The 68,278-nt window shown below is 40.0% G+C and overlaps 1 long non-coding RNA gene across 7 annotated transcripts; it reads left to right on the top strand.

The window, feature by feature from the left end:
* Positions 1-7,628: 7,628 nt before the first annotated feature.
* LOC102023695 lies at positions 7,629-54,048 on the top strand. Of its 7 annotated transcripts, none has more exons than XR_001233312.1 (8): positions 7,629-7,669; positions 9,960-10,072; positions 12,770-12,805; positions 13,765-13,852; positions 44,401-44,518; positions 44,895-45,038; positions 46,401-46,544; positions 48,568-54,048. It is a non-coding gene; the product is annotated as an uncharacterized LOC102023695 (long non-coding RNA). The 7 variants fall into 7 exon arrangements; XR_001233311.1 differs by having other exon boundaries at positions 45,626-46,544; XR_001233308.1 differs by having other exon boundaries at positions 9,963-10,072; positions 44,895-46,544.
* The last annotated feature ends 14,230 nt before the right edge of the window (positions 54,049-68,278 follow it).

Genomic DNA, 68,278 nt, shown 5'->3' with positions numbered 1-68,278 from the left:
CGGTAACATGATACATGGTTGTTGTGTGTGTAATGTGCTAATACTTTTGACAGCACCCATCCAAAAGGGTGTAGCAAGTCATTTGAAATTTGTACACAGACTGCCCTACCCATTACGCATTGCCCATATCATACCCATAATCTCCCAAAGCAGATATGCTGTTACACTTGGCGAGCCAAGGGCTGCTGTGCTTGTGTACACACAACTCCCACTCACTGTGCTATGGAGACACTTCAATAGCAGTTATCAGTGGCATAAATTTAGCCTGGTACGGTCGCAGCCACAGCGGGGCAGCTGAACAGAGAGACCTGGCTGTGTGTTAAAAAGACTGAAGAAGAACAAAAAAGCTGCCAGTTTTCCTAAGAAATCTTATCCCTAGAGCATTAAGAACTGTAGCCTGATACTCACCACACTCTTTATGCTTGTCCCACAACCTGCGGTTTCCTGGCTGAGGCTTGGAAGCAGCTAAAGCAGAGTGAGCATTACAAAGAAAGGTCCCCCTCGATGATCTTTTTTCTTTACCAGAATTGAAAGGAACACCGTGGAGCCAATCACCTTCTTGAAATATAGCAAATTTAAAATACATAACGTAAGGGCACAAGGTGCTCAGCTTCTGAAAGTCACAGATCTCTCTGGTTTGCTCCCTGTGCTGTCATGAGTGTTAAGATGCACAGCATCTATATTGTCCTGTTAATAGGCTCATGGCTGCGTTAGACTCTTGCACTTTAAAGGAATTCTTTGGGAAGTCCTTTTGGGTCTTCTAGGTTATCCTCAAATCAATTCTAAGATGCTAACTGACCTTAAGCCCTTCTTGCAATAATCATCTTAGCTTTCAGAATCACAGCCCCTGGCATGGTAAGCAGGGAAGCCTGTTCATTCAGAATCCTTGAAAGTAGAGGCCTGGCAAGCAGAATCTGGGTTTGAATCCCTGCTTTGTGCCACAGTCATCTTGTATGTTGGGGATGTTGTGTAACGTCTGTAAACCCCATTTTTCCCATCTGTATTTTGGGCCTGGAAATAACATCCTCATAGGGATGTTGTGAGAGCATCAGACAGCACTTAGTGCCACACACATGCTTCAGTGAATGCGCCCTGCTGTTGTGCTGTGCGGCATTTTGTAGGCGCTCTTTGTAGGTGCTGGGTAGAGCTTGCCTCCTTTCCTCACCATCCCTGAATACGTTAAAGCTTATGCAACCTGTGAATGTCAGCAAAAATACCACCTTGAAGATAACTTAAGTACTATCCCATAACTAACAAATGAACATACATTTAACAGAGTATGTTTAAAGCTATGCTCCTACTTTGATTATTGGTACAGGACAGACAAAAATGATATATTCCAAAGAAAAGTAGAAAGCAAAGGGTCAAGTTAGATACTCAGTCAAGCCTGATTAATGGCTATTTCTAGTGGAGATTTTAGCAGAGCTTTGGATCCCTGCCTCCCTGTTATGTCCAGAGGTAGTGGGCGAGCAGTAACAAGGTGAGTGCAGGGTTGGGGGTGTAGCTCAGTGGTAGAGCACTTGCCTAGCATATGTGGGGTACAGAATCTATCCCCAGCACCACAAAAAAGGAAACAAACAAACAAAGAAGCTGAATGCATAATTCCATCAAAGTTCATGTGCATTTTCTTCCTAAGTTTGAGAAAGATCAAAAGTCAGGTCTGATGCTTTTAATGCTATAAAATTAGTATGTTTCATGATAATGAGTTTAGATATTGGAAACTATCTTTCTACTAAGTCAATTTAGACTGCTTGGCAATCCTTCTCTTTCTTTTTTTCAGAAGTTTATGATATAAGATCCTCAATTTGAAGTCAGATTAATCATATGCTAAAAAGTTACATCACTCTAAAAGACTTCCACCCATTCCTAAAAGGTAGTCTAGGTTACATTTAAGAAATAATGTGCTCTTGAGTATGAAAAAGTGCAGTAGGTTAATTTGAAAAGTATGAATAATTCAACAAGGAATCATATGTTTCTTTTTATGTATTTTCCCATATGAAAATGTTGCTTTATAATTGCTAAGTAAACACCCTTCGGTACATGTAATTCCCTGAGAGCTCAGTGTAAAGATGCAATATTATATATTTTTTAGAAGAAAGTAAAAACTGAAGCTTAATAAATTTGGAAAGAGCACATGCAGTGTTTTTTCTGTATCAGTGAGGTGTACACTTTTTTTCAATTAACAAAGTAATTTTCTTTCATTTGAAGTTGCAGTTAGAAAATATAAATTAAAAAAATTGAAGAAGTTTTGTAAAAATTCAAGGGCTTCAGAGAGTGTGTGAGAGAATTTGGTGAGGGCAGTGTGGTCATTTCTATCTGTGTCATAAACCCAGCAAAAACAAAACAGGCTTACGTTGAACTCAAGTTTAGCTGGTAAGTCAAACTATAAGTAGGAAATAAAGTTGATATGCATATATCCAAATATGAACATCCATTAACTCTTATAGTACCCAAGTTTAAGATTTTACATGTAATTAAATGTTTGTTCTTTTTAAAAATCAAAGATAATAGAAAAATAATAAAATTGAAATTTACTTTCTGTTTTCCAACCTCTCAATGTAGGACTGGCCTCTCCAGCTTTAGCTGATGTTGTGGTCAGGGAATCTCATCTAACAGGAATTGCCTCTAAAAATAAAGTACTCCCTCTACCCATCCACAGTTTGCTCGATTTTGCTTATCCCTCCACCCTTCCCCGTGTCACATCAGCTGCATCAAATTGATTTAGGACAGTGAGCATTTCCTCAAAAAATTTAATTCCCCACGAACACTTAACAGGACCAACCACCACATCCAAAAAGTGTGATGGGAAAAGCGCCAGAAGTTGAGCTAAAATGAAGGCCGAATCCTTTAGATCAGGGAGGCGGGGGAAAGGGTCAGGCAGAAAGAGAAGCGAAAGGAAAAGCAGGGCAGGAGGAGAGGCACGAAGGAGAGGAGGGAACGAAATTAGAACAAGAGGAGATGTTTATTAATAACCTTACTGACCCACAGGCCCTTGACACAAAGTACATTAAGGATTCTTGGAACACTCCGGTGTGTCACTCACAGGAGAAGCAAATAAAATGGTGTTGGAAGCTGCAACCTTTCTGAGAACAGATAAAAAAGGTGAAGAAAAAAAAAAGCAGAGTAAGGGAAAGGCATAGACTCCCAAGCTTGATTAGGCTCGCGGCCGGGGGTCCCCTATCCTCCCCGGCAGCATCTTCTCCAGGCAGTCCACCTTCCGCTGACACACTTCCAGCAAACTGGGATTTAAACACACAGGAAAAATATTGTCCTCTTGGTTGCAAAAGGAGTAATTGTCCACGGTAGAACATTTGAGAATGACAGACAAGCACGATGGAGTGAATAAAAATGGGCTCTGATCCCACCTCTGAAGGGTGTCCTGCTGGCACTGTGATATACATTGCCTATTCCTAGTCTTCGATTTTTTTTCACACATATATCTGTGTATTTGAAAAGGAAGACCCAGGCCCTGCTGTGGTCCACTCTTTTGTAAGCTACTTTTCCCATTTGACAAGGCATCCAAAATGTTTGTCTCACATTGTTAAAACCACTTGGATTTTATGTCAAAATTCTATCTCCCTATAGGGAGGAACTGTGACTTGTTTGACCTGTTACTAGATAGTTGTTTTATCGGTAGCTCTTTGCTTTTATGAAAGCTTTGTGTGTCTCTGTATTTCCTCTGTTTTGGAATACATGAAAATCCCCAGTCAAACCTTTATTTTATTTTACATTTGGTCCATTTTCAGAGTTGCCCTCTGAAATATTTACTTTTGCCAATTTATATGTCCACGCACAGTGAATGAGAATGCAGATTTCACAAAGTAATATTAACTCTTCCCAAAATAAGACACTTGGCATCCTACTGCGATTTATATTCTTTTGATTATTTATGATGTGACTTTTCTTCACCTTCCTTGATAATGTGTCCTGTTTTGTATATATGTGATTTACATATTTATTTTTAGTTTCACTTATTTAACTTTTGCCTGTGGTTTTATGAAGGTATCCACTGATTATTCTTTTAAATTATGAAAGTTTCTTGTAGCTAAAGTTTATTAACTCTTTCCCTGTCACGTTTTGCAAGCATTTCTGTTTTGTCATTAGGTTTTTAGTTGCCAGTACATTCATGTATGTGCTTATGGGTTCAAGTATGTAAATATTTTTCTTTATTCTTCCTTCTGCTTTTATGTTTAGAAAGTCTTTGGACATCCCAGGGAGAAATAAACATTAGCTTATATTTTCTAGGAGTGATTTTTGACTCTTTACTTTTAAAAACATTTAGATCTCTTTTCTCAGGAGGTTATTTTGTTTCATATGCTAAAAATGTTTATAAAACATTTAATGAAAGCCTTTTTCCTTACTGAAAACATTGTAGTTATTTGGCATGATTTTGTGTTTTTGCATTTTATTTTGTTATCTTTTTTGTCTCTGTCACTTTTCCCCAAGCCCTCTTTTGATTATTATAATTTAAAAATATGTCTGCATATCTTATAATGTAAGTTTTTCCTCATTAAAATTAGTTTTCTGGGCAATGTTTTCTCATTGTTATTTCATCAGGTTAAACTCATCAGGTTAAAGACAAAATATATTACATATATATATATACTCTTGTACATATATGTGTGTGTGTGTGTGTGTGTGTGTGGTGTGTGTGTGAATTTAAAGCCTTTTGGTATTAGGTTTGCTCAAGCAAAAATAAACCATGAGTTCACGTATTTCTTTGCATATGATCTCCTATAAAGTGAGAGTTTCTTCATACCATTTCTTAATGTAGCCCCACGTTCATTCAGTGCTATTGTGCATGCAATTTTCCTATTACCTATTTTTAAAATTTTTATTTTAAAGAAAAGGAAACAAAAAACCAAAAAACAAAAGACCCCACAAAGAACAAAATTCCAAAACAATATGATAGGTCCTACTATATTTTATAAGTGTTTATTGGAAAAAGTTAATTATTCATTTCTTGCTTTGTACTTATCACTTGTCTGGTCTCTTGTTCCAACAATTTACCAATTTGATTATTTTTTAGTTATCCAGGATAATATCATTATCACTTGCAAATAATGATCTTTTCTTCCCCTTTCCAAAGTTATGTAGTTTTTAAATTTTTTCCCATCTCATTACAGAAATCTACAGCTCCCCAATTATTTAAAGATATCCTTCACTAGGAATGCCTCTAATATTTTCTTATTTTGAATTCTATTTTTGGTTAGTTTGGGCTTTTAGGTAGCTTTTGGGTTCACTTCCTTTCTAGAACTTTCTGTTTGCATTGTGTGTGTCTCAAACCCCTCTACCAAGTCTTGAATAAGTGTTACCCCTTTCATATTCAAACATTTTTCTCCCTCCTGCACACCCCCTGTATATATGTGTCAATTCTTTTCTTCAAATCTAAATACTCGTTGTTTACTGAGTATAGAATTTTCCTTTAATTCTCAGACCAACACATTAAAAATCACAATTGCCACCATTTTACTCAGTAAATTGTAGGAAACTACCCAGCCATTTCTTGCCAACTTGCAAGTTAATATCCTGCATAAGATTATTTTTATGTTTGTGTTTTAAGAATATGCTAAACTATTTTCTCACATAGAAATTATCATTTCATTTGAATTCGCTGACTTTTTGCCAGTGGGAAGTAAAAATAACCTGGGACTTTGCATTTGCCATGTAAAAATGATTGGTTCCGTGGGTTAGATGGTGAATACAATATGAGAAAAGAGACGGAGGGCAAGAAAGTACAGCAACAAGTTAGCGGTAGCGCTGGGGTTGCTATGGGAAGGCAGAATGGCCAGTGCCTTTGGCGGCTTGATCAGATCATTGTGTCCTCCTGAGTATGGGCAGCTTCACCTCCAAACTGTGAAATAATGGGAGAGTTAGAGACAAGGTCTGTAAAGCAATTAGCCTGACACTTGTCACCTACTAGGCATTTACTCTTGTGTCTATTAAGTTCAAAGGCAGGCATATGGGCCAAATTTTCCATAGCAAGTGGAAAGTAAGGGCCCTTTTATTACCATGACTTTCTACCCTAACCCTAAGCAAGCTCAAGAATCTTAGGAGTTATCTAATGGAACGTAGTGTGCTGGGGGTGGGGTTAGAGGGCCCCCAACTTCTGCACAAGGTACTGGGTACTCTTAGTTTTGTGTTTCCTCCTCTGTCTTGCTCAGCCTTGTCCTCAACTGCCCATTTTCCTTGGACCACACATGCTGCACCAGTCCCCTGGTGCTGGTGCTATGGATGCTGAGGTTCTGTCTTCCTCCGTGGGAGACCTTTTGATAATGCACTAAATCGAATCCTGTAGCCAGGAGCCTGGCATTTAAGAATCTTGCCAGCACTCCTTAGATTTTTTAATTTGTTAGCCTGGAGAGCACCCCTGTTAGCATCGAACTTAGGTTTTGAGGCAGGATTAGAACTTTCTTCTGTCATTTCCAAAGCAAAAACTGAGATCTTTAGGTTTTTTTGTTTGTTTGTTTTTTTTTTTTTTGATGGGATATATTGGTATTATTATTGTTTAAGATCAATTATCCTTTACTCTGTATTTTTTCCTATTGTTTATTTTATCTCTCTTGCTTTCCCAGAGGGGCAGAATTAAGGCCCCCATTTGGTTTTTATTAGTGTAATCAGTTAATAGCTGTTCTATAATGCTTTACTTATTGTGTTAATTTTCTGTAGTTATGTCCAGAGGCAGCTTCCTGCAAGACCACATTTAAAAAGAAAAAAAAAATAAAAGGTCCAACTTACTTCTTTAATGGGTCCAGTTACCATTTATAGTTTCAGCTAAGATTATTGAACACTATTGATCTACAAGGTCATGCAAAATATAATAAACTCTCACTAGTGTTTAAAAATATGTGTGGTGGGCCTAAACATTCCATTAGCATGAGAGTGTACAAACGCTAATCCTAGTGTCTCTGTTGATATTAGCTTATCACTCCAAGTCTTTGAATTTGCCCTGATATGCCAGAGATTAGTGTGTGCTACTGCTATGCATACCATACCAGTCCCTGTGGTACTACAAACATGTGTCTGTAAACTCTGGGACCCAGGGAATATCGTCCATTGCTGTTGGTGATTTTAATGGGAATACATCCTGTGCATTTGATGTTTGAAGGAATACTTCTCAAATTAAAACAGAACTTCAAAGAAGACTGCTGCCCCCACTAAGGTTGCATTCTGATTTAGATAAACATGCAGAAAGGAAAAAAAATGGACTCAGCAGTCAACACTGTGGGTTCTAGCCCCTCCTCTAACATGAACTGGCTCTAAGGCCTCCCTCATTTTCTGCATGTGTAAAAGTAAGAGTTGAGATGTTGTTTCCTAGGGGATGGGTAGTCCCTGTTTGCTCTGTACTGAGACTCTCTGGGGAGAGAGCCCTAGCTGGTGATTGGATCAAGGTTCGAATCTTTCTCTTTCATTGTCGACCCTGCAGGTGGACATAGCACTTGATGCAAGATGGGAATTATCAATGTTTTCTCATCTCTTTCCCCTACTAAGGACTGAACTCAGCACCTCGTATGTCTTAAGCAAGAGCTCTACCATTGAGCTACAGCCTCAGCACTCCATCAGTATTTTAATATAGGTTGAATATCCCTTATCTATTTTGTGTTTTGATACAGGTTCTCAAAGCTGGACTTGAACTCACTATGTAACCCAAGCTGGTCTCAGACTCATGGTAATCCTCCTGCCCCAACCTCCTGAGTGCTGGTATTACAGATGTGCGCCACCATACCTGGCTAAGGGTATCCCTTATCTCAACTGTATCGGATGACAAATGTTTTGAGTTTCACATATTTTTAGACTTTTGGAATATTTGCATATACATAATGAGACTTCCTGGGGGATAGAACCCAAGTCTAAATACAAAATTCATTTGTTTTATATACATCTTATACATATAGGCTGGGTATTTTTTTCACAACTTTTTTTGTGCACTTGTGTTTTGACTACTATCTGGCCCACGAGGTCTTGTGTGAAATGTTCTTCTTGTAGCATCTATTAGTGCTGAAAACTTTTTGGATTTAGAAGCAGTGTGAATTGCATATTTTCAGACTGTGTGTGCTCAAACTGCAGTAAGTTTGTTTTGATGGAGGAACTTGAGTAGAATTCCAGTTTGAGAACTGTTAGTCATGACAGCTCTTAGAGAAAGTAAAGACAGTGCTAGACCACAGGTCACAGGGGCCAGGTGTGGGCCCTCGGTAAGTCACTTCACTTCCTTCATTCTTTGCTTCCTCCTTTGTCACATGAAGGGTCTAGAGAAGACTCACCAAAGAAGCTTCTAATGGAGAAGTCAAGGGCCTCACAGGAACTGCCATCCATGGGAAGCAATAAGAAGGTTCAGACATTCTGCAGCCTCCAGGGCCCAAGCTGATAGAGCCTGTGGCTTGTGATTTAATGCTTCTTGGGAAGAAGCTCACAAGGTTGCAAAAGGGGTGGGCTGAAAAGAGAGGAAGGACAAGGAAGCGGTGTGCTAAAGTTTGTCTTCAAATTATATGCAAAGAAGGAAATAAGGTCTCTCATAATTGCCTGTTATTAAGGTACAGAATGGATTGAATGCTGTATTTAAATCAGTTCAATGCCAAGTTCTTAGACCAGTGCTCCTCCTGCTTTGCCTCCTTCCAGATCCTGCCCACTGCAGGGATGTTTGGGAACTTTCAGGCAGTGCTATCAGAGAGTGAAACGGAAGCATATTTAAAGGAGGAGAGAAAGCGTCCACCTACAATTCAATGGGAAGAGTTGAAAGCATTTCAAGGAGTCTGAGAAATAATGCCAAAGTTTACAAAGAAAGAATCTTAACTTTGATATTATTTTCTCCTGTAAAGCAATTCGGTACCTCATTTTTCAAGTACTAAGCCAGAAATTCAATAGCTCTACTTAAAGGTCCTCATTTGCATCAAAGGGTTTCTTTTCTTCCAAAAAAGTTGAAAAAATTTTAAGGTGATAATCTAGAGAGATTAATGCATATTGCTTTAGCTGTTTAGCTCTTATAAAAACTATAGCAGCATAGAATAGTTGAGATTAAGAGTTAGATTTAAGTCATTGACTTAAAACTAGTGTCTAAATAAGAAATCTGTAACATTGATTTGATGGAGAAAGGCTTTATTAAGGTGAGATTGGAATTTTTCCTTCCAGTTGCTATTGAGGATTTTGATGGGAATGTATCCTTTATGGACTTTGATATTCAAAGGATTAGTTCTTAAATTAAAATGGAGCTTCAAATTGGAGTATAAGGATAGCTTAATTTACATGAAGGGTAAATCATGTGATAGATTGAGCTTCAATACTAGACTGCAGTTATTCTTAAGTTTTTAAAATCTGAACTCCTTCATAGACACAAATGTTAGACTGTCAGCTCCTTGAAGGTAGCTAATACTTATTATTCTTTGCCTTATGTCACCAGTGCCTAATGCATGTTTATTAGTGAGAAATAAATGCTCATTAAATATTCATGAAGTCAGATAAAAATACTTCTTTAGTTTTTAGAATTATTATAGAGCTGGATGTTGCACCATGGCACGTCTTTCTAATAACCACATGGCTTGGCCACTCATGCACCAGTCAAGGTGCGCTGTAGAGGCGGGTTGCAGGCTGAATTTCCCCATGCTTCTCCAGCCTATAAAGATTAAGAAACTTCAACTGCACATTAGCACTATGAATTTTTGGATTCCTCTGAAACGTCTGAAATGGTGGCATTGCTTGGTTCCTACATCTCTATGGTGACAAATAGCAGAGATCTAGGAGTAGCTGCTTCCTTCAGACAAGGGACTTTCACTGTCTGCCACCATTATGAAATATGACTGGGCCAAAGACTCATGAATTGAAGGCTTGGTTCCCAGCCCATGGTACTAGAGGGAAGAGGTAGAAACTTTAGGAGGTCCTGTCCAGAAGAAGGAAGTTAGGTCACTGAATGCGTGCCCTTCAAGGGGGATTTGGATTCTCTCATGTCTTTCTCTTTTGGTTCCCAGCAGCTGTGAGGTGCAGAGCTGTCTGCTGTCGTGCACTCCTGCCATGATATACTGTGGTACTGCAGGGCCAAAGCAGCAGAGCTGGGAGACCTTGGACTGACACCTTTGAAACCGTGAGCCAAAATAAAACTTTCTTCCTTAAAAAATGATTTTCTAGGTATTTTGTCATAGCAATGAAACATGCCTAGCACAGGCCCTTAGGTAGGATTGAGTGACTCTTTGGTATGTGTCTCTGTCACTGTTGGATTTGAATGAGTTAAGAATCCGGTATGAACTTAATAATTTCTCCAGTCCCACAAAAAGAGAAAGTGAGACTCTGAAGTACTAGACTTGGAGTGAATCTAGTATGCACGTTCTTACTACTTCTGCATGGCTCCTGTGGGAATTGAGCAGAATCCAAGCACTAAATAACCCTAATGATATCAGGTAGGAGCTCATCAGGGAGCTGTTCAGGAGTTTGTCAGAGCATATTAAAATACAATATATTCACATAATCAAAAAGGTACATCAGTCCATCTGTCTATACATTCCTTTCTGATGTTAAATTTGCCCAGGGACTTTTCAAAATTACATCATCTACTCATGCCCCCTTCTTTAGTGAATAAAAATGTGAAAGAATGGAGAGAAATTCAGAATAATGCACAGCGGTGGAAGTCCTATAATTGAAATCATTATTGCTTAAGACACCATTGCTTTAATCAGCTCCATCATAAATCAATGCTTTCACAAGTGAAGGTTTAGAATAAAGTGCTGTTAAACAAATTGGGTCTCTTAAAAGCCGTGATGCAATTGGGAGGCTACTGAAAATGGATAAAAAAGTGCTTTCTGAATGGATACACTGGTTCCAGCATTTTATCTTCCACTTAATTTAAAAAAATATATTACCTGGTCCTTTCTTAGAAATTACATAGTGGAGGTCTATAATGGCCAAGCCTTTAACCCATTAAAAAAATTTACTCCCAGGCACAGTTAATATTTGATGTTTAATTGCTCTTTCTTCTTCGGAAAAAAAAGGTATGTTTCTTTCCTTCCTTTCTTGATTGACTTTTCAAAAATTGTCTGGTGAGCTCCAAAGATGAAGAAAAGGCAATGCTTTTCAAAAACTCAAGTGCAAGTACATCTATGTGCATATACACATGCATATATATATAAATTGCTCGTGTAGCAGGGGCTGCTACTTCCTCCCTATAACTCTACAAAGCAGGAATCACTACCTCCTTTTCATAGATCAAGCAACGGAGGTCTAGAAAGATTCAGTGCTCTCCCCGTAGAGTCACATAGGTAGTAAGTGAAGGTCGTCTTTGTTCCTTCCACTGTGTTGCCTGGATCTAAGTGTGCTCCAGACTCAGCTGTGGAGACATCCATGGTTCTCACCTTGGTACAACCAGCCTCTCAGCCTGCTTCACTAGCCCCACATTCGGGGATCTCCTGACAGTGTTCCACCATCCGCAAAGGCAAAGGAGCTCAGCTATGGTCGGAGGGCCCTCAGTGAGTCCTGCATTGTAACAGAGCTGGAAAGCAGCTGACCCACCTCCTCAGTCCTGTCAACTTAGATTTCTCAACAGATTTTTGCTTGGATGAGCAGAGAGGTCAGAAATCTTTTTACAAGAACAATGCCTGTGTAGACTTCAAATGAATCGTTGGGCCTCTCCTCATGACTCTTTTCAAGAGCCATTGGTTTGGAAAAACTAGAGGAAAAAATTGCGCTTCATTGCCTCCAGGTAGAAAATTTCCGTTTTGATATTGCCAGATTCTCCCCTTTCTCATGTGGTAAGTTTGATACCAAAGGCCAAAGTGCTCCCTTTCTTCCCTTTTTGTTTTCTCTTCCCACAAAACCAGGTATTATTAGGTCTCTTGAAAAGCTGCACAAACCAACTGCTCCTCCACAGATTATCCTTTCACCGCTCAGGTGCGGGGTCTCCTTGGGTTACACTTCCCATGACTTGTGGTCAGATGTGGGCTGGGTCACTCGGCTTTATTGCACCTTATGGGAAAATATTTGTATTTGGCCTTACAAGCCCCATTTCCCCTGGGAGCGGTTCTGCATATACTATCTTCATACTGGTGCTGGGCAGTGGGATGTTGGCTTTTATGCGACAACTGGACATCTGGCAGAAATCCAGGAAGGCTCTTTTTCCCCCCTCTGTGACTTCAGGCAGCCAATCAAGGACAGGGTTTATAAACATAGGATGAATTATTTCTGAGAGGTGAAGCACAGTACCCTGAGAAAGCATGTGGAGGGTACTGGCATATGGTGACAGAATGGAAATTTGCACTCTTCATAGAATTTGGGGGGCTGGGGCTGTATCTCAGTGGTAGACTATTTGCTTAGCATGCCCAAGGTTCTGCATTTGATCCTTGGCACTCCAAAAAAAAAGTCGCAGAATTTCCCCCCACCTAGACCTGAAAATGCAAATTATTATTACTTTGTGGGGAGGGTACCGGAAATCAAACTCAGGACCTCATGCTGCCAAGCAAGTGTTGTGCCACTCAGCTAAATCCTGGCATGAAAACACAAATTCTTACTTGTACACTTTAAAATTTTTTTGATTTCCTTTTTTGCCTCCCTTTTTCTCCCTTGCTTTTCTTTGTCTTTTCTATTTTTTTTTCAAACTCTTTTTTATTAGCGTATGCTCGCAGGACATACTGTTTGCATACCTTGTGTGGGGTCGGTCCATGTACATAACAGATCTTGATTCCCTTTTTCACCCCTCTCCCTCCTCTGCTTCCCTCTATCCTTTAATCTACTTTCCATTAGAGAAAGAGTTATCTCTCTACTTCCTATTACCTTTATGCTCTTTGTCTTCCAGGGAATGCTGAGATGGAACCTGTATTGTTGTGATAAGGTATGTTGGAAAAATCCTGCTGGAGACTCGCTGGAAGTTTGCATAAAGAGACACAAAAATATATGAGAACTACGCAATGATAGGGAGATGGGAGATGCTCTCCCAGTGCTTATAAACAGATAGGCAAAGTGTGCATGATCATAATAATTAACATTTGTGTGCTAAATATATGACAGTGCTTTATAGGCATTGCCTCATTTAGTATGTACATGGGCTTCGTGTAGTAGAAATAATTATATCTCCATTTTACAGATGAGAAAGGAGAGGCATGAGAAAGTTAGTTGATTTATCTGAAGTTATACTATTAGTGTGAGATTTCAATCCCATCTCCACTGCAGATCTTATACTGTTAACTTCTAATAACTTGTAATTCCTCATAATACATGGTTAACTTTATGTAAAAAGAAATAAACAGTAACCCCTCTCCCATACTGCATACCAGCAATGACATATTTGACAAGCTATATCCTTATAAGAAGCCCATGAAAAACTAAACAGAGCAGCTTAGACTGAGAGGAGATAGCCCAATTTGAGCAGGCTTGTCCACAAGCAGCTAGTAAAATAACTGGGAGCTATCTGAAGCAAGACTTAAATGTTTTAATGCTTTGCCTCTGGATGAGAATTAAGCACTATACAAATGATTTTTAGTTAAGAGAATCCCGTTGATATTCTGCCAATTCAAGGATGATCCAAAGGAAGGAATCTTACATGTAGGTCCAAAGGACTTTGATTCACTTGAGAATTTTCTCTTGGATTCAGGCCTAGATCAGTGTTTCTTAACTTAGGTTGCAAGAATTTAACTAAAAATATCAATGGAATTTGTGGACTTTTCTTCTCTACAGTAAAGCATATATGTTAATGATATCATACTGTATATCTATTTACTTTTATTCAAGAATATTAGATCCCCTCAGTCTGAGGATTTAAATTAGTATATCTCTTTCTACTTTTGTTTGCAGAATTTGTTTTATAGACAAGCTTGGTGGCTACCTTTTTCTAATCATTCAAGTATGGATGCAGTTTTTCTAGAATGTCATCTACACCTGGGTAAGTAAGGACTGTAGATAGCTATAAGGCATCATTTAATTTCAGCGTTTAGAAAATATGGTACCATTTATAATGGACACTTGTATTCAGATACATGGCTGAAAACTGCCTTTTGGGTTTTCCCTGTTAGTGTGAAGAAATGCATCCCACCCTTCAGCAAGAATCTAAGGTTGTACCCGCAGCATGGCTGCCTCTGTGACACAGAGAAAAGCTTAGCAAAGTGAATGCACAGTCCTACGAGCAGCTTTTCTTTCCGTGCCTGCGGAAGGGAACCTTCATTGCACACAGATGAGGTGTGATCAAATGATAGTGTGGATGTTTAATTTTTGAAATTGTGTTACAGTAAAAGACACACTCCCAGTAATTGCTCTCAGAAGACCGCTATCCCTGCTTCACACGCACTTGTCCTATCATCCTTGCCACTAGTTCTGCAGGTCCTCTTTCATGCTCTCTAGCTGCGCAGTTGTGGGTGCCTCAGTGTCCTGAATCAGTGCAAAGTGCCTACACTTTATGGTCATTTTGACTTTGGGGAAGAGCCAAAAGTCACACAGTGCCAAATTTGGTGAGTAAAATCAATGAGAACACACTTGTGATGTTTTTATTTGACAGAAATTGCCATTAACATTTTTAAGTGATTCAGGACATTGAGTCAGCCACAGAGATTGTCGCAAAAGAGGACTTGCAGGGCTGCTTAGGAAGGTGCTGAAAGATGGAATAAATGTGTTTGAAACAAAGGGGAGTATGTGGAGGAGGACTAGTGATAAAGTGCCTTTGCTTCTATAAATTTTAAAAATTTTAGTATTCATTATGTTTTTTGATCCCACACTTAAGGTATAGGGGTAGATGGACACAAATAAATGGATGAATGATGCCAGTGTGAGATCTGACAGTGACCATCACATGCAGAGTTCTGGAAGGGTCCAGGGAACCTTCCGGAGTGGTTGACTATGTTGCTAATAAGATGATAGCCTGGGCATAGCTCCATTCCCTGAAATATTTTCATCATCCAGAAGAGGGCAATTATTTTTGCCATTTCTGTTTTCTAAAAGAGAAGAATTCTCAGGTACAAATTTCGAAAGACTTCATGTACACTGTTTGTGGCCTATTCAGGATTGTGGGCCAAGGAGAGAGAAATGTCCTATTTAGAGGTCACGGGGCCGTCTAGTGCAGCAACTTCCCCTGGGCAGTCTCTGCCTATGTTACAGAAGACGGCAAAAATACAAGCCACCGTGCAGCTGTCCAATTATCCCCTGCTCTATCAACAGGGGGAAATTCCTTCCTCACTTCTGCCGGTGAACAGTTATGCCCCGGAGCCCAGGACGGACATGCCTTGTAACTTTTTAACCTAGTTAGTATAACTGCCAATATTATTCCTATTCATATAAATGTCTAATCCTTTCTTGAATCTTGCTAGACTATTTGCCTGAATAACATCCTGCGGCTAGGAATTCCACAGGTAGATTATACGCTGCTTAAAAAAGTATTGCCTTTTATACATTTTAAATTTGTTGCCTTTTAATGTCACAAGATGGCCCTTGCTCTTGTGTTAAGTGGTGCAGGATAAAGGCATTTCAGATTGAGCTCTAATTCTCCCAAGCACTTTCTTCACTATTATCAATTATTTTGTTTGTATATATTTTCTATTTTAGTACTTATAATTCTGATTAAATGACATGATTTTAATAAGTGGTTTTGCACTATTTTGAACACCTAGCAGACATTGGAAACAAAAATCTCCTTGCTGACATGGTTGTTTACTGGACAAATATTTACCAAGTATTTCTTTGCCTAAAAATTATTTGAATTTTGGAGGGACAGCTTTGAAAAAAGCTGAGTGTTTTTCTGGAAGGACCTAATTTTCTCAGGGGGAGACAAGCTGTAAAATAGTGAAAAAAATACATGTCTCGGCAAGACAGTAGAATAGTTATTTTTGTATAATTTACATCGTAGTAGTTATTATAAGTGATCTAGACATGATTTTAAATATTTAGAAGGACATGCATAGGTTATGTGCATAATCTATCATTTTGTACAAGGAGCTTGAACTCCTTGAAAGAGATTGATTCATCCTGGAATCAACTCCTTGTAGATACTGAGGGACGACTGCATTATGGGAAAATTCAGTGACCGGAAGAAGATGCTAGGGGCTACTTTAGATCCCACGGTCAGGCGTGGCTCTCTGCAAAGGGGACAGTTGAGATTGACCACCAAGGAGAAAGCCCCCTGAGGGTGAGCTCCAGTCCAGCTTTCAGAACAATGTCCAGCAGTAGTTTAGGCTCAGTCTTTATTTACTGAATGCATGAATGAATGAAGATTGAGCAGGGAAATCTTAGGGACAGAAATCACTCGGTAAGTAACACTGAGGAGTGACACCCTCTTGCATCCCTGTTGTAACTCTGAAGACTGTTCTGGTAGAAAAAAGTAGGAAACTGAGTTACTGAGACTGGTTTTAGGATCTGAACATGTTTCCAATGACCAGCTCTACGACCTTGGGCAAGTCACCTAACAGCTTTCGTCTAACACAGTCTCCTTTATACAGACGAGTGTCCAGCTTCCTTCTCTGGTGAGAGGGGAGGAGGTAATAGTATGTGAAAGTTCTCTGTAAACTGGTGAGCGGTGTAGAGATGTCTGTTATTCTTGTAGAAATCACTTGTTCTCAGCACTTGTCCCTCTAGCCTTTCATCCTGCCCTTTCCCCATTGTTTTCTCAGTTCACTATTTTATCTTTGCCTCTGCCAAAAGCCCACTGGTGTCCTCTGTGGTACTTAGCTTTCTGCCCCAGAGGTAGTTTAAGTGGGGTGGGTTTATCCTCCCCCAATTCTTGTCTATATTTTAAGAACTCTAACAATGCGATCAGATGGACTGCTGCTTGTTGATACAGTAAACTGGATGTGGATTTCAAATAGTGATTGTTTTCTTCTTAATCTTCTGGGGTCAGGTTAACCAAAGTTCTTTCTATCAAAGACAAAGTCCTTGCCTGGAGTTTGGAGGCATCTTCCCCCAGAAACCACAACTCTGGTTGGGGCGACCCCACCCCCTGTGTTTAACTTCACTGAATGTTCTGGCAGCGGCAGGCATCTAGCATTTCCTCATGGTACCTCTTGTTATTCTTTCTAATTGCCCCTTCGTGTACTTTTTTTTTTTTTTTTTTTCCATTTAGGCAATTTGAAGTAGAGGCATGCACCGCTCTGCATAATAATGTATTATAAAGGCATTTCAAGGAATAAATTATTAGGATTGTTTACATGCATGGTTCAAATTTACTGGCAAATTGCTCGGGCCTTGGTTTTATGATGTAGCTGCCAGCCGGGCTCCTTCTGGGTAAAATTCTGAAACAGGAGAAGCTGCCCTTCGCTATCCCTCACCAGCACTTCCTCTGCCCTCTTCCTGCCTTTTCAACACCTCCCTCCTTAATGGCCCCCAAATAACTTCGTGCGGCTCTCAGGCTTTTACACCTTCATGTGAAGACGCGCTGCGGGTCCTCCCCAGGCCCACCCCAGCAAAGGTGAGCTATGCAAAGGAATAAATCTTCAATGGTATAATTTTAGATGCTGTGGCAACTGGGAAGGGCAGCTATTTTTGGCTGTAGGGCTTTCTCCTTGACCTGACTTGATACTGCTTCACCCGCTGCTAGCGTGGCCCGCCAGCCCTGCACGCCACACTCCTTTTAGCTACATGCTTGCCATTCCTAGGGGCAGCTTCTTGTTTCTCCACCGTGCTGTTCTGTGGTCATCTAGCAAACTCTGTGTTTGTGAAAGGGCGTGGATCTGTCATAGCTGACACACCAAGGTGGTGGCCTGGGACACCTCTGGGGGTAGCACAGATGGACGGGACTCCCTTGCACATAAGGGGTGGAGGAAACTTGCTGATCCAGTTTCTGCATAGTCCTCAGCCGCCAGCTTTATCAGCTGCTCAGCCAGCCTTGTATGAGTCACTTCTCTCTGAGCTATGTGGGTCTCCAGGCCTCGGTTTCCCACCTACGTGTTCTCACTGGAAACTAGAGGCCGAGTGAGCGCTTCTGCCCATCCCACTTGCTGTCTTCCCACTCAAGTTCCTGGCGGGGCTGCTGTGTGCAGACCCCCTGGACTGTTGGGAAGGGAGTCCGAGTTCCTGCAGCACATGGGAACAGCCATGAGAAGATTCGAAGGAGGCCAAGAATAACAGGGCTTTCCAGATGAGGGGCGTGCTAGAGCCAAGATCATCAAGGGTGTCTTGTTCTTAGTTTTACAACCTACGAAGTACAGGGAAGATTCAGAGATTGTTCAGGAAGCAGGGATAAAGTCAGGAAAGGATGGGGAAATGGGACGAGCTGGCAAAAAGGAACTGAGTTGCTTTATGTCAGAAGAGGAACAGAGGTCTTTTATAGATATGGAGAGACCTGAGGCGCTCTGGATCGTAGCTCCTTTCAATTACCCTGGCTGTGAAAAAGGAGAGAATGAGAAACAGGGAGGGAGGGGAAGACAGGGAGGGACAAAGGAGAGGGAGAGGGAGAAAGAGAGAGAGTCTGATTAAGAAAAGTAATGAAGAATAATAAAAAAGGCAGAAAAAAAAATCCAGAGACAATATTGCCTTCCCTTATCTATGTATCTTCCCATATCTATGTATGTATCTATGTATTGCCTTCCCTTATCTATCTATGTATGTTTCTATGTAAGATAAATGTAAGGATATTTATTGAAAACCAATGATGTCTGCTCCAGTTATCTTTCTAAATGGCAAAGCGCCCTAAAATTTGTTCACATTAAACCGTAGCTGTCATTCTGTCCTGATCTGCCATGGTTCTGAGTGCCAACTGGGGCCAGCAGGTGGCTTGCAGCGGGCAGCCTTTCTTGAGGGTGAGGGTGGACACTGCTAGGGCACCCTTCCTCACATGTCTGATGGCTGCTTCTGGCCACGAGTGCGTCCTCAGCTGTTGCTGCCACCTGTACAGAGTCAGCCTCCCCCCGTCGTCTCATCTTTTGCTGCCTACATGGCTGATTGGAACCCCAAAGATGAGGGTCCCAAGAGAACAAGGTGGAACCAGAATTAATTGCCCTTTTATCAACCTATGTCACCCACTCTGTCAACCAATCGCTAATCAGGTTCCAGGGCAGGGCACAGACATGTCTTCTCTGGACTGACGAGAGGAGTTTCCATCTAGTTGGGGCTGTAAGCATTCCCTAAGTATTCAGTGGAAAAGAATGAAAGACTGACTTTCCAAGGGAGTGAGGTGACAGCAGAGTGTGCCTCACCTGGGTCTGAGATGGACACATGAATGTTTAAGGTCGTAAGCAGAGGGGCTGCTTATCACAGGGGCAAATGTTCTCTAGTCCTGGAGTGGAGGTTCTGACTAGCTTTGTTTAAGCTCATGTATATATTCTCCATAACTTTTCTCACAAAACTGGAGATTGAACCCGGGGTCTCATGCATGCCAGGCAAGTATGCTGCCACCGAGCTACTCCCCCAGCCTCTGCTCTCCGTCACTTACTTGCTCCTTTCCTGTCTTGTTCCCTGGCTCCCACCAACTGTTCTTTTTTACAACTCCATTATTCTGGTGTGTTCCTGAAGCTCTGCCGTATCTGATAACATCCTGGGGTCGTGACTTTATCCTTTTCTCACTTGGAAAAGACTGAACTCCCCTTCCCTTCCCTATGGACTCCACTGCCATTTTTGAGACCAGTGAACTTTTTGCCCTTCCTTGTCTCGTTATTTGTTGATTACTTGAAATACACATTTTGATTTTGGTTTCTTCCTTCTCGACCACTGTCTCCGCTTTCTAAAGTCCTGTCTTCTGTTCCGTGTGGCTCATGCCTTTTTCTTCCGCTCTGATCTTTCTTATCCTAGGAGCCAGTTGCCCAGGTACGGTCACAGGCCGTGGAGCCCTGGTGCACACCATGTCCACACCTCCACCTGACACAGCTTCCCAGGGAGGCCCTGCTCTGATCCCAGCCGGGGCCTTTCAGGTGAGGTTTGCTGTGCAGTTGCTTGCCTTTCCTTGGTAAGCACTGCCTACGTTCCATCCCCACTAAAAATACTTTTCACCTGAGCCTTCAATCTCCAAATACCACCCACTGTGGAATTCACTCTTTGATCCTCATGTGGGCTGGGCTTCTTTTTCTCCTCTTAGTACAAAAGTGATATAGATCCATGATAGAGTACTTAGAGCACAAAGAGAAGCCAAAGTACAACAAACAATATAGATAGAAACATTAGTAATACCTTGATGTGAGCCTCTGTTATCTTTTCTTCCCCCTCTGTATTTACGGGTTTTGTAGACAAAAATAGTACTACCACTTAGACCGTTAGAACTTTCGCTCAGGCCCCTTGCCGGTTTATAGAACTAGTTCCCCAGAGCTCATCCCTGGCCCCAGGTGATCAGAATAGGAGAGACATCAGCTGGAATGTCATGTCCCCAGCCCCAGTTGTACCAGTACCTCCTGCTCTTTCCTTTAGATTAAGTAAGTTAATGAGACCAGACCTATATCACATGGAGGTGGGGCTAGTATTTGTACCTAGAAACTTAAAGCTTTCCTGGAGAAGGTGGTTTTTAAGAGAAGGACAGAGAACAAATGGCGAGAAAGATGGTGAAGTTATTGGGGCAGAGACCTACACCCTGACCTTAAGCCCTGGCCTGCAGTGATTTTTGTGGCATGGCCTTGTATGTTTACCTTATATCCATCTTTCATAGAGAAGCATCTATAGAATTCTGGTATTCCCACCTAACAACAACTGCATAAAGTGACACTCCTGTATAAACTATTTTTTTCCTGAACGATACATCACATACTTGTGTATATTGTGTATGCTCCAAGATTATAGTACTGATGTCCTTACCACCAGTGCTATGGGTATTCCAACATCCGGAGAGAAGTATGATGAACAGATGAAGCCTGAGCTCAGTTCAAATGCTTTCCCTCACACATATTTGTTGTATGATTTGTATAAATTATTTAAACATCCTGTGTTTTAGTTTTTTCATATGCAACATGGGCATAACAAAGAGCTAAATTATATAAATCTTGAAATTCCCAGCACATTTTCTGTCACATAAAGTAAGGGCTCCATGGATTTCCCCTGTCATTATTAATAATTATAAACCAGTCTTCTATATTGATTAAGTGAGAGAACCCACATTTTCAACAGGATAAACAGAAGTGCAGGGAGCATTCTTACGGTTAAATAAATAGTGATGCCTGATCTTTCCTTGAGCTAACTGCCCAGAAGTTTCAACACTGATCAAGGACGATGAACACTGAAAGTGTTTAAAGTATATGTTGTCATTGCTGTTCTTGATCTCTGCTGTCCACTGTCCCAGTGTTCACCTTCTTCTGGAGTGTGGAGTTAGAGACATGTTTCTTTCTGTGTTTGGAATGTGATGTATGCTCACCTTCCAACGAAGTTAAAACACGGTCCCATCTGACATTTTGGATGGGACTCTTTCAGGTGAAGCCAATTAAACTACTTAGTTATTCATTTATGTACCAGGTGTAGGTCACATTTATGCATAGATGTGGTGTATGGACTAAGTTTATATTTTGAGAGCTGGCTCTCCTGTTGCTAACTGTAGTGTGGGCTTTATAGCCCATGTGGGAAGAATTCCAGACGGTTCAAAGGAAGGCAGATATCAGCTAAAGCTTACAATATCTATAAAATCCTTTCTCACTAAAAATAGGCACATTTGTATCATGAACATCTTTATTGTTTGATTGTCTTGGAATGACTTCTTTTATGCAGGTTCTTGCTTGGCTTCAAAGTTTAGGAAAATATCAATAGGGAACTTGGTGAGATGCTGTTTTAAGCCACTCACTGTGCTGGGTATTTGAGGAAGGAAAAGAGAACTCAACATGGTCTTTGTCTTCAAGAAGCTTAGCACGGTGGGAAAGTAGATATGCAAGTAATTACAGGGCAGAGTCAAGTTTGCTAGGATGGAGGTGCACAGTGTAAGACAGTTCAGAATTAAATAGTTCAAGAGCTGAGGTCTGCATGGTTATCCATTTTGTCCCCAAGGTTTGTTTCATTTGGTCCAAAGTTATAGCATTTAATTTTTAAAAATTGTCAACAGTGAAAAACTGGACATTTTTTCAGTAAAAAGCCAAATTGGTCTTGCCTTGGAAAAATGGAAGAATTGAGCATACTGGGCCCTTATTTTTCCATGATGATGTTGAAGAGGGGCTGGACTTTGAGCTAAGAAAGATTTTTTTTTTAAATGAAATAAAAAAGCCCCTACCACCCCTCCTTCTTACCCTGTACCACTTATTTACGCCATGCGTGCCGGGTAAGCTTATGGTCATGGAGGCAGGAGGCTCTTGTTCCTCCACAGGATATAAGAGAAGGCTCAGAAAGATCTGCTAGAGGGGAGACTTGCAGAGCAAGTGCAAATTTGTATGAAAACAGGCGGACGTGGAATGACCTGGGGCAGGTGGAGCAACACATGCAGAGGGAGAGAGCTTGAGCTCTACTTGGATGATGACAGGCAGACCAGGATGCAAAGGTGTCTGCGATTTGAGGGAAGGGATCCAGAAAAAGAACTGATGTATACAAGGACCGGCACACGAGCAGCTTGTCATACAAAAATAAAGACTTTAGCTTTTGCTGTAGATGAACTAGTCGGGATGATTGATAGGGTAACAGAGAAAAGAGTTTCTAACCATGTCCTGATTCTATGCCAGTGACAATGAACACATTGTGTGCAGAACTGTACTAAACCCTAACTTCCAGCACCTGAGATGTTAGTGTTACAGATCAGAAAATGCAGGTAGAGACAGATGTGTTAAATAACTTTCATAGGGTCACAACCAGTGTGTGGCAATGCTAGAAGTGGACCCTGAGGGTCTAACTAGAAAGGTTGCTGCTTTATCATTAGGGTGCTCATCTCCCCAGAGGGACTAGTGCTTCAGAACAGCGGCCCTGGCAGTGAAGTTAGGATTGCACCAGGAATGAGTGCTGGGAGGGGGAGAGACGAGCTGCAAGAATCACTGTCCTGGCCACGCCAGACAGCTGAAGATCCCTGCCTGGACAACCTCAGTGCCAGTGCAGAGGAGGGGCAGACATGGGAAATGCTGAGGATGCTTGCATTTGTACAGCCTTCCAGCTGTGGGGTTCTCTCTTCCTTTGAATTCTCAGAGCACTTAGTGACTCTTTCCCAGGGCTTGTTTTTGCCATGTCCCCAAAGAGCTGCATGTGTCTTATCACATCTAGTACATTTTGAGTTCCTTAAGGGCAGGAGGAATTATGCTCTATTTGCCTTAATATACATTTTTTGCGTTGCTGAGCAGTGTTTTGGTAAATGAATGAATTCTAACATTATCTATCTCAGATCATTTCTCTTTATGTATGCATTTTAGAAGTTAGTGGCAAGTTAAATACTTCTCCTTTCAAAATATGAAAATAATTTCCCAACACAATTGACTTGAAACTATTTTAAAATAGGAGGAAAAGTAAGGCTGGGAAGTTGTTTAAAAGCAGCAAACCCTTTAAGAGTCAATGTCACATTTATTGCTATAAAATATTTTTCTCTCTCTGTTAGACATCTGGTTCCCATTACATACAGTATTGGGTACTTGAGTTCACCAGGCATTTTGCATACCAAGCAGCGTGTGCACAAAAACCCTCCTGACATCCTCCAGTACACATTTGCACCATGTAATTCTTACTTTACGTTTATAAGCAACCCTTCTATCAGCAACTTAGTGCTCGGTGATACACATGTGAAGGTATTTTTTCATACTTACCTTAAGAACCTCACTGCCTGCATCAGAGACATGAAGAACTTCAAAATCCTGAAGTCTTTGTTTTCTGTCATTACCTGGCCCAGCTTTCTAAAGTCTAGCACTGAAACCCATGCAAATCTAAATCTTAAGTCTAGATTTCCTAGTAACATTGACCCAGAAATGAGAAACACAATATGCAGTGTTCACTAATGAGTCATGAATTTCATTATAATTGCTTCCACATTCAGGATCGCTCCCTTAAACCATCTAATTTTGACGTATCCCGCAACAATCCCATGTGCTGTAAATGATTTTGTTTTATTTCATAGGTTACTGTTAAGGGCTTATTTTCTGGTTCATTTCATTTTCTTAAAGAAAACCACACATTTGCGTGTGTGTGGACACACACTCAGATGTGGCGCGCACACACACACACACACACACACACACACCATGGTGGCTTTTGCCTCAATCTGCAGTTTTTTGAAAGAAAATAATTATGAAACAGGAAAAGAGCCTGTATCATTTGGATTGGAAATAAAAATAAACATATTTATGAAGAAGGTTGAAATATGGTCTATTTTAGAGTTCGAATTCAGGTCTCTGAGAATTAAAGCCAGAATTGAGCAATGCCTCAGCCAGCAGCAATCTGTCCCTTCCTGGACGTCAGAATCTATAATGGAGTAGACAGATACAAGCAGCCTTCAGTGCAGTAATAATGGAAAATTAAATATGACTTTTAAAAACTGCTCACATTATAAAGTGATCTATTAGCATTATATGACTTCAGCACTTAAAGTGACTGATTCTAATTGCAAGGTTTGGCCCACAGCAAGCATTAAGGAGCTGTGAGATCTTAAAGGCATTTTATCTCCTTTGGGATTTTTTTCAAGAGGGTTTTCTTTGGAATCAAGCTGTACTCTTACTGCACAAAAGATTGTGTGGACAGAGTCAGTTCAGGCAGAGGCAGAGGTAGTTACCATTTCTTCCTCTTTGATTCAGAGCATCAATGAGCTAAACAGTAAAAGTATTTTTGCTACTTCCCTGCTTTCCCTTACTAAGTGGTGCTTTGTCTTTACAGCTTCTGAGTGCTTTCCTGAAGAAGTGAAGCTGGATGCCCTTCCTTAATGAGCTTTCCTAGCCAGCAGAGAGGCACTCTCTTCCTTCACCTGGTTATCTGACTGTAGCCCTTCAGAATCTCTTCTGGACGAGCAGATAGAGCTGCCATACCACTCCTTGAGCTGAACTTAACTGACATAGTTTATCATGAAACTACAGAAATTCTGAGCAAATTTACTTCTTAGATGGACTCATGAAGGTCTGCAATTTCTAGAAAGGAAGGGCAAAAAGGGTCAAATGCCATTCATCTTTGAATTTCATTTTATGTTTATAGTATTTACAGTTTTTAGAATAATTTTCATCCTACTGACCACAGGAGGCTTATGAATATAATAGTACTGGAAACAGCAGCACTTCATACTAAGAAAGGGCTTGTTGAAAGATACGGTGAAATTTTAGTTGGATCTACATGCATCTCAATGTTTTGCTTTGTTTTGTTTTGCAGTGCTGGGGATTGAACCCAGGGTATCAGGCGTGCTAGGCAAGCATTCTACCACTGAGTGACAAAAATCCCACTCCTTTTCATTTTTTATTTTGAGACAGGATACCATTAAGTTGAGTGGACTAGCCTCTAATTTGATGTCTTCTTGCATCAACTTCCCCAATAGCTGGGATTATAGGAGTAGTCTATCTATCTCAGCTGCACATGGATTACTTGCTAGTGGTTTTTGGATTTCCAAGACAGTAGAACAGTTGCTTACTAGGCTTCAGAGTTTTGATATGATGAGCCACATTGATTTCCATGTAACTAACATGGAGTTTTAAAATGCCGGCAATGCTGTTGGGATGTGAACATCCACCTCATTTGTTCACTTATTTATTTTTGTGGTGCTGGGGTAGAACTACAGGCCTCATGCTGGACAAGTCTTCACACTAAACTACAGTTCCAGGTCATCAACGTTACTTATTTTAAATGTATTTGTCCAAAATCAGCATCATTTTCAAAGGCTACCAGTAGGGAGAAAGAAGTTTAAAGGCATTCTAACTTCTTGTGAATTTTTTTGCTAACAGATCCCTGCAACTTATAATTGCTTCCTGTATTTCAAAGCCTGGAATCTTGCAGAAGGAAGCAGAAATACTTGTTATTGGCCTGAATTAGGATAAAAGGAAAAGAGAAGATTATAGCTGTTGGCACTTTGTTTATGAAAACATTATTTTGAGGATATGCTTGAATCATGCAGAAGTAATGTTTCTCTCCCCTCTCCCAGCATATTTTAAATGCCAGCTCTGCCAGACAAAAGGAAGAGTGTCACATAGGATCCTACCTTCCCTACCCGTAGTGTAATACATACTAACATCATCTCATCACACCGACTTTTAGATGTTCTGGAAATATATCTGACAAGTATATAGAAGGCTATATAAGTATAAAAATGTGTTCACTTAAAAAAATTACAGCACTTTATTTTAAAGTAATTTAAATCTCCCAAGAAACTGCAAAAACAAGCTGAAGCACTCTTTTGTAAATATCACTCAGTTTCCCCCAAGGGTAGGGTAGCATCTCAGTTAACAGCTGTCAAAATTAGGAAATCGATTTCCTTTTGTGCACTGTAAGACTTCTTTTAGAACTTGCGGGCTTTTCCATGTATACATAACTGGGTGTGTATTAATAGGTGGGAATGGATGGGATTCCAGTTTTGAGGGGGATCTTTCACCAGTGAATACTGACGTGCAAGATGCTTCGATGATGTGATTTTATGCATCTTGTGGCTGACTAATGAAGAGGCAGAGTTGGCTGCATTCATGAAGATCTTTCACACTTAATTGATTCATCTGTGTATTAAAGAACTAATCAATGAATCCACCTTGTGTCAAGTGCCAACTCTGGTAAACTGGAGATGCATAGATGAAAACAAGGATCTGCTCTCCAGGAGCTCATAGGAAGCAATAGGAAAAAAAATCCACAATTACAACACGGAGTGCTGCATGCCATCTCACACACAAAGCAATGCAACACCAGAAGCACCTACAGGTACCCCATGTTATCCTAGGTGTTAGGGAGAATGCAGTGGAGAAGATGTAGGCATTGTTTTGTCCTGTGGACTTTACTCCCGAGCAGAAGACACAAGACTTAACAAGCAATGAGAGCAACGTGCTCTGTCAGAGGGCTCTGCTCCCGAGGGGTGGGTTCAAACCAGATCAAGGGGAAGGGGTATGTGACTCAGGAGCAGGTCACACAGTCAAGTCAGGATCTTAAGATGCTGAGAATGAGTACTAATGAGTTGCCTAGACCAAGCCCTAACTGCACATCATAGGACCCTATCCTCTAGTATCTTCATTTTAGCCCATGGTTCACTGTTATAGGAGCTGTCACTGTTCCTTAGACTGACTCAGTGGCTCTTTGATATATCTGATATTGGACCTTGTCCACGCAGTGCTGGGAGGCATGGGGCTGGGATTATAGAAAACCTGAGTAGGAGAAGGGTCTGCTTTCCAGCCATAAAGGGGATGTAGTTTCCTAAAGTCTAGTTGGAGAAACTGTTGTGTGCGCCTGTCCTAACAAATGGTGAGCTTCCTTATTTAAAATGGGACAACAGTATCATCCTCTGAGTTGCTGTAGATCTGAACACAGGCCTTTGCTCCTTAGAACTTTCAGCTGTTTTCCGTCAGACTGAAAGTGCTACCCCAGACTTCTGTCTAAGGATATGGGCTGTAAAGGGCTACACACCATGGCCCTAAACATTTACTTCCTCTTTCCGCAGCATCAGCAAATCCTGTTCTACTGACAGGTCCTGTCGGTCCAGGCAGGCTGGTCTGTTCAGTGTTCTGTTTACTTACCAAGCCCTTTCTTCTTCCTGGACCTTTGCACGTGTTATTTCCAGAAACGCTTTCTCCTTCTCACACTTTCATTTATGACCTCAATCCTCATCCTTCTCTTATAAGTTGTTCAGCTTTGCAGCATTTGTTCATATCATCCACGTGATGATTTCTACTTTCTCCTTATAATTTGTGCACGTACTGAAACGTGCTATTTTGCATTCATGGTGTGATTATAAGATGCTTATCTCCTCTGTTAAACTATAGGTTCTATGAGGGATAGGATGATGTCTATTTTATGAGTAGGCACTCAATGAATGAATTATTGACTGAATTGCAGAATGAGTGAAAAGCATAATGATATAACCCTGTTTTTTTCTATAAGTTTAAGTAATGATACATCTGAGATTTGGAAGTACTTACATGCTATCCAAGGACTGTTTATTTTGGAGTCATTCCTGGGGTTTTTGTTTTTCTCAATTTAGGAAGTTGAATTTGCTCATAAGAGATCATGGTTGATAAGGTTATGCCTTTGCTGTTGTCTACTCCCTGGGTTTTGCTTTGAATGTCTCATTTGGGATGATCTTAAGGCCACTCCAACAAGGGACAAACCATCTGTCAGGCACCCATCCATGACTCAAGCAGTGGTTATTCTTTGGTGAAGAACAGCCCAGAGCTCCTTTGCTAAGAGTCCTAAGCAGAGTTCTTCGTCACACATGAGGGCTTGAGCAGGGATGCACCTTCTCATGACCAGTGAGTGCACCCTTGAAGAAGTGTATCTTCTGGATTTTAGAGCCAAATCCTGCCCTCCCTGGCCTGAAAAAGGGAGAGGTCATTACTGGGTTAAATGAGGCTCATTTGGGGGTACAAAATGAAACAGGCATTTGAGAGAGGAACAAATGGATAGAAGCTAGGGACCATCTCTGCAGAGAAGTAATCTTTGAGTTGAATCTACAGTCATGGTGGGTTACTTACACGGGGACATGGGACATGGGGTATGGAGAGCGTTGAAGAAGTGGCATGCACAAAGGCCCACAGAGATGCTGGTGAGCACACTCAGCCAAATTTCTGGACATACAATTCCTGTCTCTTGGAACATCTGATTCATGGACCCTCAAGAAAGTGATTAGGCCTTGACCCTCAAATTTGAATCATTCTGGGAATTGCTTAACCTTGTGGCTGAGATGTGCTCAGCCTATGTTTGTAACCTGACATAAGTCATGTTAAATTTAGGTAGGTAGAAATGCCGTGTAAATTCCATGGCTTTCTAGGTTTTATCAAGGTATGTGTGTGTGTGTTTGTGTACATGAGACTTGAAACTCACTTGTTAACCATGCCCAGGTAAAAATGAAGATGACAAGGCTGATTTGTGTCAGAGCTGTGAGATTTTGGTGAGTTGCTGCTGCTCATGAGTGTGTTGTTTCTAGCACAGCCTGCAGAGGAAGCTTAGATGTTGGAGTTAAAGAAGGCCTGGGGAAAGAGTCTCAACTTTGCAGTTAGAGAATAGTGCAGCATCAGGCATGTCATGTCACCTCCCTGAGCCTCACATTTCCCCCACTGACCTTGAGACCATAGTTAAATTGTTTACTTCATTGATCTTGTCAGATTAATTATATAAAATAATTTGTGTCAAAGAACTCAAAGCATTAGAGAGATGAAACATTAATATTATAGAATAAATATATGCATTTTATTTTTAATGGACATTTAATAAGTGCACATGCTCAAGAAGTCCAGAGCAATGTTTTGAAATGTATATGCATCACGCAATGATCAAGTCAGGGTAATTCATTTATCTATTCCTTCTAATATTTATCATTGAATATTCTTTCAGATATTTTGAAATATGCAATTATTTTTGTTATAAGTAGTCAATCTACTTATCTAGATCTAGATTGACTAGATCAGCCAAAGTTGTTCCTTTTATGTGACTGCACGGTTTTACTCATATAAACTCTTCCTGCTTCCTTCTTCCCTTAACAGCCTCTGGTAAGCACTATTCTATTTTCCATTCCTATGAGATCAACAGTTCTAGATACCACACAGAATAGACATACCCTGAAAAAAATGTGACAAGTTATACAAGCAATTGGGGGAGACTTCAAACTCAACATCATTTGAAGGTCTACAATAGCATATTTCAAATATGATAATATGGCAAGATGTTCCCAAATTTCCAAGAGAATCGAAAATTTATGCTTACCTTGTAGGTTTATAATGCTACATTGAAGTTTAAGGTTTTAAAGTGTAAAGATTAAGTCAGCCCACAAAAAATAGAGATCAATAAAACCTTTTGATTTTTAGAAAGGAAGTTATAAAGTGAATTCACAATACATGTTTCTTGGGAATATTCCATAAATATTTCTTCATTTTGTGGTGTTTTTGGAAAACATGTAACATTAGAACGAGTTTTCAGAATATAGTAACAAACTTGCCTTAAAGTATTTTCTGTAGCCTAGAAGTTACCATAATAAGGTGGGGAAATGCAAGCACATTTGATAAGTAACCAAACACTAGATAGAAAAGTAATTTATAAATATAACAGATTTAAATGTGCACATCAGATTCAGTACTAAAATTTATTAAGATCGTTTTGCTATTAAATTATTTTCTAGAAACTTAAGTAGTGTGCATATTAAAATAGACAGGATAGATTTTTCTCACTGATACAAATCTAGGAAGCACTGGGTGAGTACAACAAACTGGGTCATTGACAACTGGAGGAAAATTGAAATGTAGACTCAGAACAGTAATTAACATTATCTTAAACCATTTTAGTGCAAATTAGAGTTTAGTTTGCAAGGGGTGATCAAAGTACATGAAGAATACTGAAATTAAAAAAAATTATATCTAAAGGACACATTGCTCTTAATTCCCTTCAAAATATGCATCCTTAGTTTGAAAACGCTTATCCCATCATTCTTGCCACTTTCTGAAGCAGTTTTGAAAGCCTTCTTTCATGTAGTTTTTATGAGGTAAGATCTAAACTATGGTGACTGCTGCTGCTAAGTCCCCTCCAATACAAAGGTGGGTATGAGCCCAATACACCGTATTCACTGGTGTGAGCCCAGTAAACAATGGTATGAGCCCATACACCGTATTCACTGGATTTGACATTGCAACTTCAGGCTCTTCTCCAAAGTCAAATATTTTTGACTGATAAATATGTTTTATTTTTGAGCTGATCTGGGAAAGTAAGGCAGCGTGGTAAATATTTTGAGCTGATCTGGGAAAGTAAGGCAGCATGGCAATGCTACTAGAGAGTCATGAAAGAGGACTTCCAGAGGTGTGTGAGAAAATGGCAAGCATGATGGGATCAGTGTGGTTGAAACAAAGGGAACTCTTCTGAGGGATTAAGGGCAATGTAATATTTTATGGTAATGTTTTTAAAATTTAAACATTTGCCATACTTTTGGATCACATCTCGTATTTTCCTTTTCTTGCTTTTGCTTCTATTTTATTTTTTCTGCCTTGCCACTGCGGACACTTTTTCTTTTCTTGCTTAATTGGAAGATCGTTATGAATGGAAAGAAAACAAATGTTAAAATGTTGGGTGTAAGGGCTACCAATGGCTTTGATAAAGCCGCAATAGAAGCACTTGGATTCATTGGCCCTTGGTCAGCAGAAAGCTGAAGAACGTTTTATTGCCATGACAAACTCACGAAATCAAAGTTTAGATTTCAAAAAGACTGGACTTTCGTTGAGGTGGGAGGTACAGTCCATTAAAATGATTAAACAGCAACTGTGTAGGCAAAGCTCCCCCTGCCCAAGGTTAGGAACGAAGTAGGTGATCCACAGCTACTGGGTGAGGTAAAGGACGCAGCGTAGTCAGCTGGAGTCTCACCAGGCAGTCACCAAGCAATACTTTTCCAAAGTGCCCGGATGTCCTCACTGATTCTGAACGTTGCCGTTTGCACGTTGTTCTTCAACCACCCTGAAAGGCCCCAGTGGCCAGAAGTCCCTAGAATATCAGGCTTCTGCTCTCATGACTACCTGGGAAATTTATTCCCTCCTCTTGACCGGAGAGTCCTTTGCATGGAGGTTACCACACAGAGAGGGGTTCTTAACTCAAGCCTCAGAAAGCACACACTGCATCTTTAAGAAATAGTTTACTTGTGAATCAGTAAACGTACTAGACAAAGCAGCCATTACTTATGCATTCCTGCATACCCAGCAAGGTGAAAATAATAGAATAAACATCATATACTTCATTATGATATCGGTTTACACTTCCAGGGTACACAAAAAGAGGCCATTTCATCAAGCTAATTGCCTGAAAGTAAAAGAGAGAGAACTTTAGCTATTAGTCTATTATGGGGCTTTTTTCTTAATCACAAATAGGGGCCATGTGTCCCTGGGGGGATGTGTATTCTAATTTACAATTGAACTACAGATCAGAGCAATCAATCTTGGGCAGCACTTTTACAGTATAATTGCTGCAACGTAACAAATAAAAAAAAAAAAAAAAGAAAAGAAAAGAGGAGAAGAAGAAGGTCTAAGCTGAGCTTCAGCTTGAGGTAGAGATATTTCCAGGCACTAGTTCAGGGTGGGAGGGAGAGAAGAACCACACAGACATGAATATGCAATGAGGGCTCATTAGCGGCCTAGTGTTGCCATGACGAATGGCATTAGCCCCGGCCTGGTGCTGCCTAAACATGAATTTTATAACGACCCATTTATCATGACTTGTCATGGGCTTCCGTACCCCGCCTTCTTCCAGCACACACACCTTTCCCTGTTATGGCGGTAGAACATTTCCCCTTTATTATTATTGTTTCCTTTTGTATTGATTTCTAGCTCTTCAAAGCAAGTGTTCAAATACAGCGACATGCTAATGAGTGATTTGTGACTTCAGAGTTAAGGAACGAAACGTTGATTATTCATTCCATCTTGACAGTAGTCCTTTAACGGAGAAAAAGTTGGGCTAAACTTTGAAAGCAATTTCCCAATGTATGAGGTTTTTTTTTTTTTTTTTGGTAGTGTTCTGACACTATGTTTTTAAAAAAATTAAAACGAACCAGGTTATCATCCTTTCATTTCTTTGCATTCCTCCTTTGCGCTTCAGAAATCTCTCGCTATCTTAAATGTACAGCTTAAAAGTTTTGACGCCTTTTCTAGAAACCTTGAATCATTACCAGAAAAAAGTAAGATTAAAATGTTGGAAAGAAATTTAGTGGTCACCTTTTTTACAAGGGCATGAGTTGACTTCTGACTTAGGAGTTCTGGTACAGTGTAGGGAGGAAGGTTGGCCCAAACTTGACCTTAGTGAAAACTTATTAATAGAAAGAAGAAAGAAAGAAAGAAAGAAAGAAAGAAAGAAAGAGACAAAAGCCATCTCCCATGACAGACAGACCCCCCGAGGTCTGGTGAGCCGGCAGCCGCAGAACTGCCAGATGCAAAGGTAGGAGTCCTTGGTGTCAGTCAGGAGGGAGGAAGTCCATCAAAGTGAAATCCACTGGGGGCACAGAACAAGGGTCCTAGGTTGGCAAAAATGCCCTATTGCAGCCAGAGACATAATTAGTGAGGTTTACACCCTGTCTATTTACTTATAATCAAAAGAATAATCTGAACACCTGGTTTTCTGTTCCCCTAAGCAAAGCATAGAAGCACAGTAGAGTTGGAATCTGTTGTTGTTCTGCCCAGCCAGGGATTAGAGTCATTTCTGGATCTCATTTAGAAATAGGAGTTTTCCAGGTCTTCTCTGTGTTAGTATTCTCACTATGACCCTTGGAGTTCATATTATGAGTAATGACACTTTTATATAGTGATATTATTTATGCAATGTATGTAATTTTGACAATAAACTATTTTGTACACTAACAATTTCATAAAGCATAAATATTTATAAAGTATTTTGACCATGCAAAGTTCTTTCAATAGATCCTCATGAGCTGGAAACAGGGCTATTTACTTTTTGAAAATTTTTTTTTTTCAGTGCTAGGAACGGAACCCAGGGCTTTGCATACTCTGCAGCCATACCTCCAAGTCTATTTCCATTTGAAAGAAGAGAACATTAAGGCTGTTATGGTTTGTGTCTAGATGTCCCCCCACAGCCTCATGCAGTCATGGGGCAGGCCTCTAGAGGTTTTGATTGACTCATGGTCCAATGGGATTATAGGTGTGAGGGTTACACCCACCCTGCACAGGGTATCACAGGGCAGGTATCCTGCATACAGTGTAAAGTGGGGAAAGAGGCTGTTTGCTATCCGCCCCCCGCCCTCTTTTGCTCTTGTTGCTTTTGCTGTCTTCTACCACTTTGAGCTGTTGCCCTCTGCCATGTGCCACTCTGCCTTGGAGCCAGCCAAGTACGCACTGAAACCTCCACAAACTGTGAGCTAAATAAACCTTTCATTCCCTAATTGTGGGTGTCAGGTATTTTGTCTCAGCAATGAGAGAAAAGTGACAGAGACAGAGGCCAAGTGGCAAACACTAACTCAAGGGCACATAGAACCTGGAAGGGCTGGGGCTCCACATCCAGCCTCTCTTTAGATACTTAAGTCTATGTTTTCACGGACCACAAGTTACAGAGGATTGTTTTTTAAAATGTCAGGTCGAGTTCCCCCTTCATATCCCCAGGACATTGATTCCAGGATCCTTCCTGGCTACCAAAATCTGTGTCCGTGTCTCAATCCCATATATAAAATAATGTGGTATTTGCATAGAACCTATGCACATCCTCCTGCATATTTTGGGCCCTCTCTAGATGACTTATAAACATCTAACACACTCTAAGTATTAAGTGAATAGATATTCTGTGTTATTCAGGAAGTAATGCCAAGATACAATGCCTGTATGTGTTTGGTGTAGATGAATTTTTTTCCCAGAATATTATTTTCTGTGTCTGGTTAAGTAGCACCTATAGATACAAAGGGCCAATGGTAATGTCTCTGAGGATTTAGTAAAAAGTGACTAAGTTGGCAAAGGATACCAATGAAGAGATTGCCATCACTGACACTTGAGAGCCTGCCTGTGACTCTCCCAAGTTCTTATTAGAACTGAAATTAACACAGACATGCCGATCAAATCTAAGTCGCTATTCCCACCTTTGGGGTTGAATTATCTTTCACCATTTAAAAACTGACACATGAAACATTTTCCAATGTAAAGATTCAGACACAATTCTGAATGGTTTTCCTGTGCTATAAGTCTACTGGGTACTCCATTTTGTTTCTGAAGAAAATAGCTTTGTGTTTTCCCTCGTGAATATATTAAATAGGATTTTTAGAGATAATTTTGTGAAGAAAGAATTCAAACATTGGCAAATGATATTAAAAAACACCAGTTGTGACTGAACAGATTAAGAGAGTGTCTACATGACACTAAACATCTGGATGAGAAAGGAAAAAAAGTAAAAAACCTTGATGTTTTGTTTATTTGACACTATACATCTGGATCTTTAAAAACATCTGGGTTTTTAATTTGTCCCCCCCAAAGTTTTTCGGTGTTCAGCATTATGTATAGAAAGGTAAAAGACAGTGACATTATTACTAAATTAGATAAAATGATTGTATGAAGTTAATTCACAAATACTAATTATTCTATTTAGCATAACATATAGTGAATGAAATTCTCCACCAGGCAGATAAATACAGGAAGAAACATGTAATGAGGTGATTTCCAAATAAGATTTTGCTTACGCATATTTGAATATTGATCATAGTTTGCTGACATCAGTTTCCCACGGCAAAAATCTTTTTAAATTCTCAGACAACCACTTTGTCTCTTGGGGAATAGTTTTGCCATGTATTAGAAGGGTCTGTTAATTCACAATGCTTTTGACGATATTAAAATTTAGTAAACACTTAGTAACATACAAGATACATCTAGTAATAGACATTTTCTTTGCCAAATGAATTATCCAGAGCTGATAAAATCAGTGTAAACCCATGCTTGCTATTTCCTTCTGACTGCCAGCGGCGAAATCCCAAAGAGCAACAACTGAAACTGAACTTGAAAAACTTCAGCGCAGTGAAAAGCACCGTATGTAACTGACAATGTGTGTGTGTGTGTGTGTGTGTGTGTGTGTGTGTGTGTGTGAGAGATCTCATCTAAAAAGTTATCATAATTATTGAACATTTCCTCTGTCGCTTTCTCTTGGTCCAATCATTTATAATGGAAATGGTCTGTTTGCTTTTTATAGTCTCAAGTTTTCTAAATGATTAGCGCTTCCTTGAGATAGTCCATTAATTGGACACACAACCCAGATGAAAAGGCTAAAGCCCCGAGCATATAAAAAAAATCAGGTTGTTGCAATTTAAGTGCCTTCAAAAGATCTAATTTGATTTTTAAAAGCAATTCTGCAGATGTGAAAATTAAAGGCACAAAGAAACAAGATATGGCTTAATGACTGTTTAGGTTAAGAAACATTTAGAGGTTTTAGTAGACTTATATCAAAAATTTTTTTTTCTTTAAATTTAGCTCTGAGCTTGCAAAGATTGGGTCCACAATACAACAGAAATTGCTGAATTTTATGGGATGCTATTTCCTTGATCAAATTGCCCCATTCTTCGCCAGCAGGTTTCTGAAGTCAGTTAGGATTACTTTGTGCAGATTTTCGATTCCAGTCTCCATGAATCACATTTTAAATTCTTGCAAAGTAAGTCGCTCCACTCGGTTTGTTTTAACTATTTCATCAACCAACCCATCCCCCCTGCAGATTGTATACTTATCCCCACTTAAGGGAGAAAGACCGAAAGAAGGAAAGAAGGAAAGAAGGGAAGAAAGAAAGAAAGAAAGAAGGAAGAAAAAAAGCAAGCCTTCCCATTGGCTCTAATGACATCTTCAGTCAATAATGAGTTAATAAAAATCTCAAAATCATCTGGGCTAGATAAGGAGGAAGAAAGAAAAGTATTGTACTGTAATGACCTCTGAGATGTCATGGGTCAGTCATGTTAAGAATGTGTGCCTCCAATCATCTGCTGATTTTTATCAGCAGGCCCTCCAGCAGGAGCTGACAAGGGCCAGTTTGGGAGTCATGATGAATAAACAATGAGTTTTTGGATTGTTGGGGGCTGTGTAATAGAGTGAGGGGTTTATATATACTAAAACACGATGACATTAGCAATCAATATACCAATTACTGGACAAGTTATTGGATGAGGCATTCACGTGTCTTTAGGCTCCTTGCACTTTGAGGAGGCCTCTGGGGGTGGGGGGAAGAGGCCCTGGGCTCAGAGTCAGGCAGGGGTCCAAGGTCTGAGGCTCCATCTCAGACTGCACAAGTCCAGCTCTGGATGATCTGAACCATAGGGGAGTTGATTAAAAATATGGAACCTTCTTCCCAGAGATTCCTTCTCAGGAGTCTGGGGATAGAACTGGGGGTTGATGTTTTTAATTAAAGAACTCCAGGTAACGCTGATTAGACCAGTTAGGGCACTGCTGTAAGCTGTAATTCCCCAAGTGCTGGCCCCAGGCATTGCCAGGGAGAGGGTTAGAAATGCATGGTCTCGGGGCCCTTCCATAAACCTGCTGAATTAGCCCGCAGGTGCTGAAGCAGATGCTCGCTCCAGCCTGATGAGACCCATGGCTTAAAGCAAATATCCCCACCAAGGCCATGAGATAGTGCAGTCCCTGTCATCTCTGAGGGCCCTCATGGAGAATTTGTTACTCCTGCTAATTAGTGTGCTGAAGTTTGCAAATAGTTTACTTTAAGAAATCAGAGGGGGTCCAGTATCATCTTTGTGTGCATGTCACTTTCATTTATCTCTTCCCTGCCAGGTTTTCTTGAATGATCTTGACGTATGAATGACTTTGATTAAGGCAAGGGAAAGAATAAACATAGATTCTGTCTATTAGAGTAGAAAAGGAGGGTGGATTTGTAAATATCTTAAAAGAAAATAAGAACTAGAAGAAACATCACTGTATGTAAAGCATTTCTTTGGTGTATAGCTAGTATGCCTTTGGGCATTCAATATCAGTTTTGAAGGCAAAGGAATTTGTGTAGATGGATAAGGTCTACCCGTTTTCTAATAGCCACATAACCCACAACGTGCTTTCATCGGGAGAGGAGAATGTGGGTGGACTGTGCTCCATACAGCATCAGGAGAAGGCAACTGGCAATGACCTTGTTGTAACAGGGCGAGAGGCTTCTTTTCTTCTGGCTGAGAGTCTTCCTTCTGAGGCAGCCCAGAGATTGCTGAATTTTCTCAAAGTTGGATCAGTCTGCCAAATATGCAGGAGATTTAATCAGCGTTCCACAGAGTACATTTGAAAGAACAATTGTAAGTTGCTAAAATGTCTGGAGCCAAGTGAGAAATAGTGAGTTAAAGTGACTTAACTAGGACTGTTTGCAGCGGAGCTCTGCAAAGCCACTAACTCTACTATGCACGGTGTAATCTCTAGGGAAGGGGTCCTTGAGTGGATTTGAGCACCAAAACCCTTTCATAAAGGACAACCTTATAGAATTAGTGCCTGGGAATCAACTTTCAGAAGTCAACGGTTCAAAGCTTTAAGATGACGAAAACTTGTGGGCAGAAGCGAATTCTATGTGGTGTGCAGTAAGGAGCCTCTTTATTATAAGTTATGAAACACTCTGTATCTGGCATCAGGATTTCTTATGTGGTGGCTTCATGCCAAAAAGAAGGTTCGTGTAACCATCACCAAAGAGTTAAATAAGTTGTCTAGCTGTTGATGGTCTGGTTAAATCATCCCTGAAGTGTTGGCATATCTCCCAGAATAGATAGTCATTTAAAAAAATTATTTGGGTTTTACAAGTGAGATCACTTTGTGTTTTCATACATGAGGGATAATTCCCCGCATGACTCCTTACGAGCACCCAGAAACTGCAGGCAGAATTGGATGTGCCTCAGGCCAGACCTCACATTACAAAGGAGGTCTGCTTCTTCCATTGCCTGTGCAGCTCTGGTCATCTCCACTTCCCTGGGTTCCAGATGGCCATGCTTGTGGCTGCCATTTTAGTCTCCATAGTGACTATCTGGGAAAGTGATGGAGATTAGAGCTCAGGCCAGCAGCAATTTTAAGCACATAGCCGGTTATAAAATTCTCTTGAAGTTACTGCTGAAGCTGTGCATTAATGCCAAATGTTAATTCTTGCTGAGGACATGATGTCTTATAAATGCTATAAAGGAATATCATTTTCCCTGTAGAAGTGAAGGTACTTTTAAGGCCAGGTTAAGGAAGGGGTTAGTTTCCCAAGTAACATCTGCAGGTCACCTGCTTGCCTATAAAATCGCTTCTAGGCTACTCCCACCCTTTTGTTACACAATAGTTAGAAGGAATTCTCACATGGAAAAAAAAGAATGGAATGTAAGTGACATTGCAAAGATGTGCAAAGATTAAAAACCAAACCAAACCAAACCAAACCCCCAAATAAAACAATCCCACCCACCCATGCTAATAATCATCATCTTTTCTACATATAAGTCTCTCCAAGACTCAGAACTCATTAGGGCATTTCTTTCTGAACTAAAGATAATAGAGTAGACTCAACTTTGGGAGGTCTTCCTGGCTTTTGTTCATCTCCTTTGTAAACATATGGCTGTAGACACCACATGTGCTTCTCAGCTTTCCAGGCACAAGGGTTTGAGGGGAATCTTTCTCCACCCTGTAGAAAGGAGTTCACTAGAGCAAACAGAGGTCTACCCACCGCTGGTCGGGTTTGTTATGTAGTTGAATATTTCTCCCCTTTATATTCTTCGAAATGTTTTGAATTAAAATAGCTTACTGAAGGTCACTGGAGGCATATGGTCCTGCTCAAAACTTTAAACAAAACATTAGTTTTTACAACCTTTTGTAATTTGGTATTGTATACAACATGGTTATATGCAGAGTTTCTGTAATCTTTTCAGTGGGTGACAGAAATATGAGAAGCAAATTTATAAGCCATTTAGTGAAGCATTTAATCAATTTCATGCATAGGAAAGAGCTCCGATTGCTTGGCTTTATCAATCTTTTTCTCCAGCAGAATTTCAGTCAACGTGATCTCCAAACGCAGTCCCAGTGGGGGAGGGGCCCCGAGTGTGCAAGACCCTTCCCTGCGTGGGAATGGAATCGTCTCGTCCGCATCTGCCTAGCATGGTCACCGGCGTCTCTGAGCCTTCTGGAGGCTGTTAATGTATTTCAGAGGGAGAGCCTGGGTCTAATGTTTAGAGGAAGTTTTCAAGGCCTTCTACAGTGAAGTTACTCATTAAACACCCTTTTCCCAGAGTGACTCTCACGTGCTCAGCCGCACATGTTATATGTGCAACCTTAGGCGCCGAGAAATAGTTTTCAAAACCAGTCTTAGTGGTCATGACTGTGCTCAGATACAGGAAAACATAAGATGACTTAGATTAAAATGCAACTTCTCCTAAGTTAAGATGCCAGAACAGTGTGACCAGAATCCCTCAAATCCATAAAAGGCACATGTTACAGGTGGAGCTATTTTAGTACTTTTCAGAATATTTAAACTGCCCTTCAGTTTTCATGTTCTGATTCTCTTTTAAATTGGTTGAAGGATTAATCCAGCTCTTGGCAACATAGCAGGTTAATATTTTCTTTGCCGTCATGTGCTAGAATCCCCTTTAGGACGCTTTACCCCAAACACCGTCAAGTTCTTAAGCAAAAAAGTCCCGAGGGAGCCAAAGATGATCCTCCCGATAACCATTATCTGCTAAACTATATTAAAATTGCATTAACGCTACCTTGTCCTCTAAGATTGGAACAGATATAGATGTACCATAGACATAGTTTCTAGTTTAGAAAGTAATGTACTTCCACTGATTTCTGAGCCTAGAAAAATATTTCAGTGAATGAATTCCAGTCTAGATTAGTTTAGTTCTGATTTTAAGCTAGTTTCATTCATGGATATCATCTAAGTCTGCTGATGTTTCACACTTTTATAAAAACGTGGCATACACATGGCTTTTCCTGCATTGGCAGTTCAGTGCCATGCCACTTGGTATTTATCTTGTCACACTATTTCCGTTCTGGGGGTCCCATGATTACACTGGACAGAATTGCCCTGAAACTTTACACAAAACTGGCAGCTCATATGGAGATTGGCCAAAGGAGGGTGGTTGGCCTTTCTGTGTTTCTGTCTATGTACCTGTTATCCAACCATTAACTCTTGGATTAAACCTGTATGTCACTGACTTTTTTTTTTTTTTTTTGTATTTTTATGTTTTTATTTTTTTCAGTTCTGGGGATCAAATTCAGGACATCACACACGCTAGACAAGCACTTTGCCGCTGAGCTACATCCATCTCCAGCAACCCTATAAAAAAAAAAAAACCAATCAATTTGGAGGAAAGACATCCTTGTTATAAGAACTGATAAGGTAAAAGATCAAGCTGATTATGGTGGCACACACTTGTATTTCCAGAAATTTGGGAGAGTGAGGTAGGATGATTGTAAGTTCAACCTCAGCCTGGGTAATTTAGCCACTCAACAAGACCCTGTCTCAAAATAAAAATACAAATAAAAAATGGGGTAGGTATGTAGCTCAGTGGGAAGGCCCTGAATTCAATCCAAAGTAGGATCCCCTCCTCCAATGTTAACCATTAGGACAAAGGAATTTTTAATTCTCATATAATCTGAAACAAATTTGAAACACAAAGCAATTGCCAGATACTTATTCTCCTTGTAAACACAGAACAGTAGAACTAAGCATGATGGCAGCTACTTAGGAGGCCAAGGCAGAAAGAGCACAAGTTTAAGGCAACCTGGACAAATCAATAAGACTCTGTTTAAAAAAACAGAGGTGGGGATTTGGGATGTAGTTTAGTGGTAGAGCACTAGACTAGCACGCACAAGTCACTGGGTTCACCCCAGAACCACACATGCACACACAACGTAGATGATAATGCTACAGTTCTCCCTGTGACTATTTCCAATTCCGTTTGCTTTCCTGACTGCCCCTGATGTGACCTATGTTATCAGAACTGTGCATATCACCAGTCCCTTCCCCTCCCCAGTACATCTCAAACAGGACTGTCATATTTTGCATATCACTGCGCATCTGATAATTTCTTTCATCCAACTCTTACAAATCTTTCCTTGTTAGTAGAAGCAAGTACAGCTCATTCTTTCTAACTTCCTCAAGAATTTTGCTTGGCCTGGCTAAATCAGCACTCATCAAGTTATTCTGTATAATGCACATATGCTGTATCAATCAGGGTTTTACTAGAGAAACAGATATAACACAAGATGTACAAATGTATAAGAAATTACAGGATTGGCTTATGATGGTCAGCCAAAGAGTTGTATGAGGAGGCGTGCAGAGGGTGTCTGCACACTGAAGACCAAAGGAATCAGTCCAGGGTCTGGAGTTAAGTGCAGAGTTCCATGCAAGTCCATACCAGGAGGCTGATGAGTCTGCGACGGAAGGCTGAAGGATCCAAGGTGGAAGCCGAAGAGTTTGCACTAGAAGCCAGGAGATGACATTCAAGCTGAAGGTGAAGACTAGAGCTCCTCCAAAAGGAATGGAAGTTCCTCTGTCCTTCCTCATTTCCCCTTTATATCATGTAGGTGATGATCCACCCTAGGGTGGCTCCTCTACACTCTAGGGTGTAAAATTGCTGAGCCATTTGCTGAGCCAAGTTTAATTAAACTTCTAAGCTTCTCAAGTTGGCATAATCAATCAACCACTATATATGGGTTCTTCCCCTCTTCACCCAAGTGACTCTGTGCTAATAGTACCACAGCCTGGGTCTCATCTCTTCCGCCCATTTACGCGCTAAATTATCATGGAGCACAAATTTGGTTTTGGTTTGTTACAACTTGGAGTATCTTCTTTTCCAGACTCTTTGTCCTGATCTTCAAAGTCTTCCATGATTTCTTCCCAAATTCATCTTTAAAAAACTATTTTCTCCATTTCCTTTATATTTATTTTATTTAGCAAAACAAAAATGGTCGTGCTTCCCCCAGGTTTTCTGCCTCTCTGCCCTCTCCAGAGCCTGGAACGTCCTCTTTTTTTTTTTTTTTTGGTTTTTCTCTGGTACCGGGAACCGAACTCACGACCTTGCGCTTGCCAGGCAGGCTCTTTGCCGCTGAGCTAAATCCCCAGCCCCTGGAACGTCCTCTTCTTGCCCCCAGAGAAGATGCTGCCTTCAAAGTTGGGTCATTCATTGAGGCTTCTTCTGTCATTTTCATGCTCCACAAAAATGTGTGCAACCTATATTCTTTGGACAGCTATAGTAATTTGAATGAGCAGAAGGGTAGAAGACACAAAAGTGAGCTATTGAGGTAGCTCTCATAGGAATGCTGGACCAAGTGGGATCTAAATAAAGGCTAAGCAGGTTCTAAGTGTTGGATACATTTGTGATTCTACACTCTAGAACAGAATGTGAGAATGTAATCAGGTTGTAGGAGTATTAAGGTGTTATGCTTTATACCTAACTTTGTTCAATTCTACTCCAGTGTAGTTATAGGCAAGGAACGGGCAATTGTGTAACCTGGGGATAGTTTGTAACTCAGCAACCTTAAGTGCAATGAAGTGAACTTCATACATAATGAACACCACATTTAGATGTATATTAATTCAGAGAAACAGGGAGGTGTGATAGAAGAGTACAGTGTATGTTTAAATTTTAAAAATTATTACATTAAAAGAATCCATTCAAAACATCCACCTTTCATTGTCATTTTGACTTTGGAAAACAGCTAGAACATGCACAATGGCAGACCCACGAATAAGGTGGATGAGGACAGACCATGTGTTATGTGGCAGAAATGCTTATATTTTGAATAGATTCAGAAAATCCTGGTTGCTAAGGAAAGGTACTCATAAAAGAGGGCTTACAGAAGTGCCTTCACAAGTGGCAAGAATGACAGGACAAGCGTGTTTGAAGCAAGAAGGATATTTTGAGGGGAACTGATAACAAGGTGTCTCTCAGTGTAAATTTTTAAGATTTAAACATTAACCACATACTTTGATTATACTTTGTATACTGACTCCAAGATGAAAGTGACAATTTGAGTCAATTTGTAGAACATGTGGTTTTAACTGATTGCTAAAATAATAGTAGTTTTTTTTTTTTACATTTTTTCTTCCCATCCCCCCTTCGTGATTCATGGTAGTACAAATAGCTTAATGGAAGGAAGTTAGCAATGTAATCCTGGCCATCGGCCAATACGCCTGTCTTTAACAATAATTATCAAATACTGGGATCCAATCTTGAAATCTGTAAAAATAGCTTTTGGAGTTTATTATTTATTTCTACTAATGAAAAATTAGAAGTCAATTATGTAGTCAAGAGTAACAGATTGATTATATACATACAACCAATCCATACTGAAATAATATGTAGCATTCAAATGCTACAAAGTCTATAATAACATTAACATTTTTTTGATGTAATGGTCAAGAGAGATGAAATGTAAACTTGTATTTGGACCTCATTTTCTACTTATCTAGATCATGAGCTTGTCAGGTTGGTAGGTTTGAAAGTCATTTTTTTTCTTTAAAATTTTTTTTCATGAAATAATCATTTTTATGTTATGACACTGTACTAGCTGTACTGTTGTTAGGTATATGGTGAGAGTTGGATAGAAGGAGAATTTCTTCTTCTCTAACACCAGAAAGGTGGCCAGAAGTGTTCCCCCTAATCAGGGACGAGCACACAACTTTCTTGCAAGCAAGCAGCCAGAGAAGGGCAAAATTAGAAACAGCCCCAATTGCAAGTGGAGAAACTGGTTCAAACAAACTTAGAAGATGCCTGAAGCTTTAGCACAAAGACAGGGCTATGCAGTGTAGCAAACACTACTGGAAATACACCTACATACGATGACCTTCGTAGATTGATTATCTTAGAAGGGCAAAGAAAGCTAGCAGATAGGATTTTCAAATGCTTGTCTTTGAAAAACTATGAATTATGGGAGAACTATTGGAAATTTAGGGATAAGGAATCATTTTTTACTTCCAAAAATATTTTGAAAGTGAATTCGGAAACACTTGAAACACTCAATAGGCCGTGAATCACGTGTTGAGCCTCAATAAAATTTTAGGAGACATTTATGATTGTATGTTTTTGTCATTCTTCATCAGAGCTTGGTGGAAATCTAGAACACGAGACTAGGAAGGAAAACACTGCAGACAGAAATGGAGATCTCGGTTTCTCACTGCTTCACTAAGAGTGGCTCAGGTCACGTGATTTCCTTCTTAGGTGAGTGTACCGTAGGAGAGGGATGCTATGAACTGTAATTGTGAGGTGTAGAGCAGCTTCCTTGAGATCGCACTAAAGTGCAGAGATTGTGACCCAGCAGACCTGGGATTGGGCCTGAGGCTCTGCTTTCCTAAGAGGCTTCTGGCAGATGCTACTCCTGCCATAGGAGCCTCATTTTTGCTTATGGAGGTTTCAGACCATGAGTCAAGATAGAACCGATTACAAACCAGATTCTAGTGGTCTGCGTTCCAAGCTGGTTCTCCTACTCCTCCTTCTGTTTTTTTTTTTTCTTCTTTACTGTCCTGGGGGTTGATCCCAGTGTCTGTGTGCTGAGCTACTTCCTAACTCTTTTTATATTTTCTATTTTGAGATGCAGTTTTGCTAAGTTGCCATGGACTGGGCTCAAAGTTGCAATCCTGTGTCAGCCTCTGAGGGTTCCGGGATCACAGCCTGCACCACTACTCCTGGCTTGTCCAAAGTTTCTGAGTAAACCGCAAGACTAGTTTTTCAAGCATTCAAGGTAATTCTGTGGCATAATCCCATAAGAAACTATAGAATTAGAAATTTCATAATCTCCTGTGATGCTATTCTTCCAGTTAGTTTTTCCAGACAGTTCTATTTGTTTTGTCTGGATGTTTTCTCAATCTTATATAAAATCCATTACTTCTACCTCTGTATAACTGTTTTCACCTTACACTGTGTTTTTCATTTTCTATTCTTATCCTTATGGTACCTACATCCTCATCTATATACCCATAAATTATCCTCAATAGACTTTTTGTGCTTGGTTACCTCTGGTTTTTTCAAGTATATAATTACATTTATAAAGTTCTTCCATAATTTCTAACATTATGTCACTTCCAGGATCAAGGGATTTTTAATTGTTAAAAATGTTTATTGGTACCTGTTTGTAGTATGTAATGATTGCATTCCTCATGGGGAGTCCGTCCAGGTACATTAGCATCTTAATTCTTTCACTTTCAACCCTTTTCTCTTTCCTCCCTTTCACTTCATGGTTACTTCAGTTTTGAATGGGATTCAGTGTTTACTTGTTCTTTTTTTTTTTTTTATTTAGCTTTTGATTTGTTCTTTATACCTCAATTTCAGTTCTCACCTGGTCAATGGACAAGAGGGTATTGTCTCTATCTACCTTGGTTGGGACCAAATAGAAAATAATTTTAATGGATGTCCAGAGACTGACCATTGTTCCTGAGTCACTCTAGGTTGAAGGCTCTTGTCTGACAATTTGTGAAGAACACAGAAAAAAAATCTCCTGAGGTCTACAACCCTCTGTATAACACCAATAGCAAAAGAGTTTAAAAAAGTATGATGTGCTTAAAAAAACCTTGGGAGAGTTCTATTATTAGCAGTAGGAAAATATATCACTTTTTAATTTAGTGAAATTAATATCCAAAATTAATTGAAGTATATTTAATTAATTAATATGTCATTAATTTTTACATGGATTCTCCCCACTAGCGGTGTGTCTCTTAAATGTCTGCTGGAAAGGTCTACTATGGAAGCATTGCTCACAGATAGAGCATTTTTTCCAGACACGTTTGCTACATTTCTATTTGCATGATTCTGCCCAGAGAGGGATCACATTTTTTCACCCTTAGACATCCCGAAGTTATGTGGGGATTTCTCACTTCTATCTGGTGCAAGCCCATTGTGAAAGAAGAGTACCATTAGCACTTCGTGTGAGCCTTGCTAGAGCTATAATTTTCTGTACCTGTTTGGCTTTGGCCAGAGAAAGAAGCCAATGATTGCATGTTGACATTGCCTGGCTTCTGGGGCCACTTTATCCTGTTGGGCTGTGAAATCCGCATTCTTGTAATGCCTATCTCATTTATGCCATTCTTTGCCTGAATATTTGCTACAGCAAATTTCACAGAAAAGGAATAGAGATGAGTGATTAAAAACATAGCCTTCTGAGATGAAGACTTCTACTGGCAAAACTCCAGGCCACACCATTAAAATAAAACTCTGAAGGACCCAGAGTAATAAAACCTTGAGGCAGAAAAAGGTAAGTTGGAAATGGTACAAGCAAATGGTAGGTTAGGAGCACAGGCTCTGGAGCCAGGTGGGCTGGACCTTATTCTGCCTTGTGTGTGGGTCACTTTAGATACACGAGCTCACCTCGCACATTCTAACTTCCTGCTCTGGGCAGAGGATTAAAGAAGGCAATCAGTTATGCCGCACTTCATACTTGGCAGGGGCAGAGATCTTTGTTTTTCTCCTGAAGTGCTACAAAAGTCTACAGCAATTCCTGTCATAGACTAGGTGTTTATTAAATAAATAACTTCCTCTCACAAAGACTAAAAATCCCTGTGTCTCTTTCTAAGATTCTCCGAATGTCTCCGTACATACCTTCTCTAAACGTGCAGCTTCACTGGAACCCTTTTATTGTTCTTGAACAATTAATGACCCCAACTTTTTGTTCATCAACCCCCCACGCCCAAATCTGGTGACACAGTTAAAAGTCTAAATACGTCCATGGACTGCCACATCCCCAAAGACGTTTATCGCCTTTAACCAAGGTGGATACAACCATGTGAAGCTTCAACCAAGTTCAGTCTATTCTTTTCTTTTTAGTGTTTACAAAACAAGATATTTTATGGATGTAATTTATACATTGACTAGAAGAGGACTATTCCCAATATTATCTTTATCTTCTCTACATAAATAACAAACAACTCCAGTAATCAAAATTTACTACAATTGTAATAGATTCTGGCAGAGTTTATGTATTTTATGCGAAGGTAACATAATGCTGACTTCCAAGGATGGAGGCCAGGATTTCCGGTTTGGCTTTGTTAAGTGGAAAAAAAAATCCACTACTGTATTTGTAGTTTTTACTACATTCAAGAGATTAATTCTTGTAAATAAAATTGTTTATACCGGCTTCTAATCAGAAAGTTGAAATTATCTGTGGCAATGTAACCACTAAAAACTTGTATACTATGAAAATATTTCAATAATTAATGCATGCTCCATCTAGAGTAATTGACAGTGAGGTCATAAACGTAATGGGCCATCTGTGTTTGATTTGTACATGAAAATGCTTAAAGGGATAGGCAGGTAATTCAAGCTTCTCAGGAAAGGAAGATTTGTTCCAACTCCTCCAAGTAGCAGAGCCACTTAGTACATTATTTTCCTTTTCCCTTAAAGTCTTCTCCAGATCTTTTTTTCCTTGAGGTCTATACCTCCCACTGCTCCTCATTTTAATGCAATGATTGATCCCTTGTAGACTTTTTGATGTGCATGGCATTCACAGTCATCCTCAAGTGATTGTACCTAGTTCTCCTAGTTCATTTGGATGGCAATTTGAAAGCCAAATGCCTGCTTAAAAAATCCGAGTAGCTCACTCCAACATTTTGACTTTATTCATTCTACTTGGTCTGACCACTTTAAAAATTTATTATTGCAGATTTTGCTCTTCTGTCAGTGAGCAATTTATCAACCTTGTTTCTATTTGTTGACAAGGAGTCATAGTGGCATTAGGTAATCTTAGTATGATTTTTGTAACATACCACTTTGGATATGGTACAGAAATTCCACATTGCTGGAAGTAATATGGCCATACTAGGCATCCAAGGAAGTTCTAGGATTTTGTGTAAGAAAACCAGAGCATGTTGAATATTGCTATTAAGACTTGTATCTAGATGTCCCACCAACGCTTCATGGGCTCCTAGGTGAGTCTTTTCAGAGTTGGCTGGATCTAGCATGTGATACTGTGATTAAGGGTGTGTGGTACTAAATTAGTCCAGTGACTGGAATTAGCATAGTTCTGGATGTGGTTGAAGGGATTCACTAAAGACAGCCCCCACCTGGGGTAATGAGTGGCACCACCCAAGAGGCTCGTAGCCTGGATGGGGTAAAAAAGAACTGAAGGCTGTTGCTTACTGTTGCTGCTTCCTGCCTGCCACACCATGAACCATTTCTCCTCATGCCATTTTGCTCTGCCTTGGAGCCAGCAAACTACAGACTGAAACCTCTACAAACTGTGAGCTGAAATAAACGTTTTCTTCTTTCTCTCTGGGTATGAGGTATCTTATCTCAGCAATGACAAAGACAGTTGCCCAGAACAGTGTCATCATATCCAGATCCATAAACTCATCTAGGAACACATATTCATCTAAAGTGTACTGAGCACTTAGGGTCTGCCTGGCACTGTGTTAGACTGAGATGTACTGGACCATGCGTCACCCTCGACTTCTTGGCTGTTATGTTCTAGCAAATGCAGCTGCCTGCTTAGATCTCTTACAGAAAGCACAAACTCTACAACTAGAAAACTAAATGGATAATATTCCCCTGAAAAACCCTGCTCTAGCCTCTCTCTCCTCCTGTATCATCTGTTTTGGCAAAGTATGCCACTACCTGCCCAGTGACTGAGGTCTGCACTGCACGATCCCCTTCATCATGGTGAATCACAAGTTCCGTCCGAGCTAGCAGCTTGGCACTTGACTCTGACCTTCTCTCCACTGGTCACAGCTTTCACTCCCAGTAATTTTACTTTTGGGCCTGCACATTGCAGCAGCATCCAGTGTTACTTTCTCCACCAATCAATTCTTCCTACTGATGCTGCGGTGATATTTTAAACATGAAAATGCTGGGAGGATTATGTCAATTTTCTGTAGAAAGCCTTTACTGGAAAGGTTCTACAGTCACCTTAGAGGTGAACCCCAAACTTTTTAATATGGATTAGAAGAAAGACCTTTGCAAATATGGTCTGGCCTTGACCCTACAATGCCAGTGTTTGCCATGGGTCTTACCTTCTAGTTTGAGCAATGTTGAAAATGATGTTATATTCCATACAAGCCGTATATCTAGTCTTTTATACTTAATAAGCCATAAAACATAAGCTTATCACCCGGTCCTACTTAGGTTTATGTGCTAGACTATGAAACAATTGTTTGTCAAGAAGGTGTTCCATATGTTACAAACCAGCTAATTTCTTAGAAAAGCAAACATTCGCAACTGAGAATAATATATAAATACATCTAGTTAGTGAGCTTTGATGTTTAAATAATTAGACGATGTGCCTAGTAAACAAATAAGGGGGTTGGCACCAACTGAATTGACTGGAAGAACTTAATGGCTTGGAACACGAGAATGGTAAAGGTCAGCGATGTAAAGGGGAGTGGGGAAGAACGAGATGGAAATGGGAAAGGGACTGTGGGCCTGAGAAATGGGACGGAGCTTCAGGAGGAGATGAGTAGAGTGAAACTGCTGCCAAGAGCTCCAGTGGAACACCGGAAGATGAAGACAGCAAGGATACTAGCAGCTAACAGGTAGCACTTACAGCAGCAGTGACATCAGCTCACAATCAGACTTGCACAGCACTTACTATGTGCCAAGCAAAGCCCTCTAAACATGTTACACATATTATGCATGTTAACCATATTAACCATTTAATCTTCACTTGTCCTATCTACCTCCTATGACTGTTAAAATGATCAAATGAATCTATTTTTAAAAAGTACTTGCATAGTGATATCTAAATATTTGTCAATAAAGCCCTCTTTCATGGGGGCATGGCAAGTCGTACACTTTGCTTGAGGCCACACAGCTCCTAAGTGGCAGAGGTCAGGTTAGAACCTGGTTACCTGGCCCTGGAGCCCACACGACCTCTGAGATTTCTGTGGCCTACTGGGACAGTGACGGAGCTGCAGCTCTTCTTGCCTTCTTCACCTGCTGAGTGATGGTTCAGGGTGCATCTGCTCCTCCACGCAGATCCCCTTCATGCAGAAGAATTCCAGCCTCATGGGTTGGTGGGGGACTGCATTGCTGCTGCTCACCTTATCCCTCCCTCATGTTCCGTCCCTCCGGTTGCTTTGGGGTGACCGTGTGGGAGGGACACTCCTTTAAGAGTTTCGGTGTGATCTTATTTAGCAAAATAGAAACAAAATACAAGCTGAGCCTGTAGACCCATCACCATTACTAGAAAAGGATTTAAGATCTTAATAACAAGTGAGTCCAAGATCTCTGGATTAAGACTCAGAGTTAAGGGCCTCCTTGCCCTAGCCTTCTCCCAGTTCTTCTTTTCTTGCTTGTGTCCCTCAGCTGCTGAGCACCCATCCCTGTCCTTACACTGTGAAAACAATTATGATGACAATAAAACTAATGACCAGAACAGAGCAGCATGAATCTCTCCACACACAGAAACGATATTTGAGAAGACAGAAATGCTTGCAACACTGAGCTGATCATTCTACAGTGTATATGTGTATCAGATGGTAACTCTGCACCCTGTAAATACCTATCCTATTATGCCAATTAACAAATAAAGTTAATTTAAGAGGAATGTGGTTAGCACATAGTAATGAACTCTTCTTATATGCTGGTCACATGAAAGCATATCTCATTTAATTCTCACAGCAAGCTTGTACAGGAAGAACTGTTTTTAAATTACCATGGTAGGTGAAGAAACTGAGCCTTAGTGAAGGTTTGGTTGTTAAGTAGAAAGGTTGGAATTAGAGCCCAGATCTATCTTTCTTACATCCAGTGCCACACATCCCTTCCTCCTCCCACTGAGCATTCAGTGGATTTGATTTGTCTGATTCTTGGGAGGTAAGTGAGGTGATACACATGGCTTCCCTGAATGAGATACTTGGGTAAGTGCTGCAGAAGGAATTCCATCCATTGAGAAGGCCACTTTAAGCCATGAACATTATGAAAGGCACTGAATAAGATCACAAGATTTATTACCAAGGCCAGTACCTGCTTAATGAGTATCTACAATGCCCTGGACCATATCTGATAGTGGCACAGAGAACAGCAGTGTCATACAAGATGTGAATGCTGCTTCCAAGAAAGCATTTGAAAGGGAAGATAGGACCCGCTCTGGTCAGCAGCAGAGCCCAGGAGAAGCTGGAATGGTGGATTCTGTGAGGCCTCTGTGAGTGACTGGGTATCCGGCTGTGACCTTTTCCATTCTGTCCTCTTCAGAGTGAATCTGGACCCCAAGGGCTAGCCTGAAATTGAATGAGAGCTGAAAGACCTGAAACATTAATAAGCTCAAGAGAAACAGACACTTTGTTTCTTCTCAAGGCCCAGAAGAAGGTGGCAGACTTCATGTTCCTGAAGGAGAAAAGCTTGGGTCTATCTTCATTATAACGTGGTCCATGGAAGGACCATCTGCTGCTCCCGACCTCGGTGGCTCAGGAAGAGCAGACAAGCTCTGCACTCCGTCGGTGGCATCTCTCCCATCTTCCCAGGGCCTTAGTAGATGGTAGTGGGACCATGAACTTCCAAGTCTTTCACCACCTTGGAGTTTCCCCAAGTCCAACACCAAAACACCTATTGTACAAGGAGGTAGAACATGGCTTTCAGGAGAGATCCTAGTTCCTCTAATGGGATTTAGGAATGGGGAGAGAAATCCAAATGTGTGGAAGATGATTCCTTGAGACAGAGATAAAGGTATGAACATAGAAATGGGGAGTGTTCTCAAAGGTACTCCAGTGGAACACCGCGAGGCAATTTTGGGTCCTAAAATAATGATTTCTAAGTTAAAATATCCCTTTTGTGAATGAGAAAAATGTGTGATTTCTGCTGGCTATTGAATTAGAGATCAGGAAGATTAAGTGAATGGAAGCAGAACATGCCACAAAGAGAAAAAAATAGGTAGTAGGACAAAATTTCTTTTTTCAGTGAACTAAGAGAAACGGAAATTTCACAGGCAAATAATGAGGGATCTGAATGAAAGAAGGCAGAGAAGCATATTTTCCTGAGCTGAAGAGGCTGTTAGCTTTCTAATAACAAGAATTGAGTCTAAGAAAGAATTAACACCAAAAAATGAACCAATCCAAGGAAAACCACCACACTAGACATCTCATTAAACTCCTGACCATTTAACATAGGTGGTGATGTAGTGTTCTTCTTGGGTCCCCCTCTAGGACTGCACAATGATAATCCTCCACTTCTGCAGTCCAATCTCTGCTGGCTTCTTAAGATAAGATACAGAGGAAAAGGCCTCTCATCCTAACTTGCTAATTCAGACTCAGCTCCTGCAAGGTCTGTTGTGGCCTCCTTTGAGGCCACACCATAGCTCACCTCATCCCTTTGCATTATCCTGTACATATCCTACAACTATATATAATGCATGGTGCTCAGTGGGTTTTTATGCTCTGATTTCTTACTGCATAGAGACTGCAGGGTAGAGGTAAGAAAAGAGGGTAGACATTGGAGGAGAGAGAGTCATTTATTGTTAGGCAAAGATATTAGTTATTTGTGCTTATTTATTTAAGTCCTATCCCATGTCTTCATCTCTTATAAGCACAATTCCCAAGAGAACGCTACCATTCCTGCCCACAAATCCCATTTCACATGGTTCCCTGGGGGCTCTGACCCATAACTCTGTACATAAAGCAAAGCAAAGCAAAGCAAAACAACAACAAAACTCACCTTTTGAAAACTAAACCAAAGCACAGAATTCCCTCTCCCCAAACTCCTAAGCCTCATGAAATTTTCTGATAGAAACAGATTAAGTATACAGGAAAAAGAGGCTCACACTATACTTGCTCACAATTTTGAAAGCTGAAAGAGAGTGAAATTATGTGCAGAGAGCAACATCTACTAAAAGGTAAAGATGATGAAATACAACCGACTGGGAGAAGTCCTGAGATCCAAGAAACCCTTAATCAGTAAAATAGAATTCATTTGATCCAAGAGAAAATCAATTTAGGATGGGAAATTCAGTGTATACTACTCAGATAGTCCTCTGACACGAACACTACAGAAAGTCCTCTAACCACATGGCAGTTCAGTTAAAAGAGGATCTCAGGACCAAAAGGGGTAGAAACAAGCCATCATGCAGTGATATGGGTGGGACTTTGTACTTTCAAGGTGAGGCACAACTATTGGAACAGAAAAAATGAAAAGGGCCATGTGCTGTAATTCAGCGATGTCAAGTAAGAGTTGAAGTTTGTACGAAAACAGATGGGGAAAATGATGGGGAAAATCATCATTCATAGTATCACTAACAGGAGGAAAATCAACTTCAGTAGTTGTGGACAAAGAACAAGCAGAAATACTTTTCAAATTACCAATTAGAGTAAAGGAGCAAAGAGAGAAACTCAGTTTGGTTGCCAAACAATAGCAAAATGTAGACACTAGAAGTTAAATATAAAATGCAGGAAGTGAATAAATCAGTTTTATAAGAAATATGAATGGGTATAGCTCTTTATCAAGTGATTAAGTTAAGAAACAAAATCTAGGTATCCAGTCATAAGAGCCAACCTTGATTGAGAAGAGATAACCTTTATCATTAAAATATAGGGATTAAAAATAAATTTTAAAATATACAAAGTAAAAAAATAGCAAAATAAAACAGTAATGTAGAGGGAAGATATTAATAGAGAGCTAAAAGAAAAATAAAGAAAGTATGTAAAATGAAAATTAATTTCATTGAAAATATCAAGTCTGATTGGGAAGACAGAGAAAGTGAAAGAAATACAACATTATAAGGAAATATAAACATAAAAGGTACAATAGATATTGTAATAGGGAAAGAGACTGCACAAAAGGAACGAAAAACTGGCATGAGGGAAAAGAGAAAAGAAGGAAAGAAGAAAAAATATGTATATATGTATACACAGGATAGCTAAGATAGTTGTACTACCAATTTCTATTAAGTTATTGAAAGGAACAGTTACTGTTAAATTGTTTGATCAGTCTTACATGCCTATATTTGTTTATTTGAGTATAAAATTTGAAGATATGCATATATAATACAACAACCACTGTTAATTTCCTATCACCTTGTCTGAAATTCTGTATTGCTTGTACTGTTTTTGTGTTATTTTGTAAATGTCTGTATGGCTGTTAATATGTTTTCATTCTTTTATCTTTAAAATAAAAAAAAAAACAAAAAAACACACCTATAGTGAAAATTAAAAACTGACTGTATAAAAATAAATGTGATGGATTCAGTATACTCTATGATGTTTACACAATAAGGAAATCAATTTATAATGTTTTTCTCAGGACACATGCTACAATTAATCAATAAAACAATGTAGCCAATGAAATCTGTCAGTGTATGGAAGGCCTACAGCACCACAACTGGACAGGGTCGTTCGCCAGAATGTAAGAATGTGTCTTAGCCTTTACAGTTTTATACAAATTAACTTCTACAAACTACATATCATTGCGGTACTCAGTGGGTTTCTATACTCTCATTTCTTACAGCATAGAGATTGCAGGGTAGAGGTAGGAGACGAGGGCAGACATGGGAACAGAAGGAGTCTCACTTGTTGTTAGGCAAACACATTAGTTACTTGTTTAAGTTTTAGCATGCAAGTTGAAGAGAGGCATGAGAAATAACAAAAGAATGTGTGATGATTACCTGTTATGTCCAAGAATCCTGACTAAGTGCTCCGAATGCAATGACATTTAATGGCTTCATCGAGTCCGGATGAATATGCAGAACACCACACACGCAAACACACACACACACACACACGCTCATATCTATAGAATACCTTCTAGAAACATTCACTGATTAAAGAAAAAATCCAACAATTTTTTTATTTTAAAAGGCAAAAGATTTATAAGATCTGAAGAGAAACCAGAGTATATTTTTAAATTTTAAAGCAAAAAAGAAAACAATACCAAAGTAACAACAATGAAGACAAAAAACAAAACAATACAAAAACAATGGAAACAATATAAGATTTCAAGATAAGATGATAGGAAATTAACAATGGTTGTTATATTACATATTGTTAACTTCAGTGAAGTTGCTCAGATTACCAGAGGCAAGAATGGAAGATTAGTATTTTAAAGAAAGTTAGGAAGGTTTTTGCATAGAAATGTAGTATTGAAGTTGGTTGCAAGTAGATGGAAGACTATGCGGAGATGGGAACTGGGTGTGCGGTTGGGAGGACCCAGGAGGGAATGGCTACAGATGGGAAATGAAAAGCATCAAGACGCCATATGCATATGTACCAGTTCCCCATCACTACTGGGAAAAATGTATTCATTACGTATTATTGTGTCTCAAAACATACTAATAAAATGGGAAAATAAACACTTCAAAAACTGACAGACTTTATTCACAAAACAAACAATATGGCAAGTTAAACTGATATGTGAGGTCCAAGACCTTGCCATTGTTTAATAATAAGCTCATCAGAATGGTTTTGCTGGTTTCACCCACAGAGACACAAGATATAGGTGCCCACCTGCATCTCTTAGGCTGTCTGCACGGGATGCATGCCTGCCACTAGGAGCGTCGCTGAGTGGAGTCTTATACCCTCACAGTACCAGGCTGGACCCTCTCTTCTACTCAACACAGCTCTGTGTGGAGTCCCGGGGATCCTGGGAAAGTGAGTGCTCTCCAAGAAGGAGGAGACCTTTGGACATATTTTGGTCATAAAACAGCTTCTCATCATCCTTGGAGGATGCTTCCTGCTTCGTTTGCCTCTGGCGTAGCCTCGGAATGGTGTACAAGGTCTCCTTCTTCTGTTTGCCTTGAGAAAGGAGATGTCCTGGTAAAGTCATGGGGCTTGAGAGCTGATACCTTGCTATGGAAAGGCAAGTCACCTTTCCCATCCTTCAGACAAGCAGCTGAGCACAGGTCTGGCTGAAAGATGTTAAGGAAAATTAAACAAAGCAAAGCTGGACACCTCAGATGCAAGACTTTGTTACTTAACAAGTTGGAAGAGTAACTATTAGGTCAGTGATGTAAGTCTATCCTATAAACAAAGATTATAAGATTTAAAGAGGAGCTTTGCCTCACTGCAGTGATGTCAGCAGCCAGCAGTGACAGCTGCCCTGCCTTTGGGTTTCATCACTTAAAGCGACAGTATCCAGCCTTCCACTCTGCATCTATCATGAAGACACATTGATTTCCTTTCTGGAGAAACACATATTTCTTTTCTCCCACTAAAAAGATAAATCTGACAGATTTTAATCAAATGTAGTTGTTCAAAGTACAGAAATGCCACATATGGAAACAAAATACAGTGGTTTCTAAAGGAGTGGGGGCTTTGTGGCCAAGTTCCTTTTCAGAGCACACTTGGATTAGCACACACGGGTACACACACACGTGCACACAAAGTCAGGCAACAATCAAGCCTACGTGTTGCTTCTTTGACTACCCCTCAAGACGCTGTATTTGTTTGTAGTGACGTCAGCAAATGTTGGTTTAATTAAAATTTCCACCAAAAGTTGGACTCTCTAGGTGCTTTGTTTCATATAAGCTCTTGTAATATTGGGCTGTGGTCTTTAAAAAAAAAAATGAGTTTTTCTTCTGATGAAGCACCCTATGAGAGATAACAGAGGCGCATGGACACTCATTTCTCTTATCCACCAGGCCCTTGTCATTGTGGTTTTGTTTAGTCCTTGGCTATGATTTGGCTGAGAGTTCGGAGTATTTGCCTCATTTCACATACAGACTCTGAGTATCTCTAACTTTTCAACATGACTGAGGAGGGCCAAGATATTTTTCTTCTGAATTTAAATAGACGTCTATACTAATTTCCTGTAAGGTACTACTAAACAATCTATGGGGGAGAGTTAAAATCAACAAGGCTTAATGCTTGTTGCATCTCATTCATTGATTAGTTGGGTTTCTCTCATTACAGATTGAGCAGGAGCTGATTTTTAACGGTACTTTTTGAAATATTGAGTCCCTGGCATGCTTTGTCTTCTCAGTGTAGATATGACTGATTGCATCTTCATTAGAATAAAGAGAGTGGATGCCTCTTATTCACACTGAGTGACAATTTTCTGTCCAGATATCTTGGCATAAAACATCTTATTTCAGCTAAGTTTTAAAGGTGAGGATAAAAGGGAATTCACATCATGAATGGAAATGTAGAAATATTGTTTTACTTGACTATGAGGCCATATAGTTCAACAGTTCATCTTTTCAGTATTTTTTTCATTTTATCCTCATAATATTATATATTATACTAAGATATATGATTCAAAGAGAATTCCATATTTGGAAGAAAATTATTGGAAGGAAATTTATCTTAATATATACATAGTGTTTTATCTATATAATATTCACTTCAATGGGCAAGAAATAATTAATTCATTGCCTTTTAGAATGAGAGCTTTAGCTATGTATGGTGGCACAGACTGTAATCCCAGCTACTTGGGAGGCTGAGATAGGAAGATCCCAAGTTTGAGGCCAGTCTGGGCAACTTAGCAAGACAGTGTCTCAAAAGAAGAATGTAAAAAGGGATAGGGAGGTTACTTGGTGATCCCTGGGTTCAATCCTTGTATATCAAAAAAGGGGACTCTAAAAATTTACCCTTAGTATGTTTCCGTTTTCATTGCTAATTCCCTAAAAATCACAAATATTATTACTTTTACAATAATGTTTCCATTAAGTGAATTGTCCTGCAATGCATTCCTGAGTTAATTTTGATAAGCACTTGGGTTGAGAATGATCTCACAATTCTAATTTTGGCTTTGGTGCTCCACTTAGAGATATTTCTAAAGAAGATATTTCCAGAAAATTTCATGGCCAGATCTGAAGCTCCCTTGTCAGAACAGTAGAAGAGATTAGCATTTAAATTGTAAGAGAAATAAATTAACTTCTTAAACTATAAAATAAAGAAGTCAATAAAAGTGGGTAAACACATTCACTTGAATACTATGCTGTCCTCATTAAACTTCAGCCTCGAAATCAGTGGTTAAAAATTTGTCCCAATTTCTACCAGGTACTGGTGTTATTTGAAAACTTAACCGAAAATGAAAGGCCACCCTGACACAGGAAATATGTGATTCTTTCCAGAAAGAATATTTGCAATGCTCCAAACTACAGCCGCTAGAAGATATGAAAGCAAGCTCAAAGTATTACCTGGATCATGATTTATACATGCTGAGCCGACAATAAACTCACCTCACTCCCTTGCCCCTACAAAAAGTGCTCGCAGCTAGCTATAACTCCAGCACAGTACTTCACAGCAATATTTCCCAAAGTTACTGAGTTTTTTTTTCTTATTTACAAAAGAAGCAATTCATTTTGTAGGACATTTCAAACTGGCAAATGGCCAGTGACAATTTTGACCAAAGCTGGGTGCAAAAGGTATTGCAAAACACAAAGCAAAAGAATATTTAGGAAAGACGGGAACAAAAAGGAAGATTATTCATCCTTCCATATGGCTTTTTAAAGCCATTTACAATTATGCACCGTTTATGGTAGTTTCTATAAAATTTTCCCCATTGAGAAGGCAGAAGATTGAATAAGTTTGGGAGCACATCACAAAAGGAAGAGAAGGGATTCAGAATGACAATGAAATTTAGCTGATTGTTTGAGAATCTGCAGCTTGGTAATGACACTCGTAACCAGGAGAATGGGGAATGTGATCTCATTTGCTTCTCCAGAAAGGGATTTCAAGAGCTTAACTGAAAATTAAAATTGCTAGTCATAGTGTGAAAAGTAAATAATAACAGTTCTTCCACAATTATGCATCTGATTGAAACAGGTACAGTATATCAAAATTCTTACTACCCGTGTTTAGCTCATTCGTTGCACGTGTGTGGAAATGTACTTCAAGAAAGAAAGAGACAGTGCGGGCTTTCTGCAGATGTATTTAGATAACTTTGAATGACACACAACTTAGACCATGGGCCATCCCTATGATTCTTGTCCTTGGGCTCTTATGACTAAACTATTGAAGTGATTTCTAGTCATTCAGTAGCTAAATGCAGTTCTTAGAGATTTCACAGTCCATTCCATAACTGCCAAAGAAAGACTTTCTTACACAGTTCCAGCTAAAATGCAAGACATTTTATCTTCAAATTATTTATAGATATCCACTAACAATCCCCCTCTTCCAAATCCATCACTACGTCATAATTTCCTTAAAGAAGATAAATTTTTGTAGCCTCCTCTTTGGACCCATTCTGCAGTTGTTTTGGAACGCATCCTTGAAGTTTTCTCATAATGTCCTATAATATCCTAAAACTGGGAAGTCAAATAATGGTATTTCCTTCAGAAGAGACTGGCTTTGGTCACAAAAGGAAGTGGGATTGACTCTTAGCCTAGAGGTAGTAGAAGTTCAACTTCAGAAATGTTATTAATGTTTTTAAATCCCATAAGATAAATAGACATGGGAATGCTTCCTAAACACAGAGGTCGAAAGAAAGGTGAAGAAAATGATATAACTCTTGGCTTTTTGACTTTTCTCTATATTCTTTTATTTTTAGCTCTTAATTCTGAGAGAAGCTTTTTTGTTCATTATTCTCCTTTTAAAAAATATTTTATTTTAAAAAGAAAAACATAAAAATGATACAAAATTTCAAAATTATCTTTTAAAATTAATAGAGAAATAAGATACTTCCACAACAAAGAACAACTGAAGAAATTCATGACCACCAAACCTACCCTACAAAGAGTACTGAAAGATATTTTAGAAAGAGATAAAAATGATCACAATTCCAAGAACAAGGACAGAAAGAAACCACCAATCTCTAGTATTCACTGTATTATTCTATCTGCTTATTTGATCAACAGTTTTACACACAGGTACATTTGCCAAATTCTTGTGATTGTTCCCCCTCTTTTCTGACACAGTTCCTGCTCATTTTGTCACTGACCAATCTGCTTTAGGAATGCCAGACCTTCAAGGCATCAAACCTTCTCTGAACAAACAGTGATTTCTGCAGCAGAGGAAGCCACAGTGGAATCTTTCAGTTAGTCAAATGCGACTGATGTAGCACATGATTCTGGGGTGACAGAAGCAGAGACTCTGCTGTGCAAGGTACCTAGGTTTTCCCAGGATTAGTCACTTGGCTGCCTTGCTGTGCAGCTAGTAATTCAGATATAATCACGTTACCAAGATGCCATTTAATCTGTATTTGGCATATCTTGAGTTTTCATCTTCATTAATAGAGCCATCAAAGTTTCACTGGGTCTGACTGGTGTTGGACACATCCGTGGCTCCCCAGAGGGGGTGAAGCATGTGCACAGAAAGCCTCTGGTTGCCAGATGGTGGTTGTTAATCTGCTTGCTTCAGGGGTGTGAGGCGGGGTAAGCTAGCCTGGCCCCCAGCCAATGGGGCTTGCTCTCCCCTCTGATTATACAATGGCCTTGTGGCAGGATCTACTCTCCACTACCAGCAGGCATACAGCACAGGGAAGAGAAGAGGGATCAGATGCTCAATGAAGAATATCTAACCTTTCTTACCGGAAGGATTCCTAATCCTGTCCTTCTGGCACCTGTCCTAGGCTACTGTATCATGAAATCCCTGAGGATGGCAATGTCGGAGACTGCGAGTGTTGAGCCTGGCAATCAGAAAAACTTGGCCTTGCATTCTAACTCTGCTTTTTTGTAAACGTGTTATTCCATTTCCTGTTAATGTGATGAAATACCTGAGGCTGGATACTTATCAAGAAAGAAGTGAGTTGGCTCACAGTTTAGGAGCTGAAAGTTCCAACAGCATTATCCCGGCTCTGTGGGAAAAAGGGGTCCAGAGGTCTGGTTGATTGCAGTAGAGGAGAAGCGAGTCTGAGCAAACTCAGACTCATCATGTCCTCAGCAAACCGAGTGAGTCGCCCCGCCTAGGCTGTCCCACTCTGCCCTCTTACTTCCGCACTGCCCCCGCCCCTGCCAATAGTACAACCTCCAAACCACGCTCCTAGCCACCTCTATTGCCACGCCTCTAGCCTGCTCAATAAAACGCCTGGTACTTCCTCAATAAAGTAGATCTGCGCCATCAGCCTGGTCTCTGGTGTCTCTTTCTTCACCACGTTGCCATTTACCACAGGCCCAGGTCCCTCGACCCAAGAGATTCTACCTCATGGCTCTGTCCAAGGGCCGCAGGCTGCATGGCTTTCTGGTAGATAGCCTTACAGTGGTCAAGGGTATCCAAGAAGAAGAGATGGGAAGCCAGAGCAAGGGGAGGGGCCAGTCCCAACCCTCCGCAAGGTTCGCCTTTGAGAGATCTGTGACCTCCCAACAACCTCACTCTGAGAACTGAGCTCTCAACACATGAGTGCTTGGGAAACCCACTCAAAACATATACAAAGCAAGGCAGCAAGTTCTCCGAAGCAAGGCATGACACCCACTGCTTTAGAGTCTCGGATGGTATGAACTTGCTTCTGTTGCTCTGATGGGTGCTCCAGAGGGTTGCCTTGACAGGGAAGCTGATCGAGACAGATCCCTCAGTCCCATGGTGCAGCAGGGCTGCTCTGGGAGCAGAGCCCACAGAGGTTCTCACTCATGTCTCCCACTGGGACAGATGAGGACACTGACCACAGAATCACGTAGAGGCTTGAAGGTCCTCGGCACTGATCTGGTGGGTAATCAGTCATGTCAGTGAGGCTGATCTGGCAACCTCATGCAACAGTTTGAAGCAGCCCAGACAAAACTTCGCAGCTACCCTGGGTGAAAAGAAAACAGAGTAAAGTCCATGGGTGCCTTTTATGTAAATTAAAATGTGGACGCTAAGGACATAAGTATAGCAAATGAGGAAGTTTTGTGCGTGCTGTGACAATAGATACAAGTTCAAGGGTATCAAATGTGATCATGCCACTGTTTATGGGTTGAGGGAGGGAAATAGAAGAGGGGGATAGAAAATAATAAATAGAACAAGGACAAGGCACAACTGTATAATGAGAGTGCGCTAAGAATTGAGTCCCTGAGCACAACTTATTCAACGTTATGTTCTTGGGCCTAAAAGAAAAAGAAAAGCTCAAGAAAAAAAATTCCAGGGAAAAGAGAGTATCTAATTCATATCTCCTTGAGCTTTAGGGTCAGGGTATGAGGAGTAGCACCCATGTGGCTGTGGAATGATCTCTCTTCCTCTCCCTAAAAAAATGGCAGACCAGCAGCAAGCAGAATAGCCTGAGATCCGAACTCACTTGCTTCTGTCTGAACTCTCAATCTCTTCGAAGTCAGTTGCCCAAAGGCACTTCCCTAATTCTTCCCATTTCTCGTTCCAGACCCACATTTTGAGTTGGTCACTGCAGAACGTTCGGAAGGTGTGGTGCTCATTCTTGTTGAACCAGTTGAGCACTTCCTGGATTCCCAACCCTTTGGCCCTGTGTGTAAGTGTGGCTCTCCTCGTCATCAATGAGACCTTTGTATGCAGTGAGGCAGAAGGATATTCCTGTGTGAGAAAGGACCACAGGGAAACTCCCATCACATGCTTGGATTCTGAGAAAGAAATGGCTAGCATGTTAAGGTGCATGCTTTGTAGTATTCTTTCATCAACTTCTCATTCTTAAATATGAATGTGCATTTATTGAAGTGATATAATTGTCACTGTAGAAGGGATCTTAACTACCACCAAGTACAGTGAGGCAGGGAAAGAAACGATTTCCCTCTGAATGACATCATTCATAGAAGCCTTGTCTTGTTCACAGCTCTGTGTCCATTTCCTCTAAATATAATAACTTAGGCCAGTGTAAATAGAAAACTGAAGAGAGTGTGGAATGATCCACTATGTTACTTGTTATAGGAGGCTTTTCTCTGATATCACTGAAGATGAAAATCAGCTGGATGCATCTGGCTAGGAGATAACATGTTTCTCTTCCATCTGTCACCATCTTCTTTTTCTACACTTTTTTTCCTCTTCCTTCCTTTCCCCTTCCTTCTCTTTCTTAGCTGGCCAACCAAATGCCTTATCCATGAGAAGGCAGTGATTGGTTCAAGGATGGATGTATGACACTGGCTATGCCAAGGCTTTCATGAAGTGCCTTTGAGACCTAAAGAAAGATGTGCTCTGTTTCCTAGAACAGCTCCATAGGACACAGTAGCTGCTGAAGAAGGGAGCCTGACCAAGAGGGCGGCCAGTGAAGAGAGCTGGCAGAAGAGCACAGAACAGAAACCAGGAGGAGATGGATAGGACAACACTGGAACCAGCCTGGAGTCAGCCCTCCCTGAAGTCTGAACTAGATGTGTTCTTCATTTATGGGGACCTATCTTTCCCCAGCTTGGTTGTAGCTGGTTTGAGTTCACTTTCTGTCACCCACAAATCAAGGATTTCTGAGTAATATGCCAAGTGAGGAAGACAAATGCTGACACCCTAAGGAACATGCATTCATTTATCAAACATTTAGTACATGTTTACTTTACGTCTGGAAGTTCCTGTGCATAGTAAAATCACATGACTCATTTCAAAGAAAGAAATCCACGTAGTTGTTCAAGGATATTTGCCATATCACTGAATATCTGAAAAAGTTGGTATGAATATGTGCATATATACATATATATGTGCATGTTTGTACATTTTTTTGTGTGTATGTGTGTGTGTCTATGCACTGTTATTTCAGTAACTAAAAACTAACATGGCTGTGTTTGGGTCACCTGGATATATGCTATGTAAGTAGACGGTAATTAATGAATTTTATGCATAACATTTTCATTTCTGACTACATTGGTGTAAGAGTGTGAGGAATTATTTTAATGGTCATATGCTGATAATCTGTGTAACTTTAGGCAATTTGCTTAACTTCTTTGTGCCTTCAGTTTTTATCTGTAGAGATGATGATGTCTGTATCAATTGTTTGTTGTATGTAATAAATTAGCAAATCATGTAAGATTTGCTTACATGATAGAACATAGAGCAGTGGCTGACATAACGCAATCACTCAGAGAATGACAACCTTTGCTATCACTAATACTACAATTTATATGAATGTTATTACGTTAATATAGAGGAATCTCCACCAGTAGTTTGAATAATTTGCCTGAATCACCCAATTTGATAGAGTGAAACTATGCTGCCTTACGATATTCCTTCATAGGTTGGCTGCTGCAATTTGAAAGAGTAGTTATTTTTTCCAACTGTTTACATATTTGGCAATATGTGCAGAATTCAGTATCACAGACGAGGAACTGGGAGACACATTCGTTCCTGCAGGAGAGTGACGACAATTTTTTTCTAAACACAAATGTGGTCTGGTCTTGAATGTCTTTAATCAAGATTGGAAGTATAACTACTTAAAATTTTGGTTACAGCTGTTATACTTGTGAACAGACCTAATCACGGGAGATGAACTGTTATTTTGACAAGAATTTTTTCTTATTTTCCTTTCCCTAACATATCACTGAATATCAAAAAGAAAAGTTTGAAGCAAACTCTTTTTTATGTCATTGGTCATTTAAAATGTTTTTAAAGTTGGACCTCCTGAAAGACTTAGTGTGTTTCATGTTAGTAACATACACACGTTGAACTTGACACATCTAAAAGTTTTCTTTGTTTATGGATTTTTTTCCTCAAAAACATGCTTTCAAAATGCTAAAATATACATCTGTGGTCAAATCCCTTTTTGCACAGGGAAATAATTTTGAATCAACAAAGGAATAAAAGCATTTCTCAATAGTATTAAGGGGATGTGTACTCTTGATTTTCCATAAATTTCTAGGAAAAGAAAATTACTCAATTTACTAATTTATCAAAGTTTGCTGGCAATGTGTCTTTGAATTTTGGATCTGTTTGTTATGTCATCCACTTTTGGGAAATTACATCCTCTATTGGTGGCTAAGTAGTGTGAAAGGAAAGAATAATTTAATTGCACAAGTATAAATTTTAATATTTTCTGTCATAACAGAGAAAAACTAAATCAAAGGCATACAAACAAAACTGTCTGGTTTTACTTTTTTAATATATGGAAAAAACCCACAAAATTTCATAACAAAATAATAAAAAATTAACACTAGTTAATATACCATTGCTACCTTAAAGGTAGTTACTCAGAGTATAAGATATAAACCAAAAAGATTCTTAAAAAAAGAAATAATAACACAAAACTTTCTTTTCAACAAAGTAGGATAAATTAGTAGTATAAACAAAACAAAAATCTAATAATAACACATGCAGGTGAGGATGTAGGGGAAAGAAAGGCAAATGTCTTCTATACTGCTGGTGGGAATGTAAATTAGTACAACTACTATGGAAATCAGTGTGGGGAGTCCTCACCAAACTAAAAATAGATATTCCATTTGACTCTGCTATCTCCTTTTAGGTATCTTCCCCAGAGAGTTAAAAGCCTCATATTACAGGGATGTATACATACTAGTACTTACAGCAGCACAATTTATAGTACATTAGCTAGATCTTGGAAACAACATATATGTCCAACAACTGATGAATAGATAAAGAAAATGTGGTATTTATACACAATGGAATACTACTGTGCTATAAAAAGACAAATGAGGCATTTGTAGGTAAATGGATGAAATTTGCAAACATAATATTAATATTAAGTGAAATAAATTAGACATATAATCTCAAATATCACATGGTCTCTCTTATATGAGACTCTATATATAATAGAACATATATATAATAGAATATATATATAATAGAATATATATATATATATATATATATATATATATATACACAATAGAATGTAGAGAGAAGTTCCAATACTTCCCCAAAATACATATTCTGTTGGTTCAAAAATATTTTAAAATGAAACTTTCTTTAGTATTCGAATTATTTCTTGTTAGAGCTCCCGCTAGTACTGGGAAGAAATACTTTCAGATTTTTCTCTTCTTATTAGGTTACTCTTACTAAGTGAGCTCTAATGTTGCAACATAAAAAATAAAGAACTTCTTTCCCATTTGGTGTCATTGGTTGACTGATCATTTTCCTTTGTAGATTTTTCAGTTCACTAAGACAACTTAATCTACATGCTTTAGTGGACATCACTGTAAATGTCAAATTCTAGACTTGCCTATTGCCTATTGCTACTCGTGATTATGGATAGGAATTGTTACATGAATTCTAACCATAATTCCTAGGTTTTGTGAATAATGAATGAATTTTAAAATATATAGTCTCCTAATGCTTAAACAGTTGCACTACATAAGTAACTTAAATGTCCTTAGAGACTGTACTTAGGTACACTACAATTATTTAGTAATACAGTATGCAGAAGGATTTTTTTTTTTTTACAGTACTAGAGTTAGAATCCAGGCCATCACACTGATCTATATTCCCAGACTTTTAAGAGGATTTTATTTTGAGACAGTGCCTCACTAATTCACTAAGTTGCCAGGATGGGTCTCAAAGTTGTGATCCTTCTGCCTCAGCCTCCCAGAGAAATATTGTTGGCTAGTGTCTTGGTTACTTTTCTATCATTGCTGAGATAAAATACCTGATGCCCAGAATTAAGGAAGGAAAGGTTTATTTAGCTCACAGTTTGTGGACGTTTCAGTCCCTACTTGGCTGGTTCCAAAGCAGAGTGGCACATGGCAGAGGGTTACAGTTCATGGTGGCAGAACAGCAAAATCAAAAACAATGAAAGCAAAAGGGAGGAATGGCTGGAGGAATGGCAGCAAGCAGCCTCTTTCTCTCCCTTACATATGCAAACTATCCGCCCCAGAGTCAGTGTAGCACTCACACCCATAATCCCAGCATTGGCTCATGGATCAATCATAGATTCTAAAAGCCCACCCCATGATGGCTTAAGGCTATGGGTGGGGACATTCAGACACAAAACATAACAGCTAGCCTGCCCTACGTGAAAGAATAACAGGGAAGTCTGCTCCACTGTACTTCATATTATCAATAAAAGTTTCACTTCCTCCCAGTGTTCCAGAAATGATGCTCAAATTTTAAATTTAGACTTAGCCAATATTGTTCATGTTCTGCTGGGAGGTGGTGTGTGTTCAGCCCAATATTCCATACACAAATGGCATCTGGGTGTTCCTAGGCATTTCTTAGCTGTGGGCTTGGGGACACCAAATAAGCCCAGACAGCTCTTGAGAGCTCTTGTGGATTCCTCCAGGCCCTGCTGCACATGCTCTGGTCCCTGCCATGGCTCCATCCTGGCTCCCCTGGGCCAGTAGCTCTCCACTGCTATCCTACGAGGAGAGTAAGAGTTGGTGTGAGTTCCATGGTAGCTGCTGGGGGCAAGCCTGCCTGTCTGTGTGTCAAACTACATCAAATTTAGCATGTGGTCAGCACCCTTTGGATGGGGAGATCACAATGGTTTTCATCAAGAACCACTGATCCTACTGCTTCTGTCTTCATAGAGCATCTCATGAACTTAGCTTTCCCTGCTGTCTTGGAACCACATAGTATCTGTGTGTGAGTTTACAGCTGAAAAGATTTAATACACGACATATAATGTATAGGATTATTTTGTAATATTCACTCAGAGAGTCAAATGTAAAAGAGTGTGGGAGTTCTTTCCACACTCGAGAGACCCAGCTGAGGGTCTTCCCATGACAATGTCCTGCATGAGTCCAGCTGGAGGCCTAGAGCCCACGGCAGTGTCTTATGCAAGTCTGTGTCAAGGATCTGCATTGGGAAGGCCCAAATGACAGTGATGGAAGCTAGAAAGTCTGCACTAGAGGGATGAAGGATCTGTGCCAGGGGGCTGAGGGATCTGCACTGGAGCCAAGAAGTGATGCTCAAAGTAAGGACCAAAGCTCCCCCAAAGAGAACCATGGCCATCCTCAGCAGTAGCAAAGACCCAAGCTCCTCCAACGATGAGAACAGCTGAGTTCATATTAGGAAAGCCAGGGCAACAAGCTTCTCCAGGAGAATCAACAGCACATCTTCTTCCCCTCCAGTTCTCCTTTTTTATGTTGTTGGCAGCTATCTTCAGGTGGGCTTTCCATGCCCAGGACCATGCTGATTCAGTCCAGCTGGGTGTTACAAGTTGACCGTCAGTTGACCCACCACAGTCTGCTTCCATCACTAACACCTGGCGCCAGGTTCCTCCCTGAAACCCTGTGCAGCTCCAAACTCCTCCTCCTATCAAAACCCCAGCAACTCTGACGTAAATTCACACAAATAAATGGTTTGAAGGCAGCGGGGGATAGGGGGCTTGTGG

Source organism: Chinchilla lanigera, unplaced genomic scaffold, assembly GCF_000276665.1.
Source record: "Chinchilla lanigera isolate Chin_1 unplaced genomic scaffold, ChiLan1.0 scaffold00015, whole genome shotgun sequence".
NCBI lineage: Eukaryota > Metazoa > Chordata > Mammalia > Rodentia > Chinchillidae > Chinchilla > Chinchilla lanigera.
Note: the sequence above shows the minus strand (reverse complement) of the source record. Positions and strands in the feature narration are given on the sequence as shown.